Source organism: Pelophylax lessonae (genome assembly GCF_965119305.1).
Source record: "Pelophylax lessonae genome assembly, chromosome: 4".
Taxonomy (NCBI): Eukaryota; Metazoa; Chordata; class Amphibia; order Anura; family Ranidae; genus Pelophylax; species Pelophylax lessonae.
The window spans coordinates 454,683,217-454,755,305 of NC_138771.1; the positions used below are offsets into that span (position 1 = coordinate 454,683,217).

General features: G+C 42.0%; 1 protein-coding gene across 1 annotated transcript; it reads right to left on the reverse strand.

The window, feature by feature from the left end:
* Positions 1-986: 986 nt before the first annotated feature.
* LOC309553182 (protein NDNF-like) lies at positions 987-57,276 on the reverse strand. Its single transcript, XM_082254128.1, has 4 exons — positions 57,111-57,276; positions 16,247-16,440; positions 3,751-3,851; positions 987-2,468 (listed from the first exon to the last, which is right to left on the reverse strand). The coding sequence occupies exons 2-4, from the start codon at positions 16,414-16,416 to the stop codon at positions 1,111-1,113; spliced, it is 1,629 nt and encodes a 542-aa protein (XP_082110254.1). The 5' UTR covers positions 16,417-16,440; positions 57,111-57,276; the 3' UTR covers positions 987-1,110.
* Between the last annotated feature and the right edge of the window lie 14,813 nt (positions 57,277-72,089).

The following is a 72,089-nucleotide window of genomic DNA, read 5'->3' on the forward strand; positions in this document are numbered from 1 at the left end:
ATTACCAGCACCTATATTTTATTACGATTTCTACATTTGGTTGTGCCTACTGTTGGAGTAAATATCAATTGTCTATATGTGCACTGCACTATGCATATGAAGAACTGAGAGAGTCAATGGTCAACAGAAGATGCCATAAACATCTGTATATAGTAAAAATTGCTTAAATACCAAGGGTCACACTCAAAGGTACACAAGGTATTATGGAAACAGGTTTAAAAAACAGTATTTTTGGAGCTTTTAGGCTCCGTTGTTAATGTGCCATAAACAAGTATCAAGACTGACTATATAAAGCTTAAAGAACTAAAACTCTTTGTTGATTTATATTAGCAGGACCCACCACACAGGCATTTTCATTATAGTAAGTATATTTATATTAAACAAGCAAAAAATTTGGGGGAGCATACCCATGTATTTCTAAGCTGGTGCAGCTATGAACCAAAAGACATTTATATTAAAAAAGAATAGCGCACACATGCAAAATAAATTACTACCAAATTTGAAGACAATCCATAAATAAAAATGGGGATTTGGTACCACCATATGGCCATATAGTGCTCAAGCCCACCACTACGTCAAAGTACCCCATTATCAGTGGGTCCTACACTATCCATGAAAAAGAGATGAATCCAGCCTTTCTAATCCTTGGAGATAATACTCCTTGCTGGGAAAGATGTGCAAATGCACTACAGGGGACTCCTACTATATCCACTTTATAGTGGACACAGATAGAGTACAGTTTTCATGGATAGTGTAGGACCCCCCAAATTTTTTGCTTGTTTATTATGTATTCTGTAGCACTATATGGCCATATGGTGGGACCAAATCCCCATTTTTATTTATGGATTGTCTTCAAATTTGGTAGTAATTTCTTTTGCATGTGTGCGCTATTCTTTTTTAATATAAGTATATTTATATTGTATGTGAATATTTTAAAAAATAACTGTTTCAAAACACCCTAATGTAGAAAGGGTCTTCAAAAAGCGTCTGCAAAAAGCCACCAGTTTCTTACTTATTGCAAGGGAGTTAGCATTTTTCCTGAAACATCCTTATGGCAACCTTAGAAGCTGCCAAGAGTCCAGATGTCCTTAGACTGAGACATGCATATGTTCAGATACACCATTCATGAGTCTTTGAAGCTTGACTTGGAAACTTTATTGTGGTGTTGTCATGACCAATGAAGTACAAATCAAAAAGATAGGCTTTTCCAGGTTTTAGATCTGTGATGTGTTCTTCAATGAGAGTGTTACTTCCTCCTTTTCTGCAAAGTACTTTCTCAGCTGGAGATCGGTAGCTGGTGCTTAAGCAACTGTTCTGGTGTTTCTGGATAAGTCTCAGGTCCAAGTTCTGCTCTATGTGCCTTGCATAAATACAGTATTTGATTCCATATCCACTGGTTGTCCAGGTCAATGTTGCAGAGGAACATAATCTTTTTGAAACAGACAAATTAGTAGCAGAGGGTAGGCTGGGAAATGGTAAGTTGTTGTGCATGTTGGTAGTAAAGAGCTTTACCAAGCCTAGACTTCCTTTACTTGATTTTAAGCTGATAATAAAGTTGCCCTTTGAATGTCCACCTAGCTTAAAATTCTGAGCTCCATGAAGACTTTGAGACAGCTGGACCTGTCCATTTATCATGATTTGAATATGTACTTTATGAAGACAGGAATGAACAAAAAGCCATTTGAATCCATAGGAAGGTGGGTCAACAGCAATGACTTTTACACCTTTGTTTTTCAGAAATATGCTCACCATTTCATCATTGGGTAGCTTGTGCAGATGGGATTTGTGTTTTGGTTTAGTTTCAGCAAAAGTTCCTGTGTAAGCCACACTAGTACCATGCTTTTGGCTTACTGCGAACACATCAAAGTAGTAAAGACTCTTAGGCTTTAGGCCATGAATTGTGGCATTGGTCCATGGCCTAACACATACTCTTTGACTTCCTGATAAGCTTTGAGAAGACAAAAATCCTTTTGTTTCATGTTTGACCAACTCTGGAGTCTTCAAACTTCTAGAGCGTTTGGGGTATGCATTAGCCGGATTTTGTAACTGCTCTGTAATTTTATTTAGGGTCATGTCATCTTCAGAGTCATGGTAACCTTCAAGATCTTTCTTTGTGTTTACCTGGGTAGCACAAAATGTCTTGAAGTTATGTTTTTTATTTATGAACACACAATACTCAAGGTCAGTTGGAGCAGGTCCTATGCTGGGCTTCCATGACAGCTTGACCTTATCATCTTGTATAGACAGAACATCTACACGTGGATCAGAGGGAAGCTGAGGCCATGGAGGAATGCCATCTTGACTGTTCCAGACAAAGATTTGGAAGCTGGTGTCAGACTCAAGTGAAATGATATCAAGTAAGAAAGTGCCATCTGAAGTAATTCCTGAAGAAAATGTCTCCTCTCCATTTCCTTCAAATGCAAATAATGCCTTAGGAGTTCTGTACCGATGTTTCTGCCCAGGGGAATCTAAAAGAAAAAACAACACAAGGAATTGTAAAAATTGATGTATGAATATATAGTGTTTCTATTTCAGTTTATAAATATGATAAGCGCCGGTTCACACTACCGCGACGCTACTTCCCGGGGTGACCTCCGAGATCGCGGTGCGAGCAGCGCGCCGCGACCTCGGAGCGGCCGCCACGGACTTCATAACATTGAAGTCTATGGCGGTCGCCTCCTGGTCGCCCCAAAGAAGCTCCGGCCCCTTTTTCTAGGTCGGAGCGACTTGTTTTTTGGTTGAAAATGTAATCTTTATTTGCATAAAAGATATACAAAAAACAATACTTTGTCGGGGTACATTCTCCCCTGTACTGTGTGGCTCCTATTAGAATGGGTCCGCAGCTTCCCTATGGGAGGCGACCTGCAGCGACCTGTGAGGCGACCAGGTCGCCTCACAGGTCGCCCTAGTGTGAACCGAGGCTAATGGGAATTTAGTTTTATACATTTGGAAATGTGACAAGCAAAGGAATCAATAACATATCAGGAAAACTGGCCTACTAAGAAGCAAGTTCCTTTACCATGGTAACAAAACCTTGGCTGTGTCCTTCTCTTCTACTGCTACTCAAAATGATGTACCGGTGCTGTATGCAATTTTAGGAAACCTCCTAAATTTGCATACAGCTACTAGATAAAGATCAGAATAATACAAAGTATGGATGAGCAGGAGGCTATAATGCTATAATTTCTATATTGTCAGACTATAGGGAATTGAAATTAAATTGCAATTGTGTGGGCAGGGATTTTGGGATGCAGCTGAAATGTCCATCGACCAAACAAAATTTTGTACTGAAGATAAATATATATATATATATATATATATATATATATATATATATATACTGTCATACTATTAGAGATATAACAATTATGCTCTGTGATGAGTCCTGTTGGCTTGACAAATTATGTTATCTTTTTAATCTCAGTTTGTAAATTGCATTGAAAATTCTTTATTCGAATAAACAAAATAAAGTTATCTGATTTGGCTTGGCCCTTGCATCCCACAGTGCAAAATCCCTTTACAGGTCAAAAGAGTTTTAGGTTGGGCTAATTGACAATATTGGGTTGAATTTAGGGTATGCGCTTACTGTAGGCACCTTGTCCCTTTTATTAGGTCAGAAAATACTACTTGATCATATTGTTTGATCTGCCTTTTTTGCCTAAAACTTGCTGTTCCTCACCCAACTATGAAATATAAGTTTTTCCTTTGCTTCAGTCCTCTACTACATTATCTGTATGGTTATCTTCATACCATGAGCAGTTAAGAAATACAGTGTCCACAGGATTGGCGATTCACAAGGTGTCACTCTTATAGTCACCGAGCTTTGACTTCTGTTCACGTTAAAGTAATATCTGCAAAAAAGACATACCCCAAATTTAAAATAGCACCAAACATCACAACCAAAGTTTCAAATACACAGTGGAATCCCCCCCCCCCCACCAAAAAAAGACAGAGTAAAATATCATTAGTCTATATCCTCGAACATTAAAATGATTTTTTGGGGTGTAAGGGGAGAATGAAGAAAACATAGGCCACAAAGGGAAGACTGGTTCCACGAAGTCATGTAACCTGTGGTTATCGGGATGGTAGCAGTGCAGAAGATGGAAAGCCTTTTCCATTGGCAATCAATAGGGATAATTTTACTAGATGCTTCTCATAAAGCACCCTCACTGGAGCTACATTAACTAGTCTCTGGACTCTTGGACCACACTCCGTTCTTCTTGTGCTTCTTGTATTCTCTAGAAACCTTCTCTGGCTGGTGTAGGTTCTTATTAGGCCACAGAATGGGTACCACCCACTAGTGTAATCAGTGTACACTCTCTTGACAGGAGAAATCATTAAATATATGGAGAGCATGATACACTGGGAACATAGGCTCATTTACACTTGCTTCGACTTCAACACATTAAACCGCTTACTGCTTCAACATGCTTTTTTGATGTTTTTTTGATACTTCGGTGGTGCTTTTGAAGCTTTAATGAAGCTTGGCAGATGCCCTGTGTGTGTGTTGATATCTCATACCTGCAATTTCTCCAAAACATAGGGAAGCTAAAGCTGAATTATAGCCTTTCAAAGACTGCAGGTGCTTCAGGTGAGCTTTTCCATAGACTTCTATAGAGACTTTGTAGACGCTTTGAAGCACCACTAAAGCGACATGGGGTATAATTTTTGAAGAGAAGCTAAAACGAAGAAAAGTAGACGCAATGTGTAAACAGGACTGCGAGCTTAGCATTTTATTCAGTGACAGGGGCTTTGACTGGCATTTGGAGAGCTTTAACAAAGCATGATCATATCCATGCTTTGAAGCCCTAAGGAAAATTAACAGCATCCCATTAAGGATCTCCCTACATAAACTTTTCTTACTGGTATGTTGAGATTTAAACACTGCTGAGCATATGCAGTAAAATTCATTTGAACAATACCCCTTAGAGCTACCCACAACTATGCAGTGCAAGGACATGACTGAAAGGAAGCAAATTGGTTGGCTTGTCTAGGCAGGCCCCTACACTCAGAGTGTAATGTGTAGGTCTGCTATGGTAAATGTATTAGCTCAGGGCTAAACCAGAGCTGTGAATCTGGTTCAGGGTTCAGTAAGTCAGGCTGGATGACTCATGCTGAGAGCTCCTCTGGTGCCTCCCCCTGGTCTTGAAGGTTGCAGAAACTTCTAAAGCTGGTGGGTGAAGGTTGGGAGGGGCTGTTTGGAATATTTATGAGGACCTCAGCCAATCCCCAGTAAAAGGGCAGGCAGGGGGCAGATTCCCCTCATAAATAGGCATGAGCTATGCCAGCAGGGGCAGTCGGGTGGAGGATGGAGTTTTAATGCTGTGGAGGCTGTCAGTGGCCCTCTGGGGTACCCCTTAGTCTGAGGGGGGAGGGGTAAACTTGGCCAAGGCTCGGGTGCTGGAAGCCATAACACATGGAGAAAGCCCTCCCTGGAGGCAGGAGAGCAGGAAGAGAAGACAGCTGGAGTAGGACAGCACTACTGGGGACTTACAAGGGGGGAGACTGCCATATGTAGTCATTTCTCTCTGAAGACAGAGGTGTGCCTAAGCCTTCATCCCTTTCCTGGGAGATCTCCTAAGAGTCAGCCAGGTGGGGTGGTGTCAGTCTGGAGGACTATGGTGGAGAAGTTAGCCTGGAGGGCTATTGAAAGGGGCAGCTGCAGCCAGGTGGATGTTAATGAAGTTTTGCTAAAGTCTAGTGGGCATCCCATAACCTCCCATCCCTATCCAAGTTATATACCCTCAATAAATAACAAAAACAAAGTCACAAACTGTTTTCTGTCTCTGAAGTGCCTGTGAAAATATGGTGCGCCTGGCTGTGCAGGGTGGGGGATCCTAGTTCTTCTGTGGCCCTTAAGGGGGTACACTGCACCTTGAACACTATAACAGGACTATATGAATAAAGTAATAATAGGACTAAATACAGATGGAACCGCTGATTCTACTCAATGAGACCAGGAGATCCAGCTGTGATTACTACTTTAGTCAGCTGTGCACTCATTCCATCTTCTAGAGAGTGATGCCTCGTACACACGATGAGAAAATCAGATGAAAAATACCACTTTTAGAATGACCGTACGATAAACTGATCATTTGTACACAGTTTTCGATGGCTGATTACGATAATTCATGCAAAATTTTTTCTCGTACGATACCAGAACAAACTATTTTTGTTTAATCAGTACAGTATTCATCCGAATACAAAAAAAAAATTGAGTAACCAGGACTGCGCATGCTCGAAAAAAAAAAAAAAAAATTATACAATACAATACAATACATTACATCGCTTCTGAAGTTGTATTGTGTCGTGAGAATTTTCGTAATTTTCTTCATTTTCGATATGAGACTATCATTCAAAAAGAAAAAAAATGACGATCATTTGTCTGATATTCTCATTGTGTGTACAAGGCTTAAGGCTTATGTCAAACTTGCAAAACTGTCACTGTGAAGTTGTCCCCAGTGACAGGATTGCTTTGCAGGATAGGGCATTGCAGAGGAATGCTAGCTCATCTGCGCAGGTAGTGTTGCTGTCTCCTGTTGCTGTCAGTTGTGCATACATTCCAGCTTGAGCTATTGTTCTCTATAAATAACTTGTATATGGCAATTAAGGGCATACTGGTAAATATGAAAAGTGCCTAACTTCTCACCTGCTGGCTCTCAAGGAGAATGCCAAAGAAGACTGCTGTCACTCTTCAATGTTTCTATGTAATACAAAAGTACAAATTCCACAAAAACGTATTTTTTAATAAAATGGGGGAACTTTTGTCAGATTTTTACTACAAGTGTGACATCACTGGGGTAATTTGTTTTATGCCTAACACCTAGACAAGAAATCATGGGAATCAGGGTCAACCAAAAATGTAATGTTGCTGCTGTCTTAATGAGATCTCCCATCACTTTTTGTCCCTCTGATTCTCATCATTAGGACAGGAAGTGAAGACAAATTTCTCCAGTGGGGAAACAGACAGCAATACACACCTAAATGTAAAAGCAGTTTATTTTAAAGTCCTGTCAATAATAAAATAAGGAAAATATGTACCTACACACAAACACACCTTTCAATTTCTGCTGCAGAACCTTTTGGCTTTTCATTACGCTTCTGGGCGTGTTGCAGTATTGGCCAGAAAACGGTGACTTGGCTATTTTTCACCTATTTGTTTGCAATAGGTTACTAGGAACACGTGAGTAAACTTTGTCCTAACACAGCCTTGTCAGTGAACTTATCACAGACAAACAACATTCTTATGTGTAACATGGGGCACAGCACCACAGTTGTAAAGCTTTTCTTTTTACTGTACATTATATTTTTAGAATTGAAACCTCTATAACTGAATACTAGATCTTGCATGTACATCTGAAAATCAGTTTACCTCTTGCTGTCATTATATTCCTAGCTTTGGCTTTATGTAAAGGTGTCAATGAAAGGGGGCGGGCGGGCATTGTTTACTGGTGTTGTGTGTAGCCTTGCTGGGCTACATGTTCTCAACATATGTAGCTTTATGGCGAGGGAACACCTGTACTCTTTAACCTGGTCCTGCCTGGCCTAAATTCGCCCCCATTCTCAATGAGGTGCTAAGGGCACAGGGTCCTCCAACGCCACCCCACAGCCCTTCCATGACTTCTTCAGGCCTTACAGACCCCAGCAGCAGCCCTTCCAGCACATGTTTTGTTTCCATAGGACGTTTTAAATAATTATGAGGTTAGGAGAAGGAAGAGTCCATATGTGCAACAACACATGGAACACAGTTGATGTACATAGGTACACAGTTTAGTAATTTGAAAAGTGATGGCACATTATTTCAGTTGTATACAAATACAGGAGATCAGAGAAGGAGTAGCCAAGGAGTAGCCAATACCTTTAAGTTTAAGTTTAAGGCAAGTGAGTAGTCCCATTAGTCCTGCAACTCTTCTTCCTTGCATCCCCTTTGGAAGGCCCCAGAAGCTAGATCTTTACAATTTTAGCCTTTGCTGCCTTCGATTTTGCACTGCTTTCCATGTCCAACTGGCACAGCAGACTATTTATACAGAGCCCTCTACCCAAGATGCCCCATGCTGGCACAGGCAGGTCTGGAATTTCCTTGCTACCTATGATACACCCAACTCACTACTCTCGGGTTCTCCAGCAACTACCTAGGCACCTACCCTGCCTACCTTTTACTACAGGGTACCCAACTCTAAATAAGGCAATACAGTATGAACTGAGGAGGCCCTCTCATGATCCCTCTGGCACCATTGCAGCAGCCTCTGTGTCCTCTACTGGCTCTGCCTCCAAAAATCCAGCGTGGAGAACAGGGACCTTTTCTGGAGACAGCAATAATGCTTGCAGCCCTCTTTAAATGCCAACTGGGTCTCCCTCTGGCTCTCTGACAGTGGTGGTGTCAACCAAGACTAATTTATGGATCCTGTGGACCAGTTCTGCAAGGTGTTCACTGCAGTGGTCCATTGTCTTCTGTAGTTCAGCTTGGGCAGTAGGAACCTCTGGGTGATCACAACCCTCGCTGGCTTAGGTAAGACATCCTACAACCCTCCTGGGAATAGCAAGGGAGGGCAGGGTACAACTGTCAGTCTGTTCTCCACAACAGGTGCTCGTTTATCCTGCCTCTGCAGCAGTAGCTCCTGCAGCTTCCTCCAACCACAGCCAAAGATGAGAGTTCAGCAGTCTGAGCAGTGAGCCCACAGTATCACATCAGGCAATGGCAGCATGCAAGCTGAGCACACTATAGTCCCCCTGTGCCCTCCTTTCAGTAGAAATTCAGCCAGGATGTACACCACCTTTCTGCACATGCTGCTGGCTATTATTGGGTTGTCTTGCTCTTAATTCCACCCAATGGGAAGTGATAACCAACAGGCTTCCAGAATACTATTTGTGGCCCCAGGACCTATATGGCAGACTGGCATTTTGTATTCTTCCAACTTTAGGCAGGTAACCCATCGGGCAGGCCACCAGACTTCTTGGAGTGTTAAGCATTCATCTTGCTCTCCAGTAGACCAAGTTCTTCTATGGCGATCTATTCTAGAATTCAGATTCATTCCTCCCAGGCAACACTTTTGGCCAAAAAGTGCAAGCTTCAGGCCACAGTCTTCAACCTACCCTTCTCAGGTACATGTGTCCTCCCTAGGCAGCAGACCTGGAAGGTCAAGAACAACAACACACATGTCCTCCCAAGGCAAAGCCTGGGAGGCTAAAGGACTTCTAGAAGGTACTCCCAAATGTGTAAGACCTTCCCCAGCATACATCACTAGTACCACTGGCATATATATATATATATATATATATATATATATATATATATATATATATATATATATATTCATAATTCCGGCTGTTTGATCTCCCTATTCTATTGCCAGGGACTCTTTTCAGCAACAAGCAGAAACAGACAATAACCTAAACTTAGGGGGAAAACCTATTAATTCAGACTAAGGCTGACTACAGTTCAGCAGTACTAAAAAGAGACACTACTGCTTATGGCAGGGTACTGTTACTCATATTTAAGTCCTTTCGGCAGAAATTCTTTTTTGCAAACATTATCTTCAAAGCTGGCTACACCTGCACAGTATACCCCAACATTTCCAGTTTCCCACAATGTTCACATCCTGAGGCTGAGATTTTCTTTGCTGCACCTGCAGCGCCAATCTCCATAGACTTCAATAGAACTGTCTCTCAAGCATCTTTAGCCTGTACTGTACATTTAGGGCAGGGGGAAGAAGGGTGGGAGCTAAGTAGGCAGAATAAGGGCACTTTACATAAAAGTGAAAGTGTATAGCCTCAGGTTAGGGGCTACCTACAGCGCTTGCTAATTAGTGTTGTAAACATAAATTACCAGGTGCACACAATACTTAATCACATTAAAATAAATTCATAAATAATTCATAAATAATTTCATAGATGCAAAAATATAAAAGTAAATAGGTAAATATAAATAAGTGAAATTCAATATATTTTGAATACATCAATAAAGTGCTGTGTGCTTAATTGTCCCAATGAGTGCTCAAAAAAAATTCATATATAAAGTCCATAAAAGATCATATGGTGACTTTAGTGTAAATAGTTCAGGATTATTTTAGTGAGAAAGTGCAGGTGCTCTGTGTCCAACTTCCAGATGGTCTTGGGATGACACTGGATGGGCTGTGAAGAGTAACAGAAATGCTCACTCACCAGAGGGAATGGGTCTTATGTGCCTTATGGCACTAAGACCAGACAGCGCTTGTTTGGCCACCTGGGCCAGGGACGGTCCCACTTTAGCGTCCAGCAGTCTCAGCCCTCACTCCTCTCCGTCCATGCATCCGACCGGGTGGGGAACAGAAAAAAGGTCCAGATGGTGTAATAACCTTTAAAAGGTTTTATTTGTTTCCAAGGTAAAAAGAAAAGCCAATATAGGCCGTCATAGGCAAAATAAAATAGGCAAAATAAAACAATGAAGACCGTCACAGACGGAGCCCTGGAGTGGAGAGCAGTGAACACCATCTGCGTTCCACTCAGCTCCCGTGACGTCAAAGCATGCGTTCAACCTCAGGTGGGACCGTCCCTGGCCCAGGTGGCCAAACAAGCGCTGTCCGGTCTTAGTGCCATAAGGCACATTACCTATTACCTCTGGTGAGTGAGCATTTCTGTTAATCTTCACGGCCCATCGAGTGTCATCCGAAGACCATCTGGAAGTTGGGCACAGAGCACCTGCACTGTTTACACTAGTCACCATATGACCTTTTATGGACTTTATATATGAACTTTTTTATATATGAACGTTTTTTGAGCACTCATTGGGACAATTAAGCACAATATACAGTGGGGATCGAAAGTTTGGGCACCCTATGTAAAATTTTGTATTAATGTGCATAAAGAAACCAAGGAAAGATGGAAAAATCTCCAAAAGGCATCAAATTACAGATTAGATATTCTTATAATATGTCAACAAAAGTTAGATTTTATTTCCATCATTTACACTTTCAAAATAACAGAAAATAAAAAAATGGTGTCTAAATACAAATGTATGCCACACTTTTCAGATATTTATTTGTAAAAAGTTTGTAAACCATTTATCATTTTTCTTCCACTTCACAATTATGTGCCCCTTTGTGTTGGTCTATCACCCAAAATCCCAATAAAATACATTTACGTTTTATGGTTGTAACATAAAAAAATGTGGAACATTTCAAGGGATATTAATACTTTTTCAAGGCACTGTTGCTGTACAGTGTAACAGAGCTGTGGAAATGTAGGACTGGATAAGAGAAATACAAATACTTTGGCCAGTTAAACCAATCCCTTATATGTATATACACTGCCTGGCCAAAAAACAAAGTCGCCTCCTGGAATTAACTAAGCAACTAACTAAACTAAGCATGCAGTACCTATCCTATTGGATAGTTACTGCATGTGCGCAAAGAATGAGGTCAGCTGACTACCTGAATATACTGAATGACCCGGTTATTCCATCAATGGATTTTTCCTTCCCTGATGGCACGGGCATATTCCAAGATGACAATGCCAGGATTCATCGGGCTCAGCTTGTGAAAGAGTGGTTCAGGGAGCATGAGACATCATTTTCACACATGGATTGGCCACCACCTTAACCACAGACCTTAACCCCATTGAGAATCTTTGGGATGTGCTGGAGAAGGCTTTGCGCAGTGGTCCGACATCCGACTTTGCACAGTGGTCCGAAAAATAATGCAACACTGGTGGGAAATAAACCTTGTGACATTGCAGAAGCTTATCAGAACAATGCCACAGCAAATTCTAAAGGCGGTCCTGTGAAATATTAGAGTGTATGACATTTTTTTGTATTTAGAGTTTTTAGTGTATTTAGAGGATTGCCTTGTCTTAAGCAATCCTTCGTTCTTTTTTAACATTTTAGAACTATTTGGAATATGAATTCCAGAGCATGGCGGAAAGCAGTGAGTCATTCGGTGGTTGGTCTATAGCTGTCTGCGCTGTGTAAGGACAGATGCAGAATGGTCCTATTAGTCATTTCAGTCACCCTTCCCAGTGTAAGGTGATGTAAGGACAAAAGAGAATTAGGACTCCTGAGATTTATCCATTAAAGAAAAAACACAGATGACACAATCATCATGGCCCTGAAGAGTTTAATTCAGGTAAAACCACTGAAGTTTCCTTTTTTTTTAGTCTCTCTGCTTCCTTTTATTGTAATGTATTGTCTCTACAGCAAGGGCTGCTGCACACAGGCCACAAATAACAAGCAAGACTCATACTGGGTGCTTAGTGGGTACATGGTCAACACCGGGGAGGATTCTTCCTTCCATTGAGATCACTGGGGCTCCCCTGTTAAGTCATTAGACCTCAATAAGAATATTTATGACAAACCTGTACTGAGTAAAATATGGAGGCTGGCATTGTTAACCTATGTCTGAAAATACTAGTTTATTTTATTTAGGTACTTACAGTATATAGCACCGTCAATTTACATTTATATTTAACATTCTGATCAGTCCCTGCCATCAAGGAGCTTACAAACTAAGGTCCCTAACTCACAATCATACATTCTAGACAGGAGCCAATTATCCTACCAGCATGTTTTTGGAGTGTGGCAGGGAACCCATTCAGGCACAGGGAGAACATGCAAGCTCCAGGCAGGTTGTGTCATGGTTGGGATTTGAACTGACATCCTTAGTGCTACTGCGCATGCGCAGAGTTTCCCAAGCACGTGCAAAGACTGCAACCAGGGAGGTCTGAAAACCTCCCTGTCTTTGCACATGCACGGTAAACCACTAAGACCCAAAGGCCGGGCACATCTGCACATGCGCCATTATGGTGGCACCCGTGGAGCCACCATACTACGTGGACTGAACATTTGCCTTAAAGAAAGCTATGGTCATGGCATGCAATTCAAAATAATCCCCCAGAGCTCGCTCCTGAAAGTGTAATTAAACTTTTGGCCTCACAGAAGCTTTTGAAATAATGTGTAGGTATGCAAACCATATTTGCGCATGATGTGAGACCTATATTGTAAAGGGACTTCCTACAGCACCGCAATGTCCACAATCTCTCTCATTGCTGGACTGTCCATCTTCACCTGCTTTTCCTCTAGGTTCAGGAGCCTTGGGCTGTCTTGATTATCCAGTCCAGGATGATGTAACTATTGCACATAGAAGTTCACTAATTCCAGCCCTTACCTGAGTTGAGCATGCGCAGCTGTCTGTGTACAATTCATAAAAACTTGTTAACAGTAGGAAAGATGTTAGGGCTGAACAGAAACGTAGAGCCTCTTCTACCTAAAATATCTTTCTGCTAGCAGTTTTTAACTTTCAATGTTTAGTTCCACTTTAAAGTGGTTGTAAACCTTTACACATACCCAGTCATATGACTGGTCTCAGGTGACACACAGAGATGAAACAGATCCTCCTACATACAGTCAGGTCCATAAATATTAGGACATTGACACAATTCTAATCTTTTTGGCTCTATACACCACCACAATGGAAATGCTTTAACTGCAGACTTTCAGCTTTAATTTGAGGGTATTTACATCCAAATCAGATGAACGGTGTAGGAATTACAACAGTTTGTATATGTGCCTCCCACTTTTTAAGGGACCAAAAGTAATGGGACAGATTAACAATCATAAATCAAACTTTCACTTTTTAATACTTGGTTGCAAATCCTTTGCAGTCAATTACAGCCTGAAGTCTAGAATGCATAGACATCACCAGACGCTGGGTTTCATCCCTGGTGATGCTCTGCCAGGCTTCTACTGCAACTGTCTTCAGTTCCTGCTTGTTCTTGGGGCATTTTCCCTTCAGTTTTGTCTTCAGCAAGTGAAATGCATGCTCAATCGGATTCAGGTCAGGTGATTGACTTGGCCATTGCATAACATTCCACTTCTTTCCCTTAAAAAAACTATTTGGTTGCTTTCGCAGTATGCTTCGGGTCATTGTCCATCTGCACTGTGAAGTGCCGTCCAATGAGTTCTGAAGCATTTGGCTGAATTTGAGCAGATAATATTGCCCGAAACACTTCAGAATTCATCCTGCTGCTTTTGTCAGCAGTCACATCATCAATAAATACAAGAGAACCAGTTCCATTGGCAGCCATACATGCCCACGCCATGACACTTCCACCACCATGCTTGACTGATGAGGTGGTATGCTTTGGATCATGAGCAGTTCCTTTCCTTCTCCATACTCTTCTCTTCCCATCACTCTGGTACAAGTTGATCTTGGTCTCATCTGTCCATAGGATGTTGTTCCAGAACTGTGAAGGCTTTTTTAGATTTTGTTTGGCAAACTCTGATCTTGCCTTCCTGTTTTTGAGGCTCACCAATGGTTTACATCTTGTGGTAAACCCTCTGTATTCACTCTGGTGAAATCTCCTCTTGATTGTTGACTTTTACACACATACAGCTACCTCCTGGAGAGTGTTCTTGATCTGGCTAACTGTTGTGAAGGGTGTTTTCTTCACCAGGGAAATAATTCTTCGGTCATCCACCACAGTTGTTTTCCGTGGTCTTCCGGGTCTTTTGGTGTTGCTGAGCTCACCGGTGCGTTCTTTCTTTTTAAGGATGTTACAATTAGTTGATTTGGCCACACTTTATGTTTTTGCTATCTCTCTGATGGGTTTGTTTTGTTTTTTCAGCCTAATGATGGCTTGCTTCACTGATAGTGACAGTTCTTTGGATCTCATATTGAGAGTTAACAGGAACAGATTCCAAATTCAAATAGCACACTTGAAATGAACTCTGGACCTTTTTATCTGCTCCTTGTAAATGGGATAATGAGGGAATAACACACACCTGGCCACGGAACAGCTGAGCAGCCAATTGTCCCATTACTTTTGGTCCCTTAAAAAGTGAGAGGCATATATACAAACTGTTGTAATTCCATTGTGGTGGTGTATAGAGCCAAAAAGATTAGAATTGTGGCGATGTCCCAATATTTATGGACCTGACTGTAGGTTGTACCTGTTTATCTGCAGTCTTCTCTTTTCTACATCTGTTCTAATTGTTACATTTAGAAAGCTTGTCTAAAAGTTCACAAAAAAGGGGAAGGAGAGCTGATGTTACAGTCTGCAGAGCTCATATGAGGGAAGGGACACACACTTCTTCACACAGCTCACAGGAACAGAGCTGAGGTTGTCAATGAGCTAGAGGTCCCTCCACTGTCACCATTCTTTCTCTTGGTGTCAGAAAAATTTGTCAGAAGTGATTCCTGCGGATTGCAGAGGAAGGAAGCAGCATACGTAAATGACACTTAGGGGTTGATTTACTAAAGGAAAATAGACTGTGCACTTTGCAAAGTGCAGTTGCTCCAGAGCTTAGTAAATTAGGTAAATCTTAACTTTGCAAAGAATACCCAATCACATGCAATAAAAAATAAAAAAAAATGCATTTTTGCTTGTACATGATTGGATGATGGAAGTCAGCAGAACTTCTGCTCATTTACTAAACTCTGGAAAAACTGCTCTTGCTGACTGCAATTGCAATTTGCAAAGTGCACGGTCTATTTGCCTTTAGTAATACAACCCCTTAAGGCAAGTACACTATGGAACAGGGATATGCAAACTGTGGCCCTACAGCAAGTCTCATTATGCCTCTGCATCTTGTTGTCATGCTTGTGGCTCTCATTGTCTTGCTATGCCTCATGAGACTTGTAGTTCTGCAACAGCTGGAGGGCCACAATTTGCATACCCCTGATATAGAGGGGGAATGCTTTGTTAGTATTTAATGTCTGAGGTTTACAACCACTTTAGATTTAAAACTATAGTAAAAAGAAATATGGACTTGCCATGTCTAACCTCCAAGTTGCCTGACCATTTTCTGATTTGCTGACTCAAATGCAGCATGTAGCTAGTGAAGTCATAGGAAAGTGAGAAACCCTGATCTGCATTTTTGTTCCAGGTTAGCAAATTCAAAAGCACTGAAACTTTTGAATCAATATAAGCCAGGCAACTAGCATCTTCAAAAAGTGAGCTCAGCAATAGCAGTTTATGTTGTCTAAGGTTTCCTTTACAGCTTGTAGCTACCTTTATTATCAAGTGTGGTGGTTAGGTCATGTTGAGCTTAGTGCTCTGTGTCTGTACATTTTATATAGTCATTCATACATCTCTTTATCAGTTTACAAACACTGTCAGATGTGACGGATTACTTGTTTGAATTTCTGCAATCACTGTGTAGTCATGCAATAAACTTTCTTCTATGTCTGGTTTCTGTGGTTAACCCAATCAGCCTAGACCTGGTATATTTCCTACAGTTCTCATATAAGCATAAGTATATGTATCCAGTTCTTACCTGATGGGCATACCCACAGACAAAAATCCATCCACCTTGTGTCCCATTGGAAGATCCCTCCAGATATCAGACATTTGATTAGAGTCTGGGGGTACCAGGGCTGCCAGGCTGGTAAGACTATGGGGTGATAGGTAAATGGACAGAAGTAGCAGTAGAGTCAGTTTCTCCATGGTCCCCTCCTGCTCCAGTGTTTCCTATAATGATTATTGACATCTGTTAGCAAAGGGCTCTTATTGAAAAACATTTTAGGTACTATCTATAGAAGGATAGTAAAATGCCCTCTAGGAATGGGCTGATTTATATATGTCAGCTACTAGAATACAGTGTTTTGTATAGGAAAATACTATGGAAAGTGTTGTCATGCATAATGCATACACTAAAATGGAAGAACTTTCAGTGCAGGATTGCCCCTAGCCAGGCTCTATGGCTGCTATATGTGCTTGGTCAGTGATCCTCTGTCCAGCAACAAGTTATTATCTGAAAACGATTAAAATAGTAATGTATTGCGTAACGGAACCGCGACCCCACAATGTGCTTGTGTGCTTCCATCAGAATACCGCTTCCTTCAGTCTTACATAGTTACATAGTAATTGAGGTTGAATAAAGACAATAGTCCATCCAGTTCAACCTGTGTAGGTGTGTTTGGCCGTAATCATTTCACATACCCCTGAATGTTTTGATCCTTGAGATTTACGTCTAAGAGTATTTTAAAAGTAGCCATACTCCCCGCAGTTATACTACCATTTGTGGTAGAGAATTCCACAGTCTTGTAGCCCTTACTGTAAAGAACCCCCTGCGTAGCCTGAGGTCAAAACGTGTCTTGAACATAGATATCATTTATTCTAGCCGCCCCCATACAAAACTAGCCGAGAATAGCTTTTATAAGATCTGGAACATTTATTGAACAAACTCACACTGAATATATACTCCACCAAGTCAAGTGCCTGATTACATTATCCTCTGCAGATGAAATTGTGTACAGAAATATAATTAACATATCTAAGGAACAACCAACACCAAAAATATTTTACTTTCCCACTAGCAACTAATAGATGGCAGTGATTTAATTAACTTGAGCTAATTAACTAGCAGACTTGCCACCATCAAGCTCATGAAGTACAATACACATTATTATAAGTGTAAACACATCTCCACAGTAGACAATAGGTGAGTTAATCAGCACAATCAACAATGTGTGGAAGACAGAAGGTTAAGCTGATGGCATTAGCATCTGCCATGTGTCTGACTGTGCGGAGCAGTCCCCTATTGACAAAAGGCAGCTAGGCCTTTAACGTGGATCCTAGGCCTAGAGTCCCAGAGTCTGTGTGTCTTGTGCAGATGTGGACCTGAATCCAAAGTAACATTACTCCAAGAGTCCCCCCAGCATACACCCCACAAAGAGCAGTTTTCCCTCACAAGCCAGAGCCCATAGTCAGTAGGCAAGAGGCTAGCCTGCAGTCCCCTCCAAAAGCCCCTGTCCTGAGTGAGTTTGTCACATTTTGCTAGGATGACAAGAAATGTAATATCGGGCTGCTAAAAATATTTTTTTTAATATTACTTTAAATTTGGAATTCCTATTAGTTTCTTTACCTGCGTGAGTTCTCACCTAGGCAATTAAAGTGTTAATAAACTCTGTTACACCACTTATACCTACAGGTAAGTCTATAATAAGGTTTACATGTAGGTACTGTGAATATCTTCTAAACTTGCACTGTTTAGGAGATATTCAGAGTTCATGCAGCTGGTGACATTAGCTCTGCAGTTGCGGCTTACAGAGCCGGACCTTCAGGGCCCATGCTGTAAAAGACGGCTCCCACGTACTTGCCCGGAAGCATAGGCGTGCGCAGGGGGTGTGCCAGGTGTGTCTGGGAACACCCTAATTACTCTGTGATTTCCCCTACTGCCTAGGCTTTCCCCCTGCAGTACTATTGGCTTCCCTCCTCTCCCCTCCCCCCCCCCCCCCATTACAGGGGGATGTTTCAGGATGGAGAGCAGGGGAAGGGGCTAATATGTCAGTTACCGGGCCCCTCCTTTTCTAAAGGAACATAGCTTACACACTCACTCACTGTGTTCATTCATAGATGAAGCATAGTAAAGCATTTTACTAAGTGAGTGTTTACTATGCTTCAGTTTTGAATGAACATGAAGCTGCTCAGCACAGAGGACTTCCCATTCATTCACTGTCCAGTGAAGCTTAGGCTGCAGAGAAAGGCATGTGTGTTTGAGCTTTGGGGTGCACACCCTAATGCAATGGGATGCGCACACCTATGCCCTGGAGCAGGGCCAGATTAACATAGGGGCTATTGGAGCTGCAGCTCCAGGCCCCTACCTTAATATAGGCCCCGGGTTGGCCATATTCACTGTTACCGCTCTTCTGTCACTTGTAAACACAGAAGTCTGGCTTCTATGCTCGCTTCCCCAGGCAGCTCCCTCAGAACCTCCCCACACAGCACGAAGGCCGGACAAGGAGGGACAGTTGCCGATGCATGGATGTGTTTATGGGCTTCAGAGACAGCATCCCATGTTGAATTAGGCATGCATGGCTGCACCCTTCCTCCTCTGGGTGCATGCCAAGGCACGGACCTTAAGGCCCTTCAAAATCCTCAGCTCCAAGCCCATGATGCTCTTAATCCGGCCCTGCCCTGGAGTGACGTCATTGTGCTCCCGGCCATGTAGCTGGAGGCGGCGAACATGGAAGGAAGACCTGGGGAAGATGTGAGCCCTCTCAGCGGTGACAGTGCAGCGATGGAGGGCTTTGTTCCAAGATAAGCTTCTTCTAATGTGCTAGAATGTGATGCATACTAGCACATTATGACATTGCTTGCCAAGTGCTCCCAATAGAAAGCCTCTTTCTATGGTGACACTCGAGCAGGCTCGCTCCTGAGCCATGCTCTTATAAATGGACGTTGTCCATTTAGACACAGAGCATGACTAGGCCTCGCCCCCGCTCTCTTCTCATTGGCTCACTGGCTGTGATTGAAAGCAGAAAGAGCCAATGGCTCCCACTGCTGTATGAGCCAATAAGGAGAGAGAGACTCGGGAGAGGTGCTGCCCTCATGCACATTACTGGATGGAGATGAGGCCCAGGTAAGTATAAGGGGGGCTGGGGGGGGGGGAGCTGCACACAGAAGGTTTTTTACCTTAAGGCATAGAATGCCTTAAGGTAAAAAAAAAAAAAAAAAAACCTTCTGCCTTTAGAACCATTTTAAAGAAGTGGAGTCACGGACAGCAAAAATGATATGCAGGGGGTCTAACCCTTTTTTTACTGCATTCAAAACTAAATAAAAGTTTGACTACATACTTCAGCACAGCAGTTGTTTTGTTTCAATTAGTATGTAACATCTTGTATCTACATGTAACCACAGTCAGCAGCCACTTCTGGATGGGAAAGATTAATAAACTGTTTATGAGTCACAAAGTGGTTGATTTTCTAAAGGGAAATAGACTGTGCAGTTTCCAAGCGCAGTTGTTCCGCAGCTTAGTAAATGAGGTAAATCTTTGCTTTGAATACCCAATCACATGTGTAGCACCCAATACCCAATCACATGTGTAGCACCCTCCTAGTCAGGTGCTAGATAGAAGATATAGTTTGGCATTTTCTGCTTAATAGGGAAGCAGCAGGAAAAAACATAATTGCTTCATCTGCTTATCAAAGGAGCTTGATCTTTAGTTAGGCCTGCTCAGTGTGCTCAGTGTGTATTCATCTGGTCTGAGGGAGTGTCCCCACTTTGTCCAATAGGGAGGCCTGTTGGACAGTGGGGAAACATGGCCAATGATACATAGGCTTTTGTAACCGTCCCAGTGGGTTGGCACCTGAAGAGGTGCATGAAGGGATTGGAAATAAAAGCGGAGCGCACCTGAGGCAGTGTCTTTTGGCAGGAGCAAAGTCCCAGGAGGAGGTGACGGCTGTCTCTCCTCCTGCTGCTGAAGTGAGGAAGGTGGTCCAGGCAGTCGGCCTAGGGACCAGGGGTTGAGCTGGGCTGCAGTGAATCCAGTGTGTGCTGACCGAGTGGAGCTGCTGGGCAGAGTTCTTCTGGAAAAACAGTGTCGTGAGTGCTCAAGATCTGCCCAGGGGTCTGCCTAAGAGTCGGTTCACACTGATCCGACTCAAAGTCGCCCGTGCAGTGCGACTTTGGCGCGGCTTGCAACGACTTCTCATAATGGAAGTCAATGCAAGTCGCTCCGACTTTGCAAAAAAATAGCGCAGCAACCTTTTTCTAAGTCGGAGCGACTTGAGTGGCTCTGATTAGAACGGTTCCATTGCACAGCATTGGAAGCTACCTGTCAGGCGACCAAGTCGCCTGACAAGTTGGATCAGTGTGAACCGGCACTAAGAGAGGGGGCCACTCCATAGAGGTCAAGGGGATCAAGGAGCCAGCTTACCCAGAGTGATACAGTAAAGGGGGTGCCAGTGTTCAAGCCCTGAAGATTAGGGAGTAAAGGGGGTGCCAGGAAGGGCCCTGAAGTGTTCAGCAATACAGTTTATGTCAGGATACAGCTTGCTTCAGGAGACAGATTACCCCAGGAAGCTTATCATCCTATTTCACAGTCAAAAGGCAAAGTAAAGTAAGCGGCCTAGCCGTGACCAGCTCAATCAGCGTTAACCAGCGTCCCTGCCTATTGTGCATAGTTCATTTGGTTGGAGTATCCCACTCATCCCTTCTCCTACCCAAGTTCTCAAAAAAAACTTAAAAAAGCAAAGAAACTGGACTGGTCCATGTCTGAGGTAAACACACTAGGAAATATGCCTGAATGTTCTACTGTTGCTAATGGTAACCCAGGGGAACCCACACTCAGCAGCTCCCATGGGAGTAGTTGCTATACATGCAAGAAAAAAAAAGCATTTTTACTGGGGAACTTTTTTGTATTGCTGTGTACAGTCCATTTCCCTGCCCAAGTGCACCTTATATTTGGTGTAAATTGATCTGAGTGGCATTTTGAATGGGCTCAATTTGCACTGCATTGCATCAAAAGTAGTGCATGTGCTACTTTTGGAAATGCACTGCAACCGGACCGCATGGTACAGTTATACCATGGGATGCGGTGTACCACCACATTCTAGGATGAATATAACCTTAAAAAGCGTTAGCTGGAGTTCAGCTTTTATTTGTTTGTCCATATAATTTTGCTAGTCTACGGCAGGCCACAGATCATGCAGTTTTCTTTCCTTCAACCATGGGTTGAAGGAAAGAAAATTGCTTGATTCCCTCATCATCACATTCAGTGTTGATAGGGGAATCCCTACAACAGCACTATTGTGTTCTGCCGGTGGGGAGTACGCAGAGCCTTCCCCGTCACCAAAATACAATAATCACTGCTGGCAGCTATAGCCCTTGGCAGTGATCGAGCGAAAAGCACACGACAGGCTGATTGTACTGAGGTTGAATGGTGGACCAACTTCAGTACAACTAGCCTGCCCAAAGATGGATCAGAATTCAGCCAGTTCCTGCTGACCCAGTTGAACTTTGGAAACAATTGCAAGAGCTTTTCCTGACTTGTTTACATGGCAGACCACCATTCTGTTTCTACAGGGATTAATCGTGGGTGGCCGGCGGACATTGCGTCCGCTGGACCCGCTGATTGGCTCCCCCTCTGGCCAATTAACGCGCGTGCCCTCACTGGCTATTACACAAAACGACGTACAGGTACATCGTTTCTTGCAATAGAGCCGACCTGCCTCAGTATATGTGCAGCTGCTGGTTGGCAAGTGGTTAAACAGGTGTATATATATATATATATATATATATCCATACAGTTATTTAATCCTTGTCTTGGAAGTCCATTTGGCATAGCTGTGTGCCAATTTCATAATTGTTTTCCTCTTGAATAAGGTGATAGTATCTCTAGGTCACATATATGCATTGCCTTTGTGAATCAAGTTGGAGTCCTTTGCCCCTATGTCTGCCCCCCGCAGACGATATTAGGATATACTGTGTGCAAAAGTGAAAATAGGAAAATGTCTTGATATGATAATATATGTATATGTGTAAAAAGAACCTTTGTTATATTTAGCAGAATATGACATCCTCCAATATTGGTCTTGAAGAAGCTACGCAGTAAAAGCGAAACACGTTGACCAGTGGAGGAGACCCAGCTTACAGACACCTTCCTCAGGTGTGGTATACTATACTATTTTTTGATTTGGGAGGTGATGTACAGGGGGTCTGATGAGAATTGTTATGTCATATACATTTTTTTAAAGTTTCTTATGTTTTGTGGATGCTGTTTTCAAGCGCCCTCTTTTTAACATATGTACTAATACATTTTTGATATTTTTATAAAAAATTGCTTTGGTCCCATGTGGGTGCCAATAAAGTCCATCAGCTGCAGGACAAGCTCTTGAATTTGTTTCTATAGACTTCAATTTTGGAATGTGACACAGGTAGAGGTCCTTCATTTTTCCAGTTGATCTGTCTATGGCAGTGTTGGATTTTTAAGGGGGCAAAAGGAGCAATTATCCCGGGGCCCCAAACTTCTTTTTTACTTATTTTCCTTCAAGGCTTCTGTAGTGTGTTCATTGAGGAAATTATCCAGTTTGTAGCCTTTGCCTAACTCTGGTCATGTCTCACTCCATCCCAACAGGCAGTTTTATTACATAATGATGGGTTTGCTAATACCTTTCCAGGTGTTAATGTGGTTCTTAGAATATATTCACTACTTATTTGGGAGAAAAGTAATTCAGTAAATTGACACTGATAAAGAATTTGTCTGAGAACCATCATGACCCATGAAGGACTCCGTGCCTACTGGCTGTCAAGAGCAATGTCCTCAAGATAATACAGGTTCATGAGTTAGGAAGCCCATAGATTACGTGGTTTTCTTTCCTTCCATCATGAATGTGAAAATGCCTCCTGCAGCGTTACTGTGTCCTGCCGGTTGGGGGCGGGCGGCGCAGGGAGCCTTCCCGGCCAGCAGAGCACAATGATTACTGCTGCAGCCACCGGCAGTATTTGCATGGAAAAAATCTGACAGGCTGGCTGTACCCAAGTTGATCAATTGATTAATTTGGGTACAACCAGCCTGCCCCTGGATGGAATGAACCTCCGCCGGTCCCTGCCTACCCATCTATAGCCAGCGTGAGTTAAAGATGTTGCAGATGCTAAGTGCAGGAAGAAAGACTTTTTGTAAATATTGTAGTGTGATGTATAACTGTGATGTATGACTTGCCAGTTCCAATTACCTGTGTGATGTGTATTCTTATACTCAATAAAATGGAGAGAAAATCAGAAAGGTGTCCTCTTTGGAACCTAACATATTTTTCAGAACAAATGCTGTTTATCAATCATTTTAGTTCACTTTTTTATTTGTCATATCATTTAAGTATATGTTATATATTGAGGGGCCCCGAATTTGAATTGCCCGGGCCCCCCAAGGTCTAAATCCAGCACTGATCTATGGCTGGCTTAACACTACCCTCCCCGCAGACTGACAATGCTTCTGTCCCGAGGTGTCTCATTTGCTCTTCCATCCTGTGCAGTGACACCCTACGGCAGAAAGTGTGTTACTGGTTGTATTGCCTGGTGAAAATAAAAGTAAACCGCTAACTAATGCAGACACAACATTCAAGAATTGATTATTATAACTATATTGCAGTTTTGTTTTTGGGTTTAATACTGCTTTAGGCTGGGTTCACACTTATGGGAATTGGATGTGGGTTTCCCCGCATCCAATTCGCATGACAGAGGATTGTGACCGGCTCTCAATAGTCGGTTCACACATCTCCGTGGGGGCTGCACAGCAAATTGCACAGGGGCCCTGTGCATCTTTGGCTCCGTTTCAGGTCCGAATTCAGGCAAAAATTTGAGCCTGATTCGCCCTGAAATGGAGAACAAGGACGCACCGAACCCCTGCGGTGAGCCATATCCGAATCAAGTGTGAACACAGGCTCAAGGGGGAATGAGATACCTCCAAGGCATGCATATATGATCTCAAAGTATTCATTTTTATATATGTCCCAAGACAGAAAGTTTGTTAGATTGGAGTTAGGCAACACATTTTGCAGATGTGCCTTCGCATGGCAGTGTGGCTTTACATATATTTGCAGATATATGCGAAAAAAAAACTGTTTTTAACGCAGTAGTTAAGACTTTTTTTTCGTCAATACTATCTGGTAAGTGTGTTGAGAAAATTTTTGAATCACACATTTTACTGTCCCATCAACTGTCCTGACATTGAGATACACCTGTCACCAGGATAAACATAGTCATTTGCTACCAGGATTGTAAGCTATGCATATTGACATATCTTCATTACCTGGGAGTCTCAAAACATTGTGCACTGTGTTATGCAAATATCAAGTTTATTTCCTGAGGTTGAGCTCTGAACATTCCCTCTCATGTATTTTACCAGGCTGAAGCAATAGAAGAACACTGGAGACGGGCAGAGCTTGGCTTTATCAACCAAAGTTGCTATTTTTCTAACAAGCTCTTTAGGTTTTGGGACTCCCTGCAAAGCTCCCAATTATTCTACTTCTGCATGAACAGTCCTTCTTCAGGGCCATAATCTCTCTGCTCCTCTTTGCTGCACTATGGTCCCTCTTTAAGTGTTACTAAACCCAAAACAGTAAAATCGGTATATATATGCAGTAAATCAGCCTTTTTCAACCTGGGGTGCCTTGAGGTTTCGTTAGGGGTGCCTTGGCAAAATGCCTAAAAATTGATAAATTAATAATTGTATACAAGCCAGCCGGTGGATCAAGCCTGCCTTTTCCAGTTACAGAAAGCCACAGGTTTTCATTATACACCATTACGACTTTCTAGACGCTGGCATCCCAACAACCAATGACATCATCAATTAAATAAGGAAGATGTCTGTTGCCTCCACAGCATCCTTGTTTTTTTTTTTTTTTTTTTCATAAGTTTTATTGAAATAATAAACAGCATCCTTGTTTGACCCTCCTCTGCCCCATTCCCTCAGCACTGGGGTGACATTAGCTAACTGATAGAGAGAAATTGAGGGAGAAGAGAAACATTGGAATACTAGTCAGTACCAGTGTGCAAAAGTGTATTAGCTTTGAAATAATAAATACCTCTAACGTTGGGTGTCCTACATGTGGATGTTGCTGCATTATGTAAAGCTATTAGAATAATTTTTTACATTTTAGAATGGAGTGCCTCGAGACTGTCTGTCATTTTAAAGGGTGCCTTGAGATCACCTATATTTTCAAAGGGTGCATCGACTGAAAAAAGGTAGAGAAACACTGCAGTAAAGTATTGTTGTTATACTCACTGTAGAACCTAAGGGGTTAGTCCTCTGCATTGTGTAAAAAGGCTGTTTGATCCTGTCTTCTCTGATTCCCCCTTCTTCTACTGTTCTCAATCCATATTCTGATAAGACAGAGCCTTTGGAGTCACTCTGCATATGCTGTTTCGTGTGTATTGCTAGAGAGTTTTTTTTTTCTTGGGAGAGCGTATGTGATCAGCACAGGTCCAAACAGCACTGTCCACACGGAAGGTCAGGGGTCATGCAGCCTCATAGGACAGTCAGAGTAGAAAGAAAACTCCTCCTACAAGCTTTACCCAGACACTCATAGAAGGCACAAGACTGCTCTATACTCCTGAGGAGAAAAAGTATTTAGCAGTTTATATTTACTAAAAGAATTGTATTTCCATGTTCTGTGCACTGTGGGAGACCAGATATAGTGAATGCAGGGTCCTGGGTTTAGTAACCCTTTAAGGTCTGATGTTTGATCTATTCTAAAAACGGTTTACAAAGTGTTTATAATATCGTAGGCTTTATTGTCCAGTCGATAACTACTTTATTATGTTCTCGAGGTCATTGTATTTATTGAATTTTGAGACTAGGCTAGTGATGTAGCTGGGGGCTAAGCTGTGGATTGCTTTGTAAGATGTTGTAAATAAATAAAAAAAGTATCACGGACAGTACTCAATTGTCTCTTACTACGTTCTCGGAATCTACAGTATAAAGACCATTAAGGATAATGAAGGGGACAAGCAAAATACAAGAGGAAACTTTTTTATTCTGGTCACTTATACATGAAGTGATAAATAGAATGTAATAATTTAATCAACTTTATATTATCTTAGAACTCATGAATAAAAAGACCAAGCGATCACATAGATGACATTAAAATCTAAAAATAAAAAAGGATGAAATAGCTCTTTATGGATTGATTGTTCAGCCCTGGTATTCCCATATTGTATTTGTACAAAAATACATTTTTATCCTGTTCCACCGAAGTTACCAGTGCCTTATGCTAAATAGGAATTTATGCAAAAGTGCAAGTAAAGATTTGCTATAGGAACATTTGGAATTGTGTCTAAGCATTACCAATGTTTTGAACTCCTTCTGAAAAATAGCAGTTTACCCTATAACTTGGGTCTCATAGCTGTATCTGAAGTGTGAGATCATCTAAAGCACTGTGCACACTGCTAGTCTCACAAGATCTGGAGTTAAGTTTAGTGATGTCACTACTTTCATAATGTGCTACTTTGCAATGCGTATTAACACATTATGGCATTGCCTTGCAGGGTTTTTTTTTGTTTTTTTTTTAATGCTGCAGTTTACTACCGCTTTCACTTCAACATTCACGGGTTCCATCCCGCCCATATGTCTATCCTTAGTCACTGAAATTTGTAAAAATCAATAAGGGTACATACATCACGATGAATTGGCGCTCCTATGGACCATGTCAATGTGGGGGGTCCTGCATAAAGAGCATGAAGGGTACCTCTTTGCACATGTACTCTGTGCATGGAAGGGCTCAATGGAAAAGCAAAGCAGTAAGTGGTAAGGAGTTCAAAGGCAAACCAGTAAATAGCAAGAGGTTCAAAGGCAAACCAGTAAGAGGTTCAAAGGCAAACCAGTAAGTGGTGAGGGGTTCAAGGGCAAACCAGTAAGTGGTGAGGGGTTCAAATGAAAACCAGCAGGTGGTAAGGAGTTCAAAGGCAAAACAGTAACCGGTAAGGGGTTCAAAGTCAAACCAGTATAGGGTAAGAGGTTCAAAGACAAACCAATAAGTAGTGATTCAAAGGCAAACCATTAAGGGTTAAGGCAGAGGCGGCTCTAGGCTTTGTGAGGCCTAAGGCAAATCTTAGATATGAGGCCCCACTCACGCCCAAAATGGGAAAAATAATTCAAATGATATAAATTAACTGTATAGATTGCATATATCAAGAGCCTTAAGTTGGCAGAGGGGTGCAGGGGGATGAAGTTGACAGTGGGGGTGGGGTGGTAGGAAGCTGGCAGAGGGGTACAGGGGGATGAAGATCAGAGGGGTAGAATACCAGGCAAAGGGGGGTTATGATGAGGATGGAGATGATGATGACAGGGAGTGGGTTCCTAGCAAGCTGACAGTGGGGTGCAAAGGGTGAAGAAGACAGGAGGTGGGGGGGGGGGTAGGAAGCTGACAGAGGGGTGCAGGGGGGTGAAGATGACAGGGGGTGGGTGGAAGGAAGCTAGCAGAGGGGTACCAGAGGAGGTTGAAGATGACAGGGGGTGGGGTTCAGGGGGCATGAAGATGACAGGTGGTGGGGTGCAGGAGATGAGCTGGCAGAGGGGTACAGGGGGGATGACGATGACAGGGGGTAGGAAGCTGGCAGTGGGGTATGGAGGGGGGGTGAAGAAGACAGGGGGTGGGTTGGAAGGAAACTTAGCAGAGGGGTACAAGGGGGATGATGATGACAGGGGTTGGGGTGGTAGGATACCAGGCACAGGGGAAATATGATGAGGATGGAGATGATGATGACGGGGGTATGTTGGTAGCAGGCTGACAGTGGGGTACAGGAGAGGTGATAGGAAATATGATGACAGGGGGTAGGGTGGTGGGATGCTAGGAACAGGGAGATGATGATGGGGATAATGATGGCAGGGGGTCAGTAGGTGGCATCCAGGCTCCAGCAGACTGGCTTCTCGATGATTGCCAGGGGATGGTGCCAACTCTGATGGTCAGCCACTCGCTGTCCTTACCTTTTTCTCTCATCTTCTGCTCTTCTCTTCACCTGGTACCTGGGGAATGCAGGGGAGGGGTTACGTTGTGTTGTGATGTCATCGCTATCCATTGGCCGATTGCAGGAGCCAATGGAGGAGACTCACAGTACAGCACAGAAGAAACCGATGTGAGTGCCGGGCCTGGAGTTATGCTGTATACTAGCGCCAGGCGCCGCGCCGGCAATGTTGTGGATGCGGCCGCCAGAGGCCTGGCAAGTGTGACAAGGCGAGGTTACTAGTTTTCTTATAATAAAAAAATAAAAAAAATATATTTTTTTTTGGGCAGGAAAGAGACTGCGAGGCCCCTTTAAGTACGAGGCCTTAGGCGGCCGCCTTAATCGCCTAATTAGAGAGCCGCCTCTGGGTTAAGGGGTTTAAAGGCTAACCTGTAGGTGGTAAGGGGTTCAAATGAAAACCAGCAAGTGGTAAGGAGTTCAAAGGCAAAACAGTAACTGGTAAGGGGTTCAAAGGCAAACCAGTATAGGGTAAGAGGTTCAAAGACTAACCAATAAGTAGTTGGTTCAAAGGCAAACCAGTAAGTGGTGAGGGGTATAAATGAAAACCAGCAGGTGGTAAGGAGTTCAAAGCCAAAACAGTAAGTGCTAAGGGATTCAAAGGCAAACCAGTATATGGTAAGAGGTTCAAAGACAAACCAATAAGCAGTGGTTCAAAGGCAAACCATTAAGGGTTAAGGGGTTCAAAGGCAAACCTGTAGGTGGTGAGGGGTTCAAATGAAAACCAGCAAGTGGTAAGGAGTTCAAAGGCAAAACAGTAAGTGGTAAGGGGTTCAAAGGCAAACCAGTATATGGTAAGAGGTTCAAAGACAAACCAATAAGTAGTGATTCAAAGGCTAACCAGTAAGGGTTAAGGGGTTCAAAGGCAAACCTGTAAGTGGTGAAGGGTTCAAATGAAAACCAGCAGGTGGTAAGGAGTTCAAAGCCAAAACAGTAAGTGCTAAGGGATTCAAAGGCAAACCAGTATATGGTAAGAGGTTCAAAGACAAACCAATAAGTAGTGGTTCAAAGGCAAACGAGTAAGTGGTGAGGGGTTCAAAGAAAAACCAATATGCTCTAAGGAGTTCAAAGGCAAACTAGTAAGCAGTAAGGGATTCAAAGGAAAACCAGTGAAACCAGCATATCAGCAGTCATGCAGTCATGGTGAATCATTGTGGATTGCAATATTTGAGCAAGCCAGTTACCTTATTATATAATGTGCCAATATTGTGTCATGTAATTTACATATACATGTAGCACCCTACAGGTAGGTGCTAGGTAAAAGCATAGTAGGCCTTGTCTGCCTAACAGCAGGGCCATGTTTCTTTTTGTCAGGTAGGTTTTCATGACTCCCAAGTGTGTCTTCTGAGAAGGGGAGTCTCCCCACTGGCTCTAAAGGAGGCTCCTGATAGGGCAGTGGAGGAAACCCAATCAGAGATACATTCAGGCTTGTATCTACCCCAGGAAGCAGATTCTGCCGCAGAGAATTCTGGGAGAGGATATAAGTCTGAAGGGGCACATGGCTCGGCATCTTTGGCGGGAGCAGAGTCCCAGGAGGGAGAGAACGGCTGTCTCTCCTCCTGTTTGAGGAGGTGGATGTCTCCGGGTGGCGCCTGAGGATCCAGAGTGCTGAGTTGAGCTGAGGGGATCCGGTGTGGTGAGAACCAGCGGAGAGCGAGAGGGGTCCAGTCCCAGGAAAGCCTACACAGGTCGTGAGTACTGAGGATTGCCCCTGGCAGTCTGCCTGAAGAGTTAGAGGAGACCACTTCCGGAGGAGGATCTGGGATCCAGTGTCAGCTAGTAGCAAAGGGGGTACCTAGGTTGAGGACCCTGAAGTAGCAAAGGGGGTACATAGTCAGTGGACCCTGAAGAGCTAAAAGTGTAAAGGGGGCGCCTGCAGATTGGGCCCTGAATTGAACAGAGTATCAGTTGAGAGTTGCAGCCATACGGGAATTCCCCACAAGCTACCTCTAGCCGGTGCCAGGCTGGAGAGGGTTAGTCAGTGACTTTGCAGTGCAGCAGTGTCAGCAGTTCTGTGCTCCATAGTCCTGAGTCTTCTGGACCTAGAGTCAAGGATTCAGTACTTCTTTCAAGTTACAGTGTGTTCTAAGCGTCAGTGAGCGTTGGCTAGCGTCGGCTGGCGTCAAGGCAGCGTTGACAGACATTTTTCTGGATAAAGTCCCAAGTTGTACCTAGTTGAGCCTAAAGGAGTATCCCAATCATTCCCTTCTCCCATCCCCTTATCTACAATAAAACCACAAAACAAAGATGCCGGAGTTGTCAATGTCTCAGTTCTCACACCCAGAGTCGCAGCTCACATGGGCTGGAGAGGTAACCGGTAACGATGGCAGACCCTCATCAGGCCACATGCTTGGAAACCTTGCTACATACAGTATTTGTTAGAATTATTTTTAGAATAGTATATAATATAATATTATAATAGAATATGTGAGAATTAGCACTCCTGTTACTCCTGTCATCCTATAAGCAATGCAAAGCAGATCTTGATAAATACTAAAAACAAATTCAGTACTGGTCCCATTTTTCTATAGCTGTGGTCATGCATGTGCGTATGCAGTATGTGTGTTTCAGTAAATCTATGTCCCAACATTCTGATATAATAAATCAGTAGAAATGGCCTGCAAACATATCGCAGACACTGTGATAAATGTTCTTGCTCGGTTTTGTCATTATAGCATTATTTTCATTTCAATGCGACTTTCTGTTGTGCTGCTATAGTTACAGTAGCCATAGCAACCCACTGATAATCGAAGGCCCGTGCCATCAGTCAGCGGTGTGACACAGGCCTCCTGATAAGAATGTGGAAGAATATTCTCTTGCTAGGAGCACATTTTGCTTTTCAGCCTTTTGGCTGTTCATGTGCCTTTTGCGATCTGCTTTAAAGCTCAGGTGTGACAGGGGACGACCTGCCAATTCCCAGCCCCACCCCTGAGCCATTACACCCTCACTGGCCCTGTTGGAACTTGCAAAAGTGGATCATTAAGGGTGAGCTTATGATGTTAATGTTATATTTATCTGTAATAAAAATTAATGAAAGCATCAGTGATATTGAATATTAGGTAGACCTGGATATTTTTGGGTAGATGCTGGTGGGTTGAATCACCCACTTGATATCTCTCAGGGATTGTGTTATTCTAATTCTAGATCTTACTGGATTAATGCAAGTCTGTTAGATATATTAAAATACAACAATTCGACTTTTGTAAGGATGTAAAAAAAGCACCGACAATAATAAAACAAATGTACATTTACTACATATTTGTATTGAAGCATGCAGAGCATTTGCAATCACAACCAGTGCATCATGAGTGTCCATTGGACTACAAGTGTGGTGACCTAGCCACACTTATGGTTGGTTGAGATCTGTAGGTCCCTCTGATGTGGTAATAGATGGGATTTATAGCATTTCCATTATCAGATCCTTGTGAATGGATCACGCAGCTGTGGTGTGGTGGGTTAAGGCAGTGTTTCTCAACCTTGTTTTAATCAAGGCACCCTTGAAAATCATGGAAAATCTTGAGGCACCCTTTAAAAATATATGGACAGTCTTAAGGCATCCTATTCTAAAATCTAAAAATGGTTTTGAAGGTTTTACATAATGCAGCGACATCCACAAATCCAAGTAGGACACCCAACGTTAGAAGTGATTTATTCTTCCAAAGCAAATACACTTTGCAAACTGGCACTGACTAGTGATCAACCAATATCGGTTTTTCATTGCCGATACTGATATTTTGGCCATTGCATATCGGTATTGGCTGATATTGGCCGATATTTTCGGACATTTAAAAATGTATTTATTTAGTTTTTTATTCACTTGACCTCTTGTGGAGGGATCTGGGGGTCTATAAACCCCCCCCCCCCTGCACTTAAAAGCATTCAAAACGCCAAGTTTGGCTGTTATGAATGCTGTCATTTTTTTAAAATCTGGCGCCGAGTACTCGGAAGTGATGTCATGGCATCACTTCCGGGTTTTTACATGGAGACCCGATCAGAGCCGAATGCAGCTTTGAACGGGTCTTTGGTGACCATGCAGGCTGGTTGCTCCGGGTCTCCCGGTGGGACGGGAGACCCGGGTGATCTGCGGAAGGTGGCGGGAGGGGGGGGGGAACGTCCTCTCCCGCTCCTTGAATTGACCGCTGAGCGGCTTCTCAGCCGCATCAGTTGTCATTACAAGACAGCCAACCGCCGGCTACGGACGCCGGTACCGGGGTGATGCCTCTAGCTGCAGGCATCACTCTGGTACAAGCACTTTCCCGAAATATCGGCAATATCAGTCACCGTAGCTGATTCCGATATATCGGGGAAAGTGCAGATCGGCCCTCGATATATCGGCTTTGCCGATAATCGGTTGATCACTAGTACTGACTAGTATGCCAAAATTTCTCTTCTCCCTCAGTTTTTCTACATCACTCAGCTAATGTGACCCCAACACTGATGGAGAAGGGCAGGGGAGGGTAGAACAAGGATGCTACGCAGGCAACTGACATCCTCCTTATGAACTGATGACGCCATTGGTCGTTAGGGCACCAGGAAGAAGGTTGTAATGGTGCACAATGAAACGTGTGACTTCATGTAACTAAAAGGCAGCCTTCATCCAAATGCTGGCTTGCATACAATTTTTGGACAATTTGTAGGCATTTTGCCAAGGCACCCCTGAAGAAACCTCAAGGCACCCCAAGGTGCCTTGGCACCGTGATTGAAAAAGGCTGGGTTAGGGAATATGGCCATGTTTCATTTTTAATGTTTAACTATAACTAATAATAGTCCCAACAAATCCTTCAGTTCATTTTTGTATGGAGATACTGCTTGTACACTATAAAAACAACAAACCTGTGCTTTGCCCAGGCCCAGGCAAAGCACAGGTCCATGGTAATGCCGTTAATGTTGCTCATTCTCCTTTATTCATTCACACCAGTGCTATAATAGGATAGAAGAAAGTCCTCAGCCCTGCGTCAGCACCAACGGAAATCTGACTCAGAGCTTGCATAGGCCTTTTCTCCTCATTCTTGCATTCTAGCATAACAACTTGATAAAAAATAATGTTCTATAGCAAGAAACATACCTTCCACAATAATTATGCTACCAAAGTTAAGTGTGTGCTGTAAACTGCCTCCAGCATTGCTCCTGTTTCTTCTTGCCAATTTGCTGAAGCCCAGAGTCCCTGAGTAGAAGTAAATCATAAAGCTGAACTAAACCCATCAATTTAACAGTTTCAAAACAGTTACATTCCTGGAATACCAGGATTGCTAACTGTCACATTTGCTTGTTTCCTCAACCAAACTGTCAAACCATCAAATGGCTGGTGTCATAACTGACCAAATTTGCACTGTGGCAATTGCAGATCGAACAGAAGAATCTTCCTTGGCTGTAAAGGATAAGGAAGGATTTATTCTGCTTTCAAGTTTTACTAATCCCACAACAGTAAAATCAGTCTGTATTTGCAGTAATGCATTCTTGTTATACCCACTGTGGAACCTAAGGGGTAATCCTCTGCATTGTGTAAAAAGGGGCTGCTTGATCATGTATGCACAGATCCTCCTCTTATTCCACTGATCCACTGACTCCAGAACAGGACCTGATAAGACAGAGCCTTAGGAGTCAGGCTGTACATGCTCAGTTTGGTGTGTATTGCTAGAGAGATTTTTTTTTTCTTGGGTGAGTGCATGTGATCAGCACAGGGCCAATCAGCACTGTCCAGACAGAGAGTCAGGAGCCCTGCAGCCTCGTAGGACAGCTCAATGCAGTATGAAAACTCCCCCTACAAGCTTTACCAGGAACTGATAGAAGTCACAAGACTGCTCTAAGGGCTGATGAGAAAAGGTATTTAGAAGTTTATATTTACTAAAATAATTGAATTTCGATGTTCTGTGTACTGTGGGAGACCAGATATAGTGAATGCAGAGTCCTGGGTTTAGTAACACTTTACTGCTGTCAGCAGATTGGCCTTTACAAATTCATCAGTGCCTAAAAATAGATAGCAACTGAGCATGTGCAGAGCAGGGTGAGACAGTGTATTACTGGATTTTAACCAGTATAGACACTTATTTTTAATGTTTTGCATAGCTATACCTGCAATAGGGGCCAGCCTGAAGTGGTCTAGCCAGACTTAACTAAACTTCCCTCCTCTCTTTTAGCCCAAGATTAAATAAAGACAATATGAACCAAAGTGAAACTTTAGGCTTCACAATGAAAATTGGGGGACATGCAGAATTTTTAATGCAAAAGAGACATGCTTTTATTCATTAAAGCTACTTAGCTGCCTGTCCGCCCTTGTACAGTAAGCTGTGCAAGTGCAGCTCACTGCACACACTTGGCAATGCTGAATCTGATTAAACTCACAAGCATGTGCAGGAGTGAAATCATCTCAGCCCAGCCAATGGCAGCAGCTGGCAATCAAGACCTGGAAGCTGGCAGCTCGAACATGTCAGCGGCTGACGGTGAGTTTTGGGGACGGTGCATCGCTGGCTTCAAGTTTAAGCTGGAGCCAACTTTGAAGGCACACTTTAAGGAAACTAAAAAACTACCCTTGCAGTGGGACTCCCCTCGCACTGCAAGGGTTAAATGATGTTTTTGTATAAAGGGGTATTACTGTCATACCCATGTCTGTTTTCATATTCGCTTCTCCATTGCTTCCTCACCACTTCTTCACATGATCCCCAATGCCCAGAGGTACCGGGTATTTTGCAGCAGCTATCACAGAAGCAAAGACAGGTGAAGGTGAAGGTGAATGGGCAAGATGTTAGTGCTCTGTGGGGGATCATTTTTAGATTGTTATTAAGCTTTTATCTTTATATCAAATAATGAACTATTTTACCCGGAAGAACTGTGTATGAATCACAACTTTACCGAGTACTCTGAGATGACTCCTAGAAGCCGTATGGGATATTGGCTTTGGCACCATGTATAGTGTATGTAAGGAGTGTGTTGCTGGAGTGAAGTAAGTAGTGTGTGCTCCAGGTATAGAGGTATGCTGTGTGGTAGAACTGTTTGAATCTCAGAACTGGATGGACAGAATTACAAATCCTTTTGCAGATAAAACAGTTTTCAATATGGATTTTATCTGTGTATTTAACCGTTTACCTGGAGTTCAGCTTTAAAGCGGTAGTACACCGTGTTAAAAAAACTGATTCAACTGCAGGCTTATGGCATTTGAACAGACTTCCCTAAAAAAGGGATCCCTCCAGTGGCGCACTGTCACTGCTGGCAGGGCTGCCATCTTCACCTGGACTTCCTTCAGGGTTCTCAGGCTCCGGCTGCTTGATAGGCCAAGCCGCAATGATGCTGCTCTCGACCATTACAGTTACAGTTACAGTCCCGGTACAGCTCTCTCAATGGTCAGCCATTGAGAGCAGAGTGCGCAAAGTGCAGGTTTAGGAGATATATACAGTACCTATAGCTAAGCCTTATTATAGTCTTACCTGTAGGAATAAAAAGAGGAGTTTACTACCACTTTAAAGACTGCTACTTCGTTCACTCTGACACTAAACTGGAATAGTCAAAAGAATCCTGAAATACTTGCTTGACAGGATGCAAACCTTCAGGTCTGGGCATAGGAGTACCAAAAATTCCCATCATGTGGCAGGGGCGCCCAGATAAAAGATAATGATCAACTTCTTAAAAAAGTTGTTGCTCAATAAATTAACCTTTGAAGAAGTAGATGTCCTCTTTGGCTTACTCTTTTATCTGTACACCTCTGAAACATGATGGGAATTTTTGGTATTCCCATTCCCACTGGTTGAACATTTGAAAGTTCCATAGGAGGAATTTCATTTATTGAATGCCTTATTTGATTGATCCCTATCTGTTATTTGGGCTCCTCTGCCACTTTATGGTAATTTATGGTACTGCTATCCCCACTGCTTGACTATTCTAAAGTTTAAAGAGAAGAACTGGATTTATTAAATACCAGACTTGGTGTTTACTAAGGCTCGGTCCACCTACATACATACATACACTGCACTGAAGTCACACTCCATTCTTGCGATATGCCACTGGTGTCAATGTTAAATTATTGACTTCCTAAAGCAGATTGCAAAATGCAGTATGATTGCAATAATCGCTTTGTATGGATGTGAACACCCTTGCAATCCGATTCTGGTGCAGCAAAAAAAAAAAAGATGCCTGCACCTTTTTTGTGCAGTGCGAATTGAGCCCATACACAACGAATGGGCTCAAAATGCAATGCAAATAATCACATGTGATTTGATGAGGAATGCGGTGCTATTCCAAATCCAAATCACATGTGGTGTCCCGTACGGCATATATGTGAACCCAGCCTAAGTTAACCTTTAAAAAGTCGGTGTCTTCTTTGGATTGATTGCTTATATTTGGGTGATGCTGCCACTTGATAAGAATTATTGGAAATCCTAACCCCACTGCTTGACCATTCCAAAGTTCCATAAGAAGTACTGGATTTAGGCTACCTTGATGCCTCGAATGTGACCTTTCCTAAATATATGCATGGTCACAGAAGTATTCTCCAAGACCCAGCACGTAAGGTTGCACACACCACCCTATGTGTTCACCCACAACCTCATCAGATATGAGTGATTGCACAGCCATTTTTAAGCATTTTTATTGATTTACCAGCCACTTCCTGTAGCAATACCACACCAGAAGGGCTCCCATGTCTTCTCTCTCTTGCTTTCTCTGTATGTCTCTCATTTTATTTTTAACCCCAAACGCAAACCAGAGGCAGAGATATATAGTGGCTGTCTACGCCTGAGTTCCCTATCAGTATCCTGCCCATAGGCCCAATGGTGACAAGTCAGACCTAGTAGGGAGCCACTCTAGCTGTCAGGTAAGTATTTCAGGGTTCTCCTATTCTCTTTTGATTCAGTGTGAAGTATATGAGTACGTGTTCATTTATCACTGCTGTTCACGTCCCTGATGAAGCCAGTGTATTGGTGAAACATGTTATGGTTTAAAAGTACTTTTATTCCTTTGGCAAATATAAAGGAATGGAAGCGAGGCACAGATAGGATCTTTCAATATCCCTCAAATCCCTTCCCTCCTCTCCATTAGCACAGGATTAAATGAAGACAATCTGAGCCAACGTGTGCGTTGTCAGGTAATGGACTGTTGTATATAGTTTTGAGGAACAAAACGTTAAAACTCAATTGCAGGTGTCCTCCCCTAACCCCAGTGCTTTCCTTATATTGCATTGATTGCTTTTTTTTAAAAAACTCACCTTTTTCGGATGTTTCAAGCTTATTACATGATGAACACAGTCCTCTTCTTCTTCAGATCTTCTCTGGTGGTAAGCATGCAGAGAACAGCACTGACATGATGAGATCTGTTCCACTTTCCACACTGCTGTATGTAAGTGTAGGATGCAATGTTGATGCCACCTCTAGTGGAGCTCACACAGGGCTTTTTCCAGTTTTGGGCAGGAAACAAGGTGCAAAGGGAGCAAAAGGTTAGGGAAGTAGAAGGGGCTGCATGAGCTGGCTTTTGCTCAGCATAGGTCAAGCACACATTCAGTTTAAGGCCCCCCTCTGCGGAGTTTATGCCAGAATTCTTCCAGGTGAGCAAAAGCAAAAGCCGAGTATTATCTTAGGAAGGGTTCGTGTAAAACACAAAACTAGTTGAGATCATTTGAGCTCCTGTATTGTAATATACCATACTTTTGACCGTGGAATTGAATAAGGAAGACGTTTTTTTACCTTGCTGCTGGCTATGGTTGTGTGGACTATTTCGGGCACTCAGCATAACTTGAGATATACACCATCTGGTAAGCTCAAGAATTCATATTGCTATTATTGTTATATTGCCTGAGGTTCAGGCTTTATATGCCTTACCAGATCTTTTTCATTGCTGTAAGAAGGTGTTTACTTTCTGTATAACTCTTAAAGGAAACATCAAAAAACAAACATGTTATTGATGGCCTTACTTTCCTTGTGAAAATGCTAGTTACCTGGCTCTAGGTTGATATAACCTGTGATTTTCCAGTGTACAGGTGTGACTGGACCCTAAACCCAGTAACCCAGTTTTCTGATACCCCTTTGCTTTCTCTAGAATATCAAGGTTAGTTTACAATCTACTCTAATCAATCATCTTGTTTTATAGTTGGCCCATTAAAGTGTACACTGATCAGACATAACATTATGACCACTGACAGAGAAAGGGAATATCTCGTTACAATGGCATCTGAAAATTGGTGGGATATATTAGGCAGCAAGTGAACATGTTGCCTGTGAAGTTGATGTATTGTTTGGGCTGTGAAGCCCATAGTGACCCGTGTCCACAGCCAAAAGCTTCCACAATGGTCACATGAACATCAGAACTGGACTACGGAGCAATGGAAGAAGGTGGCCTGGTCTGATGAATCACATTTTCTTTTACATTATGTGGATGGCCAAGAATGTATGCGTCACATACCTGGGGAAGAGATGGCACCAGGATGCGGAATAAGAAGGCAAGCCAGCAGTGTGGTGCTTTGGGCATAGTTCTGCTGGGAAACCTTGGGTCCTGCCATTCATGTGGATGTTATTTTGGTGTCCGTGTCAATGGGTCAGGGCTGTTTTAGCAAAAGGGGACCATACTCAATATTAGGTGCGTAGCACCCTCCTAGGTAGGTGCTAGGTAAACACATTTGGTGGCTCTGTTCTGCTTATCCGGAGAGCCAGATCTGTTAGTTTAGCCTGTCACATATTTCCAAGTGTGATTCACTGGGTCTGAGGGAGTGTCCCCACTGCATCCAATGAGGGAGCTCATTGAACAGTGGAGGAAACCTAGCCAGTGGCACACTCTGTTTTATGTCAGTTTCAGTGGGAGGGCATTCCTGCAATGCATCCTGGGATTGCACATAAATAGGAAGGGAGCACGTGACAGGGTGTCTTGTGGCCGGAGCAAAGACCCAGGAGGAGGGGAATGGCTGTCCCCAGAGTGAGGAAGGTGGTCCAGGCAGTCAGCCTAGGGACCAGGGGTTGAGCTGTGCTGCAGAGGATCCAATGTGCTGACCGAGTGGATCTGCTGGGCAGAAGACTTCAGGAAAAACAGTGTCATGAGTACTCAAGGATCTGCCCGGGGTTTTCCTAAGACAGGGGACCACTCCAGAGAGGTCAAGGGGATCAAGGAGCCAGCTAACCCAGAGTGTATAGTAAAGGGGGTGCCAAGTTGTTAAGCCCTGAAGAATAGGAATAAAGTGGGTGCCAGGAAGGGCCCTGAAGTTGTTCAGCAGTACAGTTTAGGACAAAATTACCTCAGGAAGCTTGAAGAGAACCTTTCACAGCCAATGGCACAGAGAAGCAGCGGCCTAGCCCGGCTAGCTCAATTTTAGTGTATTCAGCATTAACCAGCGTTAACCAGCATTTATTCAAGTCGTCCCTGCCTGCTGTGCATAGTTTAGTTCAGTTGGAGTATCCCACTCATCCCTTCTCCTTTCCAAGTTCCTAATAAAACATAAAAACCAAAGAAACTGGACTGGTCGTTGTCTGTCAGAATGTTTTACCATTGCTAATGGTAACCTAGGGGAACCCGTTACCAGCAGCTACCTTGGGAGTAGTGCTACAGGTGGGTGGTCATAATGGTATGGCTGATCGGTGTATATAGCAATGTTTGGCATAGAGTGCTTGAGTATTCTTAAGCGATGGTACTGTTACTGTCAGGGCCGCTAATAGGGGGGGACCACCAGCCCTCTTGTAGGGGGCCCGAGCACACAGGGGGGCCCACACAGAGAGGGGATTAGTAAAGGACAGCAAATACAGAAATCTTCCTCCAGCACCTGAATCTGATCTGTCCCTCTCCCTGCTATCAGCTTTTATCTGTTGATAAAGAGACAGTCGTCCCTCACTAATCCCCCTCCCTTGTGTGTGCCCCCCTCCCAGCACTTATCTCTGCTCAGGAGTTTATTTGTAAATTGTAACTTTGTTTCTCTCTCTCTGTCTCTCTGATCACTGAGCTCCAACTACCCAGACTGTATATTTTTCTCATCTCCTCTTTTTTATTTAACATACAGTAGTTAGTTTTTTTTAGATTTAGCAGGAATTATGCAAGTTATGTTATATTTGTGTCTGCTAATAGTGATTTTGTTGGAATTTTAGCTAAATATATCTTTAATATTTTCTTGGGGGGGCCCTGCCAGGTAGTCTGTACGGGGCCCCGCGATTTCTAACAGCAGCCCTGGTTACTGTCATTAAGCATGTGCACTTGACAGTTACTGAAGCAATGCATTATGGCGTTAATACCCATCAACTATTTTGAATAATAAAAGCAAATGTTCTGCCTCTTCATTATCCAAACATGCATCTTCTTTGCACCTCTCTGATTTAGTTTCACTTGGTTCCTGAGTTCCTCTGCTCTAAACCCTGTGTAATTGCAAAAAGGGCTTTTTACTGGCTGTAAGGAGCAGTCTTTTTGGCCAAGGGTACAGTCAAATGGGCAAGACTTACCCTAGTAACAAAGATTAAAGCTATAAAAAGCTACACAGAGGAGGGGTTCTGTTTAATAAGGATAATAGCAAATATCTTGAGGAACCTGCTCTTACCAGAACTTTTACAGCCTATGTCGACATGCTTTGGGCTTTTGCTGATGACATTAGATTGACATCAGTTTCAGATGCTTCTGACATCATTCGGAATTTATTTACAGATGCATTTGACCTGCAGTTGACTTTCTGACTTGTATTTGTCCTTCTCCAAGCTGGTTTTACATGAGAGTACAAAACCTGCTTATTGTGAAAAAAAAAAGCCCAACAATACAGGCTCTTACTTTCAAACATTTAAAATGCCCAACAGGCTCTCTATAAGGTCAGATTTGAGCATTTTAAAGTGGAGGTTTAACCACTTGCCGACCGCCGCCCGACTATATACGGCGGCGGTCAGCCCCTCCCAGGCAAAGTGACGTACCGGTACCTCACTAGCCTGGGAGCCAATAGGGGGCGAGCGCTCCCGCCCCCGCTCGTTCACTAGTAAGCCCGCGCGTGTGACCGGCGGACCCGATGTCCGCCGGTCACTCGCGATCGTCGGGTGGAGAGGGAGAAAGGCAGGCGGGTAATGTAAACAAAGCCGCCTGTCATTCTTCCCTGTGTAAAAGCACAGATCACTCGGTCCTGCTATGTAGGACCATTGATCTGTGCTGTTACACCACTAGCCACGCCCTAGGGACACACTTAACCCCTTCCTCTTCAATAAAGTTAACCCCTTCCCTGCCAGTGTCATTTTTACAGTAACAGTGCATATGTATAGCACTGATTACTGTAGTAATGTCACTGGTACCCCCAAAAGTGTCAAAAATGTCAGTCAAGGGTCCGATCTGTCCGCCGCAATGTCGCAGTCCCGCAAAAAAATAGCAGATCGCCGCCATTACTCGTTAAAAAAAAAACAACAAAAATGACAAAAATCTTTCCCTTAGTTAGTAAACGAAATAACTATTGCGCAAACCAATCAAAATACGCTTATTGTGATTTGTTTTACCAAACATATGCAGCAGAAAACAAATTGGCCAGAAATTTAAAAAAATTTTGATTTTTACATTTTTTTTGAGGGAATTTCATATAAAAAATTTGAAAAATATTGTTATTTTTGCAAAATTGTTGCTCTTTTTTTGTTTATAGCGCATGATCAAAAAATCGCACAGGTGATCAAATACCACCAAAAGAAAGCTCTGTTTGTGGGAAAAAAAGGATTTCAAATTTTTTTAGGTACAGCGTCGCACAACCGCGCAATTATCCGTTAAATTCACACAGTGCCGAATCGCTAAATACCCCCTGGTCAGGAAGGGGGTAAAATCTTCCGGGGCTTAAGTGGTTAACCTAGATATACACTATATTGTCAAAAGTATTGGGATACCTGCCTTTACACGCACATAAACTTTAATGACATCCCAGTCTTAAGCTGGATACACACTGTACAACTTTTGTTGTTAAATTTCCTTTAGATTTACCTTCAACTATGTAGTGCAAGGGCCTGCCTCATTGCATACAAATTAAAAGTGTTTAGATTTGACCTCATATTATATGGTTTGGTAAATATAAAGGAAAAAATCTAAAGACGATTGTATAGTGTGTATGGCCCATTAGTCCGTAGGGATCAATATTGAGTTGTCCCACCTTTTGCAGCTGTAACAGCTTTAACTCTTCTGGGAAGAGTGTCCACAAGGTTTATGAGTGTGTCTATGGGAATGTTTGACCATTCTTTCAGAAGCGCATTTGTGAGGTCAGGCACTGATGTTGGTCAAAAAGGCCTGGCTCACAGTCCAAAGGTATTCTATCGGGTTGAGGTCAAGACTCTGTGCAGGACAGTCAAGTTCCTCCACCCCAAACTCGCTCATCAATGTTTTGATGGACCTTGCTTTGTGCACTGTTGCGCAGTCATGTTGGAACAGGAAGGGGTCATTCCCAAACTGTTCCCACAAAGTTGGGAGCATGAAATTGTTCAAAATGTCTTGGTAAGCAGACGCCTTAAGAGTCCCCTTCACTGGAACTAAGGGGCCAAGCCCAAACCCTGAAAAACAACCCCACGCCATAATCCCACTTCCACAAAATGATTGACCAGTGCACTAAGCAAGGTCCATAAAGACACGGATGAGCGAGTTTGGAGTGGAGGAACTTGACTGGCCTGCACAGAGTCTTGACCTCAACCCGATAGAACACCTTTGGACTGTGAGCCAGGCCTTTTTGACCAACATCAGTGCCTGACCTCACAAATGCGCTTCTGGAAGAATGGTCCAACATTACCATAGATACACTCCTAAACCTTGTAGGCAGCCTTCCCAGAAGAGTTGAAGCTGTTATAGCTGCAAAGGGTGGGCCAACTCAATATTGAACCCTTTGCGATGAATTCGAGTGGAGACTGCGAGCCAGACCTTCTTGTCCACATCAGTGCCTGACCTCATGAATACGCTTCTGGAAGAATGGTCCAACATTACCATAGACACACTCCTAAACCTTGTAGGCAGCCTTCCCAGAAGAGTTGAAGCTGTTATAGCTGCAAAGGGTGGGCCAACTCAATATTGAACCCCATGGACTAAGACTGGGATACCATTAAACTTCATGTGCGCGTAAAGGCAGGCGTTCCAATACTTTTGACAATATTGTGTATTTAGCTTTATTTTAATATGCTAGTTACAGTTAAAAAAAACCTGATCATTTTAAACATATACACCTTATTTCAGACACAGTGATGCCACCACTAGGTCTATGTGCTTATCTATACAATGCAGCCAGATCATGGCTGGTGGGAGGGGCCTGCAGGGTGCTGTACATAGCTTTCAGAAAATATCACAGCACTCTGCTTCAGCACTTCTCTCAAGACCCTCAGCCCTAGCAGTGGGCTGGCTCTTAGGGGGGCAAATATCAGTAAGCCTGGATGGATGGGCGGATGTCATTTTGGAGCATTGGGTGTTCCTAGGCAGACTGCTTTTGCCTGCGTACTGCGCTAGGTAAAGTCTGTATATGATGCCGATCCTTTATGTTAGAAAAAAATGAAATTCAATGAGTGAAAGCAGAAGTTTGTAATGAATTGGACCCAAACTTGTTGTGGCTTCTAATGCACACAGTGAGAAGCTTACAGTGTACAGTGAACTCAGAATAAGCAATTTCCGTAAAGGCTGAAGCCTGTACAACTGTGCAGCACTAAAGGTAAGGCTGGGTTTAGCTTTACCAATATAGTCATACATCACGTGAGATAAAAGACGACACACTTTACAAATGACAATACTGAATTTTAGAAGTATACTAGTGGGTAACGTTCCTTTAGATAAGCTTCTTTCATTAACAGTAAACCTATTAGTGTATTCACCACTGCTAAATACACTGACCTAAAAAATCAAAGGAACACTTTTTTATCAGGGTATACCATCAAGTCAATTAAACTCCTGGGATAGCGATCTGGTCAGTAAAGTAGCAGAGGGGGTTTTTAATCAGTTTCAGCTGCTTTGGTGTTAATGAAATTAACAACAGGTGCACCAGAACAGGAATGGTTTTACAGGTGGCAGCCACTAACATTTTTTTCCCTACTCATCTTTTCTGAATGTTTTTCACTAGTTTTGCATTTAGCTAGGGTCAGTGTCACTACTGGTAGCATGGGGCAATACCTGGACCCTATAGAGGTTGCACAGGCAGTACAACTCCTCCAGGATGGCACTTCAATATGTGCCCTTGCCAGGTTTGCTGTGTTTCCTAGTCTCAAAAGCATGGAGGAGATTCCAGGAGACAGGCAGTTACTCTAGGAGAGCTCGACAGGGCTGTAGAAGGTCCCTAACCCATCTGTAGGACTGGTATCTAGAGTTGCCACCTCATCCCTTTAAAACAGAACACAAATTAATTACACAGGTTCTGAGGCTAATTTAATGCAGAAAAGGCTCCAAGTGAGTTTAATTACCACCTTAATCAGCCACAGAACCTGCGTAATTAATATGTGTTCTGTTTTAAAGGGATGAGGTGGCAACCCTACTGGTATCTGCTCCTTTGTGCAAGGAGGAACAGGATGAGCACTGCCAGAGCCCTACAAAATGACCTCCAGCAGGCAACTGGTGTAAATGTCTCTGACCAAACAATCAGAAACAGACTTCATGAGGGTGGCCTAAGGGCCCGACAACCTCTAATGGGCCCTGTGCTCACTGCCTGCCACTGTGGAGCTCGATTGGCATTTGCCATAGAACACCAGATTTGGCAGGTCGGCTACTGGTGCCCTGTGCTTTTCACAGATGAGAGTAGGTTCACCCTGAGCACATGTGACAGACGTGAAAGGGTCCGGAGATGCCATGGAGAACGTTAGGCTCCCTGTAACATTGTTCAGCATGACCGGTTTGGTGGTGGGTCAGTGATGGTCTGGGGAGGCATATCCATGGAGGGACGCACAGACCTCTACAGGCCAAACATGGCACCCTGACTGCCATTAGGTATCGGGATGAAATCCTTGGACCCATTTTAAGACCCAACGCTGGTGCACTGCAGTGGGTCCTGGGTTCCTCCTGGTGCATGACAATGCCCAGCCTCATGTGGTGAGACTATGCAGCCAGTTACTGGAGGATGAAGGAATTAATACCATTGAATAACCCCCATGCTCACTTGACCTAAATCCAATAGAACACCTCTGGGACATTATGTTTCAGTCCATCCGACGTCACCAGATTGCACCTCAGTCTGTTCAGGAGCTCAGTGATGCCCTGCTCCAGATCTGGGAGGAAATACCTCAGGACAACATCCATCGTCTCATTAGGAGCATGCCCCGACATTGTCAGGCATGCATATAAGCATGTGGGGGCCATACAAACTACTGAGTACAATTTTGAGTTGCTGCAATGAAATTTTATCAAAATGGACTAACCTGCTGCATCATTTTTTCACTTTGATTTCCGGGGTGTCTTTGAATTCAGCCCTCTGTAGGGTGATAATTTTCATTCCATCAAACAATGTGGCATCCTTTCATTCCTAACACATTACCCAGTCCATATCAGTATAGATGTCCAGCATCATATTTTTTTCCATTGAGATCTGATGTGTTTTCAAAGTGTTCCTTTAATTTTTTTGAGCAGTGTATATTGTTCCCACGAAAACCCAGGTGATGAAAAGGTTGGTGGTTATTAAAATAATGATACTGCTACTTTATGATTTCATACACAGCTGGTGCTATACAGTACATCTGCAAGGGCTGACATGCTTTGGGTCTCTTAGGTTTCGCATTAGCTTACGGCAGCATAGTCTGTCTTCTAATACACGTAAAACAATCCTTTAATATAGGCAAAGATATACTTCTGTGCATCACACTGTCTGCTTAAAGAAACAGTAACCTTTATCCTGCATTAAAACCTGATCAAAGATTTTTTAGGCATTTGATAGGCGTAATACAAGTGTTTTTGCGTGTCTAATTTTTTTCCTGAGCTGGGCAAAGGGAGGAAAGTTATATAAGAGGAGAGGCTTCAAACATAACAACGTGCGCAAAAACGCTAGTATAAAAGTGCTGCCATTGAAGTCTATGGGAGCAAAAACACCTGAATATGCTTAAAAAAGCTCTAGTATTTTTTTCAGTGTGGGGCAGAAGCCCAGCGCAGAATGACTGAGCATACAAGTGTTAACAGGAACAAATAAAAAGAATGGTATTCTGCATGTTCAGCATAGTCAGGTGTAGAGAAACAAGCAGAAAAACGAGTGTGAATGAAGGCTTGAAGTGGTTCTAAAGGCTCAAGGTTTTTTTTTTTAACCCTAATGCATTCTATGCATTAAGGTAAAAAAACCTTCTGGGTGCAGCAGCCACCCAGCTCCCTCATGTACTCATCGAAGTCCAATCTCGATCAAGCAATGTACACGAGAGCAGCGGCTCTCCCAGGTCGCTCTCTCATTGGTTCACACAGCAGCTCCTGCTGCTGTCAATCACAGCCAGTGAGCCAGGGGGCACGGCCGAGCCACGCTTTGTGTGTGAATGGCACACAGAGCACAGCTCGGGAGTAAGCCTAATTGAGTGCCCCATAAGAAGAAGCTTGCTATTGGGGACACTCGGCAGGGGGGGAAGGGGCCAGGACCGCCGGCGGGGGACCCAAAAAGTAGAGGATAAGGGTTTCTCTGTGAACAACCACTACACAGAGAAGGTAAGTATAATATATTTGTTATTTTTTTCCCTTTCTTTCATTCTATCCTTTAGAATCACCTTTAGTTTAGTTTAGTTTTAGTAAACCTAGTTTTTTTAATTTTACCTACCGGAAAGCCTATAATAAGGCTTACCTGTAGGTAAAGTAAATATCTCCTAAACTTGCACTGTTTAGCAGATATTCAGAATGCATGCAGCCGGTGACGTCTCTTCAGACCTTCAGAGCTGGTGCCATAAATGAGGATTTCCACGTGCATGCGGAGCAATGTCATCGCGGCCCTGGCTACTTATGCAGCCGGAGGTCACGAGCCAGAAAGGAAGACCGGGTGAATATGGAAGCCCTCTCGGCGGTCACAGCATGCCACTGGAGGACTTTGATTAAAGGTAAGTCTTGCATAATGTGCGAGTATGCGATGCATACTCGCACATTATGCATTTGTCTTGCATGTTTTACATGCATTATGCATTTGTCTTACAAGTTTTTTTTTCTTTTGCAGCAGTTTAGACAAATTGGTTCATAGATACAGCTATCTATGATATTATAAGTGTGTGTGTGCGCGCCTGGCAGCACTAGGGTTGTTGGTTTAAATCCCAACCACAGCACTACCTACCTGGAGTTTGCATGTTCTCCCTGTGCCGGCATGGGTTTCCTTCCACACTCCAAATACATGCTGGTAGGTTGATTGGTTCCTGTCTAAATTGGCCCTATTATGTGAGTTAGGGACATTAGATTGCAAGCATTTTGTGGGCAGTGACTAATGTGAGTGTACAAGATATATGTAAACCATTCTGTAAATTGATGGCACTATTTAATAGGGATGTACGAGTACTGATATTTTTTCTCAATTACTCCACCGATTTCAATGACAATGCCGATACCTATTTCTATTGAGCCTGTTCACAAATTTTCAGTCCGGCTGCAGTACGATTTTAAAATGAGTTAGGTAAGATTTTCAGTACAGTTCAGGTGCGTTTTCTAGTGTCATACACTTGAAAAATTTGCACCTGAACCGCTAAATGGAATTGCATTGTACTCATTTTACAAATCACACATATGTGAACCCGGTCTTACAGTGTGCAGACTTGAAGGTATTAGTTTTATTATCAGACCATTTGCACAAGTACTTGTGTAAATGCTTAGTATCGGTACTGATACCGATATCATATTGGTGTGTATATCATATAAGTACATGTAATTAATGAATGTGTAATATTCAGGAGCTCAGTAGATAAAAAAAAGGTTTGTTCGTTTTTATGGAGTAATTTGCTTGTGTACATACATTTATTTCCTGCTAATCTAGTAGCAGTTTACACCAATCAGACTCTATTTATGGAACTTTGAGGTCAGTTGAGCATGCAGGTGCAATTTTCCTACCCTCAAGCAAGCTATCCTTCCTAAACTCACAGGTTGATTAGGATAGCTGGAGGGATTGACAAAAAGTCCAATGATGATACTTTCCAAATCCAACTTTGTACACACAGTAAACCTCATTAGTCAATAATGTTTAAAGTGATAGGATGAATATAGGCATACTCAGAGATGTATACTTAAGTACCGAAAGGCGGTATCTGTACTTTCCTGGAGTAGAATTTTTTTCTCCTACTTCCACTTTTACTTCACTACATTTTTTAGATGATTTCAATACTTCTACTCTGATATTTTTTTCTTGTGCTGCATAGTTACTCGTTACAATTATAAAAATTACCACTGCCAGAACAGTAGATGGCAGGTTTCATGAAGCTCAAAAAAATGTGTATAATGTCATGTGTAAATCAGCGCATATGAAAATAAATGCTACTGTATGTATAAATAAAAGCTGCTATGCCAAATCTTTACACTAAAAAGAAAATATGAAACAAACAAATTGTGATTGTCCTTTAGGTTAATCATTTGAAATAATAAAAAACAATACGATGTTCAAACTTTTGACTTCTTTCTTTAATAACTATATAACACAGTACTTGTACTTTTACTTTCAGTACTTGAGTAGCAATTTTTTTAAAAAAACTACTGGTACTTTTACTTTCAGTACTTGAGTAGCAAAATTAAAAAAAAAAATACTTGCAATACTTAAGTACAAAAAATGTTGAATACTTTAGTACTTCTACTCAAGTCACCTTTTGATAGAGCACTTCCACTTCTACTCAAGTATGGGTTTCGAGTACTTTATACAACTCTGGGCATACTGGGAGCCTGGAAAACTAGAGAGCTGTTTTTTGAAAATCTCAACTTGAGCTAATAAAGCGGAGTTCCGGCCTCAAAATCGATAAAATCTATTTTGAGCCATCCGCTTGCTGAGGGGAACCTGAAAAAGATATGGATAATGGCGATTTTTTTTTTTGGTCACTTACCTTATTATAGAAGAAAATATACTCACCTTCCTTCCACTTCCTCCCTCTGCGACCGCGGCCCGCGCCGTCACTTCCAGTATGCGATGATTCATGGGAGCTGAACGTCATCGCTCCCAGGAATCAATGCTCCTGCACTGGCCCCGCTCGTCACTTCCGGTGCAGGCACGGTATTCACTGCTAAATAGCTTCTGGGCATGCCCAGAAGCTGTGCAGGGATGTCGCCCCTGCACCGGAAGTGATGAGCGGGGCCGGTGCAGTGCATTGTGGGACTCCGACGTCAAGAAGAGGACACGGAAGAGTACACGAATAGGGACGCTGCAGCTTCAGCTGCCCACACCTGAGATGGCAGCGCTGGAGAAGAAATTTTCAAGGTAAGTATTTCTTCTTACAGGTAAGTGCGACCTGGGACAGTTCAGAGGCTATCCATTATGGAATGTACAGCCCTGACTGTCCCGGGGGGTATTTTTAGCTCAAATTGACCCCCGAGGCCGGAACTCCGCTTTAAGTCGAGTTCTGCCTCCCCCCTACTGGCCTGGAACAGTGGTCTCCAAACTGCAGGCCTGGGGGACAGATGCAGCCCTTTGCTCGCCATTATCCAGCCCTTAGAGCACTTTTCTTCTCACTGATACAAAACCTTTTCCTCCCACTGACATCAATAATGGGGCATAATTCTTCCTACTGACATCAACAACAGGCACTATTTTTCCCATTGACACCAATGATGGGGCATAATTCCGCACACTGATACCAACGATGAAGCACTAATTCTCTGACTTACATCAATGACGGGGAACTATTCCTCCCACTGATACCAATGATGGGTCAATATTCCTCAAACTGAAACCAACAAGAACGGGGCACTATTCCTCTCATTGACACCAACGATGGGGCACTATTCCTCCCCTGACACCAATGATGGAGGAGGAACTCATACCTGTATGGTTAGTGTAAATTTGAGCCTCTAGGATAATAGACTAGCTCTGAGGAAGGACACCAATGATAGGGCACAGTGGAGGGGGAGGAACTCATACCTTTATGGTTAGTATAAATTTGAGCCTCTAGGATATTAGACTAGCTCTGAAGAAGGAAACCAAAGATAGGGCACTATTCATCCAACTTACACCAATGATGGGGCACTATTCCTCCCACTGATTCCAATGATGGGTCACTATTCCTCCAACTGACACCAACGGGGCACTATTCCTCCTTTTGACACCAACGATGGGGCACTATTCCTCCCACTGATACCAATGGTGGGGCACTACTCCTCCCGCTGGCACCAATGATGGGACACAATTTCTCCCACTGATACCAATGATGGGGCATTTTTCTTTCCACTAAAACCAATATTGGGGCACTATTTCTTCTCCTGCGGCCCCCTAAAGTCTGAAGAAAAAGTAAACTGGCCCTTTGTTTAGAAAGTTTGGAGATGCCTAGTGCATTACCCTTCGACACCTTTGAAAATGTATTAGAAATGCCAAAAACATACTAACAAAACATGAAGAGTAAAATCGCATAAAACATATCCACCTCAGTGTGGAAAAGGACACGTCCATGGGCTAGGAAGGCTGACGTGTTTCAGGAGATATGCTCCCTTCCTCAGAGCTAGTCCATTATCCTAGAGGCTCACATTTTTACTAACCATACAGGTATGAGTGGAGGGGGAGGAACTCATAACCGTATTGTTAGTGTAAATTTGAGCCTCTAGGATAATAGACTAGCTCTAAATAAGGGAGCATGTCTCCCGAAACACGTCAGAGGTCCTAGCACATGGCTGTTTCCTTTTCCACACTTAGGTGGATATGTTTTATGCAATCTTACTCTTCATGTTTTGTAAGTATGTTTTTGGTATTTTAATACATTTTCAAAGGTGTCAAAGGGTAATGCAATAGGCATTTGTGCCTCCTTTCTTGTTACCTACAATTCCCAATAGAGTAAGTGCTTGGGTTGTATAGTCGTTTGGAGAAAGTTTGGAGACCCCTGGTCTAGAAGGCCTTTACAGCTTACATCAAGATTTCCTTAAACAAGCACCTCCCACCCTCCCAGGGTGGTCAAGAACAATACTACATGCATAAGAACATACCACAGGTTGCCTGAATTTAAGTTATTTTTCCAGTTTAAATAGAATAGACTGAAAACATTTTGATATCATGGTATCTACAGAGAACAAATGATCATTGCCCTATTGGAATATGTATGCCAGAGGAAAGGTGGCTAAGTCAATAAGTGTTTTGGCCTTCAGAACATGCGGCTGTCATGTGATGTTCATAAGTGAATATAAATGGCTTGGTAGGGGATAAAGAGTGGATTTTTCAATGAAAATAAAGCTTTTCTATGCATTTACTGATATTATAATACCAGCCTAACCGGGCTACATATGATCAAAATATTCCGCAAAGACCGCAGAGAAAAGTAGGTTAAATGGTTGGTAGATATTTTAGGCAAAGAGAAAATATTGAATTTCCATAGAATTTTAATGATTTATATTTTGCATGTAAAGTTACACTATCATGCAGTTACTCATGATGTTCATGAGTGGCTTCATAGAAAATGTAAATAAAATGCCATTTATATAGGTTATATGCATTGACATTTGTGAATGTAGCTAACAGCTCTTTTTATATAAAGCTTATCCTTATTATTTTATGACATTATACATCCCAGCCAACTACATCTAAAGTGCAAGCCTTGTCATATGGAAGACCTAAACGTATTCACAATGCCATAAGGGGGCTTAGCAGAATACTGTATGATTCAACCTATGAAAAAAATAAAAGAATCCTGTCTTGAAAAGGCCGCTGCAGTTGCTGATTTCTCATTCAGAAAATTATATTGGCTTGATTGTCATGCTGACACCATCAAGCCCGTAAATTCCTAACCCAGATCAAGTATGCAGGTACAGAATTTAATAATTATTTGGACTTTTATGCTCTCCACATATCTTCCAGGTCAGTGACTCAGAAAGTAATGAAGTCATTTGGTCAGCTTGATAATTTTAGAAACAAGACAGCCACAGCATTTTCCATAGTTTTTGCATTAAAGGTTTACTTTTTTAATTCAACATTGGCTTTTTATTGAAACTTTGTACAGGTGAAAACAATAGGGTACAAGGTACATGTACACCCTAATGAATATACTCTAATGAACATAAAATTCCATCCATGTCATCAATATTTTAATTTCAGAGTCATATGTCATCATACACAAAAGAATGAAATAGAGTTTACTTTATTAAAATAAAAATTAAAAAAAAAAAACAGTTACATCAACATCAAACCAGTGTGGCGTGGTATACAGTGAGAACAGCATACATCTTATCAGACATATCGTATGGCGTTGTGTATATCAGGAGTGTAAGTATTTTGGCCATCTTACTATGCACATGTCTCTGCGGTTTGAAGTCATCTATCCCATACTTTGTGAAATTTAAAGGTTTACTTTAACCACTTAAGCCCCGGAAGATTTTACCCCCTTCCTAACCAGGGCCTATTTTGCCATTCGGCACTGCGTGACTTTAACAGACAATTGCGCGGTTGTGCGATGCTGTAGGAAATTGACGTCCTTTTTTTCCCTCAAACAGAGCTTTCTTTTGGTGGTATTTGATCACCTGTGAGATTTTTTTGATCATGAGCTATAAACAAAAAAAGAGCGTCAATTTTGCAAAAATAACAATATTTTTCACGTTTTTTTATATGAAATTAACCCCAAAAAAATGTAAAAATCAAAATGTTTTAACATTTTAGGCCAATTTGTTCTCTGCTACATATGTTTGGTAAAAAAAATCGCAAAAAAGCGTATTTTGATTGGTTTGCGCAAAAGTTATTGCGTTTACTAACTAAGGGAAAGATTTTTGTCATTTTTATTGTTTTTTTTTTAATGAGTAATGGCGGCGATCTGCGATTTTTTTTGCGGGACTGCGACATTGCAGCGGACAGATCGGACCCTTGACTGACATTTTTGACACTTTTGGGGTTACCAGTGACATTACTACAGTAATCAGTGCTATACATATGCACTGTTACTGTAGAAATTACACTGGCCGGGAAGGGGTTAACTTTATTGGAGAAGGAGGGGTTAAGTGTGTCCCTAGGGGCATGATTCTAACTGTGATTGGATGTGGCTGTGTGTGTAACAGCAGAGATCAACGGTCCTACATAGCAGAACTGTATGATCTGTGCTGTTACACAGGGGAGATTGACAGGCGCCTGTGTTTACATTAGCCGCCTGCCTTTCTCCCGGTGTAACCAACGATCGCGAGTGACCGGTGGACATCGGGCCCACCGGTCACTCACAGGCAAGCGACGTAGTACAACCTCACTTTGCCTGTGAGGGGCTGACCGCCGCAGTAAATAGTTGTGCGGCGGTCGGCAAGCGGTTAACATCTAATCCCAGGGACAAACAAATAATACTGCACTACTGCCTACTAGTCTTTAGATGGTATGGCTGCAATAGTTTTCTCTTCTTTTTGTTTGTAACTGGTGATCCTGCCAGTAATACACTTCCTATCTAGGATAACCACACTCACCTCACTGTATCTATGGAGGAGCAGTGTGGACACCTTAGGGCACAGGTGTCAAACACAAGGCCCGCAGGCAGAATCCGGCCCCCCCAGGCCATTTAACTTGGCCCTCACACCTCTCCTGCAGCTGCAGGACCCCCCTTGTCTCTGCCCCCACCTTGTCTCTGTAGTCGGCAACAGAGAGGACAGAACTCCTTTGCCAGATTCTGCACTCCTCTGTGCACCTGCAGAAAGGCTCATCTTTGCCCCCCCCCCTTCTCAGCAGTCTGCAGCAGAGAGGAGGGCAGAACTCCTGTTACAGATCCTGCCCCTCTCTGTGCAGCCGCAACACCACCTTGTCTCTGCCTCCCCTGGTCTCAGCATTCAGCAGACTCTGGAAGCTGACTCCAGCCCTCTGGTTCTCCTTCAGACCCTGCACTTCTTCCAGATCCGTCCAAAACTTCTTCCTGGCAGCACAAGGTAAGGGGGGGGCATTGTGATGTAAGGAAGGGTGGGTGACTCTTGACTTCTGATTGTGGGGGGGCTCTTGACATCTCATGTAAGGGGATGTGGGGTGCTCTGGACATCTAATCTTACAGATATAACCAGCCCTTTGAGGGCAACCATACTGCTGATGCGGCCCATGATGAAATTTAGTTTGACACCCCTGCCTTAGGGCAATAGGAGTGGAAATTACTACAGAATACCTATCTCTCTCCTCTCTCCAACTGCCTGAGCTTTCAGTGCAGAAGAGTGCACATGATGTTTTAGGAGCACACTGGATTTCTGGCAGGGTTTTTTCACCTATTGAACAAATATAAGGCTCCTTTCACACGGCCGCTCCGTGTGAAAGGTCCGCTGCGGGACTTTTTTTTTTTTCTTCCACGGAGCGGATGACATTTCTGTCATCCGCTCCGTGTGCCCGCATATCATCCCATCCATTTGCGGATGATATGCGGACATAATGTAAGTATATGGCACTGCGGATGTCAGTGGATGACACCGCTGACATCCGATTTTCCTTCCTTTCCTTTTTTACACGGAAGGAAAAATGGGGTACTGTTCCATTTGTAAAAACGGAACAGAACTGAAAGGAGGAAAATCGGGTGTCAGCGGATGGTATTCCGCTGACACCCGCAGTGCCATTCACTTACATTATGTCCGCAAATCATCCGCAAACGGATGGGATGATTTGCGGACACACGGAGCGGCCGTGTGAAAGGAGCCTTACAGTTCACTTTTAATGGTATTCCTTCATACAGACCAAAAGAGAGCACATAAAAGAAATTCAATTTTAGGGTTTACATACACTTTAAGATTTTGAAATGACCTCTTCTTTCCCACTGATTTAAAGGAGAAGCACAGACAAATGAGCTTGGATCGCAGGAGTGCAGTCCATTTTACACTCCTGTGACCCATTTTCAGCAGACAGGGGGCTGCAATCCACTGTCGGCTGATGTCACAGAGCTGGTTCAGGCTAGGCAAAGATTGCGACCATATAGTTGGGATCCACCCAGATGCTTGGACCGGTACCCGGCTCAGCCTCTCAACGAGCTGCTAAGAGTGTGAGCCAGCCGCTCCCACCCCCTCCACAGCCTAGCGCTCCAGTGAGTGAGGAGAGGGGCAGAGCAGAGAGTCGGTGACTGATAGTTACCAGCCCTCTGCTCACCTGAGAAATGAGCGATCAGCAATCTTTGATCGCTCAGTTCTCAGTCATAGAGCCGGATGTTGGACAGCTGCAGCATTGGACCAATGTTACATCCACCGAGGTAAGTATGATTTAACTTAAAAAAAAAAAAAAAATCTCTTTTAAATATAGTTAATAGCACTGTATAATGTAGGACAACTTGAGAATATTTCTAACCTAGAAGCATCAACCAAGCAAGAGTGAGAAAAAAAACCTAATGCAACAATACAAAAGCTACCAACAAGAACCATCTTATAGAGGTTGTGAATGCAAAAGTTATAAAATACTGACAAGATGCCCCAATATTCGCATCTTAGAAATGCTCTATTTTATTTTTTTACAGTCTGTTAAAAAATAATTAGAAACATTGCGTTACAATTTGCAAAAAATATGCCATGTTTAAAGCAGATCTCCAAGGAAAAAAAAAACCCATCTCAACCTTCCCACATATATTTATTTCTCGAAGCCGGACAGGAGAAAAAAAGACTTTGTGTGGGGGACAGCACCAGAGAGAAGCTGAGTCATCTATCTATCTATCTATCTATCTATCTATCTATCTATCTATCTATCTATCTATCTATCTATCTATCTATCTATCTATCTATCTATCTATCTGATAGAAGTCACAAGACTGCTCTAACTCTTGATGAGAAAAGGTATTTAGCAGTTTATATTTGCTAAAACTATTGGATTTCTATGTTCTGTGTACTGTGGGAGACCGTATATAGCGAATGCAGGATCCTGGGTTTAGTAGCACTTTAAAGACAAATTCTGTGACACAGGAAATACATATGTGACACGATCAGCAAGTTACACCAACATAATAAAGGTCTTTTTTACCTCCACTTTCCTTACCATCACATTTCTTACCACCACTTTCCTTACCATCACATTTCTTACCACCACTTTCCTTGCCACCACTTTCCTTGCCACCACTTTCCTTGCCACCACTTTCTTTAACATCGCTTTCCTTACCATCACATTTCTTATCACCACTTTTCTTGCCACCACTTTCTTTACCACCACTTTCCTTGCCATCACATTTCTTACCACCACTTTCCTTACCACCACTTTCCTTGCCACCACTTTCCTTACCACCACTTTCCTTGCCACCACTTTCCTTGCCACCACTTTCTTTAACATCGCTTTCCTTACCATCACATTTCTTACCACCACTTTCTTTACCACCACTTTTCTTACCACCACTTTCCTTACCATCACATTTCTTACCACCACTTTCCTTGCCACCACTTTCCTTAAAACCACTTCCCTTGCCACCACTTTCTTTAACATCACTTTCCTTACCATCACATTTCTTACCACCACTTTCCTTGCCACCACTTTCTTTATCACAACTTTCCTTACCACCATTTTCCTAACCACCACTTTCCTAACCACCACTTTCCTTTCCTCCACTTTCTTTACCACCACTTTTTTTTACCACAACTTTCCTTACCACCACTTTCCTTCCCACCACTTTCCTTACCACCACTTTCCTTACCATTTTGCTTATAGAACCATACAGTAAAACTATCACAAATAAGAACTATTTGTCACACATGTCGGTACTAACAAAAAAATGTTGCAGCATTTTCATTAATTTAGTGCAAGGCTTTCGACAACCGACAGATCACCAAACATGTGTGGTAAATTTATTTTTGAATCTTCCCCCTAATCTTTTAAAGGAGTACAGAAAGTTAAAGGAAACACATGATTGTTTTATAATATTCTCCTATAATCACCTAAGAAATGTTTACAACAATATCTTGCTACTACTTAGAACACAGTTATGAATCAACTTGATTTATTGCTATCCAATATCTATACATTTTACCTGAGGAGACTTGCAGTATCCGGTGGCCTTCTTCTGTAGCCTTCTCACAATCCTCTTCTCCCCGGTCCCGTAGACCTTTGTCTGCCAGGCCAGTGGCTTACATGTACTATTGTGGACTATTTACCTGTTATGTCTTTCAGAGCCGCACACAGAAATGTAGCAATGTACTGCTAACCTGACCGCGCCCCAAAGCAGACACACCTGTAGGTTTGCATGCAATCAGTGAAAATCTACATATGATAAAAACAGGAATGCTTGCTGTATAATAAGTATGTGCTGTACCTTCAAGTCATTTAACCCACGTATAGTAAGTTTTAACTGGCTCAGCCAGAGTTGCGGTATTCTAGCTACTGTTCCCCTCACACCTGCTTCCAGGCATTCTTTCTAAGAAGGGACCATCTCTTAAAGTCACTGTCACTCGGCACAGTGGTAGAACTTGCTGGTAATTGTGTAGTAGGTGACACTATACGCAGTGCCGCAATAGTTGCTGAGCAGCAGAGGGCTTGTGGTATGTGTTTGATGTAGGAAGCGGTTGTGGAACGACACAAGTAGTGTACAGAGCAGAGTAAAACTAGTGCAGTTAATGCCTTCGGGCCATAGATGATGTGGAAGATTACAAAGAAAACACTTGAACTATGGTATGTATAAAAGCGAAGCATGTGCATTAGTATATAGTACATTTTAGAGCAATAAAGCAAGGGAATATGACTAAGGCTGGCCATACATTATACAATTTTCGTACAATTTTCTTTAGATTTACCTTCAACTATGTAGTACAAAGCTCTGCCCAATAGGATACAATTGAAAGTGTTGTTTAGTTTTAACCTCATATTATATGGTTTTTGGTAAATATAACAGAAAATTGCACATGAAAATTGAACATGTATGGCCAGCTTTAGGCCCCTTTCACACAACCCTTTCAGATCCGCCTGTCCGTTTTTTTTGGCGGATCTGAATGGATGCCCCATGCATCTCTATGGGGCATCAGATGTCAGCGGAGACATGTCCGCTGACATCCAATCCGATCCGTCAAATCTGGATAGATGGAAACCCTATCTTCCATCCATCCAGGGGATCGGATCGGATGGGATCGGATGAGAACAGACAGGTGGTCTGTTCTCATCCGATTCCCCCATAGAGAACAGCGGGGACCTGACAGCTCTGTCTCCGCACACAGCGCGGAGACACAGCTGCCATCCGCCTGCTCAGCGGGGGATCAGCGGATCGATCCCCCCCCCTGAGAAAAACGGAGTCTGCCGACGGACCAGGATGTGTGAAAGGGGCCTAAGGCTTCTACCTTCCCTGGAATTTAAAGTGGTCCTGTCATCGTATAGAAACTGAGAACATATCCCCAAATTTGAGTCCACAATATTTTGTTGCCAATAATAATTTGATAACAAGAAGACAAATGGCAGACAACGCATTTCAGGGGTCAAAAAATCTCCTTCCTTAGGCCTCACACCTCAACATTTTGTAGCTTGAAGCTCCAGAACGCTGGAGAAGAAAAAAATAAATTATTCTCTATGGAGATGGTTCACATCTCCAGTACAAGTCGCCTAAAGCCGAACGCCTGAAGCTCAAAAAAATTCTGAAGCTTTTTTTCTAGCTTGAATCGGGCAGATTTGAGCATTTTTGGTACGTTTTTATTCCCGAAGAAATGAATAAAAATGCCCTATTCGTGCGTTTTTGTGCACATTTGCGTGTTTTGTAAACTATATTCACAAATAACTAAAAATTATCATAAATAAATTAATTATATGTAATAATACATAAATAATAATTAACCCCTAACCTTAAAAAAATGTTAAATAAATCATTATAAATAATAATAATATTATGGGGAAAAAAAATAATAATATGAATAAAAAATAAACATCCAAACCTGAACAAAAAGAAAAATTATCATTATTATTATTATTATTATTAATAATAACAATAATAATAATAATAATACACATTTTGGTAATTTATTTATTTTGTGTTAGGGTTAGGGTGTTTAGTTATTTATTATTTTTATTTTATTTTTTAAGGGATAGGGGTTACTTATTTAGTAACGTTTACTTAGTATTCATTTCTTAAATGTAATTATGATTTATTTATGATTATTTTTATTTATTTGTGTATTTATTTTAAATGTATTTATTTATTTATTTATTATTATTATTATTATTATTATTATTAGTAGTAGTAGTAGTAGTAGCAGTAGTAGTAGTAGTAGTAGTAACACCCTATTCCTAACAAAAAAATTAAATAAAAATAACCCTATGTCAGAAAACTATTTCAGCTAATACTAATTATCATGCAACTAATGCAAATTCTTCTGCAGTTAATGATAATTATTCTGCAGCTACTGCTCATTACCATGTAGCTAATGCTCGTGCACGTGTACAGATGAGCTCAGGCCAGGGCCATCTTTAATATTGATTTTACCCTGTGCAAACATGTTCTAGGGCCCTCCCAAATCCACTTATCAACTATTTACAGGCAGTGTTGGCTCAAGGGGCAGCTACTTTGGGCACTACAACAATGACTGGGCCCGGGGCAGCTGCCCCTTTTGTCCTGCCTTAAAGACAGCCCTGGCTCAGGCTAATATATAGTGTGCACTGACACCTAGGCGACTCCTTACAACCCTGTTGTCCTACTCTGTATGACCCCAACTCACCTTGACTATGTCCCTGACTGTGGCAGTCACCTGCTATCAACTACTTCTTTAAACTTGCACCTCTGTCACCACATTCAGGGGTGCTCGGACCAGAGCCACAGGGGAAGCCCTCACGTTAACTCAGCCTGCAACCAATGTACGTGACACCCTAACCACTAATCCTAACCCCAACTCTTAATCCTAACCTAACCTTAACTCTAACCCCTTACCCTAACAAAAAAAAAAAAAATTATAATAATTTAAAACCTAGCAACAAATAATGCAGCAGATGATAGTTTTCTCTACTGTCGCAAAAATAAAAACATGCAAAAATTGCACATAAAAACTTGCAGAAAAATATCCTGAAAGTTTTCCTCATGCAGGAGGAAAATAGGACAGCTGTTTCAACGGATAAGTCATTTACAAACACATTCATTAGATGTCCACTGACACAGCTCCCTTGTTTTTCTCCTGCTTGAGATTACCCTTTCAGTATTTTTTGGAGAGTCCAATAAAGATTTCTGCCATATTATTTAAGGAGTGTGGTGAAAGTGGATTTTTTCCCCCCGAATTGTGTTGCTATTGCTTTTCTTTCTGTTATCAGATTATTTTGGCAATACTGTATGGTTCTCTGTTTTCAATATCCAGATAGATTCCCCAACGTGGGTGGCCCCTTTCCTTTAGAGGACCCTTCACATTGTTGTAGAGCTGCCATGGTTATTTTACCAAATCCCCAGCATCTCGTATCTACCTATTGCTACAACACACCTCTGCTTCCCTGTTTCCTAAGATTTACAGTATAAAAATTAACAAAAGCCTTAAAATACCGTTGCTGTGGGAACTCAGCAGAGATCACATGTCTAAATGCCACGTCAGCTGTGAGATCCCAGCATTGGGGCTTAGATAGCATGCATGCACGTATCAGGAATTCTGCTACCTTTCATGGCTTGAAGAGACAGGGTGGGCCCCGATCTTTTGTTAGAAAAGTTCAGTGACTGGGTTGTGCATGTGTGCCCATTTGGCATCTAATGCAGGCAGCCTTAAGCTTGACAGAGTGTGATCTGTCTTTGGTAAAATTAGACTATTTAGGAGTGGTAGAGGAACTATTGATTCATTCGCGCATTGTTTCAGACATTGTTGTAATTCTATAGTTGTATCTTTAACAGAGGTTTATATTGAGTTGTGCATTTATCCCAGTATATAAAAGCTTTTGTTTCTGTTCTCTTAAAATTTAAATTCCTGACAAATTACATGCCATCTACAGAAAGCTGCTTTGATCTCATGGCTGTGTGCCATTTGCTATAATACTACATTCTTCATACATTTTTGGTGCTTCAGTATGTGTCTTCTTCATAAATAACATACTAGAACTGTTCAAAGATGGGTAATTAGGTTGGAAAGGGGAAGGTCACAGCTCTATTGGGTTAAAAAGACACACACTTATCAGAACAGCACAATAAAATATTACATTTGAGCAAAGCTGTGCTAGTCCCAGAGAACTGTGACCCCTCAACAATTGTATCTTTACCTAAATTCAAGCCCTAATGATAAGTTCAGGACAAGCTTCTGAATACCGGAATACCAGATATCTGAAGGCAGACACTTGAAAGGTAAACCCCACAATAAACCTTTCCATTAAAACAAAGCAGGAAAGATGGGTGAGAATTTGCCAGGGGGTAAGGTGGGCCTGATTGGGTGACTGTTCGCCCCAGGGTGGTTCAGGTCCCACCCTGTTTCCCCTCCAAATGGAATAGTCACATGTCTGTCTTTAGCAAGGAACTCTGCAATTTTCATTCACTCGCTCTCCTGGCCCGAGACCCACCTTTGCACATATTCCTGGCCTGAGGCCTGTTACCCGTAATAATTGTCTAATCTAAAAGCATTTTTACGGCAACAGTTCCATCAGATTGACATTGGAACAATGACAGTTCTTATTCACAAAATGACAGTCATTACCATGACTTCCTGACAGTAGTCTTTACTGCGGAACACTATACACTCTCAACAGGACTCTCTGACAGTAGACCCTTTAGTGCAAAACACTGGGCATAGCCACAGTCCAATTGCAGCCATCTTCCAAGATGTTACAAGTCTCTTCCTATAGGTGTTTCTTACAGAGGGTGTCCCTCTCTCACACAGAGGGTGCTCCTCACTTAGACCTCAAGGCTGTCCAATACCAAACCATAGTTGCTAGGTGAAGGTCAGGGATGGCAAGGTTTCTTCATCTTCCCTGTGTCCTCCTCTGGTCATTCTGGCAGTTCAGTCCTGCAGAGGGCTCTTTTTTCTCCAAGCACAGATCTACATTTTGGCTGGTCAAGGGTGTCCAGCTCCCATACCCCAACTTCACTAGGCCCCGCCCACAGCTGGGATAAAAAGGGAACCAACTCCACCCACCGCATTACTAAAGGAGGGGCAACAAATAAAGGGCCCTTACACCTGCCAACAAGGGGACAGGAAGAGGGTCAAGGACAGTAATCCACATCCCTAGCAATTGGGTTTGCACCACTATTCCACAATATGTACAGGGATGGCCAATAATACCTATTGATCCCCTCCCCCCATCATCCACCCCTAACTCATCTACTATATATTATCCAGCAATTAAGGATAGGAAGTTTCTCCTATGCCATGGTTCCAGAGCTCTCTTTCGCCATAGATCTCCTGGACTGTCAAATTTACTGGTTACTGCCTACAGAGTTAGCCATCTACTTTTTGCCCCTGGCATCATATATGTAGAGGACATTTACAAGATCTCTTACATTAGAATCTCTCAATCTTTTTTCAGTTGCAGCACGCTTTTAAAGTATGCAAAGTTGCAAGGCGCCCAAGTCCAAAATGTAAAAAATGTAAATGTTTCTTATCAATGGAAAACCTGAGCCTGGGACAATGCACACAACTGCCTTGATGAAATTAATCGGATCAAAGGTCCACCCATCACACCAGAGGCCCAGCTGGCATCAGAGTCCTCCCTTTACATCATTAGTACCCCATCATATCAGAGGTCCCCCATCATGTCAGAGGTCCCCTATCACATCAGAGCCTCAACTTTACATCAAATCACACTTTCATGTCAGAGGCCCCCATTACTTTAGAAGCTTCCCTATACATGCAAGGCTCCTTATACATGAGTCCCCTCATCACATCAGAGCCTTTACAGAGCCCCCCAATCACACAATCCTCTATCACAGAGCCCCACAGTCACACAGCTCCCCATCACAGAACCCCCCCCCCTCAATCACACAGTCCCTTCATAACAGAACCCCCCCCCCCCCCCACCCCCCAAGCACACAAAAGCCTCTTCATATCAGAGCCTTTTTTTTTTAATCTGAAAAAAAAACAACTTTAATTGGCTACATACAGCCCAAAACAACATAGCCAACCACATACACTGTATATTATACAAAGATAGACCAGATTCATGCTGACAGTGACCACAGAATATATACAAAAAAAAAAAAAAAACAAAGCAAATACAATGCAGCTTACATAAAGAAAGTACATGAACTCGTCAACACTATTCCCATACTGAATTCAAATTGAATAATCATCCAGCACTGAAGCCAAGGAGCCTGTCCATGGTCAGATCCGCTGGGGCAAGAAAAGGTACATCTGACCATGGGTCCCAGAGTTTTTCATACTTGTGCGTACACCCCCTATGCTGGTACACAAGCTTTTCCATTCGAATGGAGTTTCCCACAGCAGCCACCCACTATTTAACCGTGAGAGGATTCTTCGATTTCCAATGTATCATTACCATGTTACGAGCTAGAAACAAGGTCCTCTCTGGTTTGATTCTCCCATTTAACCTCTTCTAGTAGATTAAGCAGACAAGATTTGGGGTCCAAAAGAAGCGACACTTGAAATATCCTGTTCAGGGTGTCCGCCACCTCTCTCCCATATGAGTGCAATTTGGGGCACCATCACCAAAGTAACAAATGATCCCATGCGTTCTGGCCCTAGAATATCATTGGGTATTATGGTGCAAGAGGTCGACTCGCCCACACCATGGCAACTCGTAATGCTGGTGTAGGGAAAACTGGGTCCCATGCATGTTGGCTGAGAAACACAGTTTAAGATTTTAGTTTGCAGAAATTGCATTAGGGTTATGTGGTCAGTTTTGATGCAAAAATGCTTAGTGGATATATACCTGTGGGAAAGAAAAACTTGTAGCAGATAGCCGTCAGCTTAAGCTTTTAAGTTTGTGTTACATTGTGGCCAATCAGAAACACCTGGAGGTCTCTTAAGCACCTATGCTTTTTCAGTCACTATTTATATAGCCTTAAGCACATCCAACCACTGATCCATATAGTTTTTCACTGTAGCTGAAGACAGAAGTTGCTCCCTTTAGATAAGTGCTTAAAGCTTAAAATGTAACTAAAGGCAAAACTTTTTTTAGTGTTGGATAGAGTGGAGAGTATTTAGAATACCTAACAGGTTTTTATTGCTGTCTGTGCATCAGTTCGAGAGATCCATCTTCTCTATTTGTCCTGTTTTCAGTTATTATTGACAGCAAAAGAAAAAATTGGGGGTTGGCACCAAAACAGGACTTGAGATGAAATCTTAAAATGGGGACACTAGTTTTGGGGACCCTGGTGACAACCAGGGATTCCCTCACTTTGGAGAAATTTCCTCTGTTTTAGTTATGGGACAGAAAAACAATGGAAATCTCCCCAGAAGAACACAGATTGCAAAAACACCTACAAGGGTTTTTACCCTCCATTGCTCTATCAAAGCTTTACAATTTATCATTAACTGCTTGCCGATGAGGATGCATTATGAGGATGTATGGCAGCAAAGCGGCCTCTCTGCGCTGGATCACATACCTAGTACGTGATCAGTGTGTTCGGGCAGGGGGCACATGCGGATCACCGGGTTCCAGCCCATGATTGATCCACCAGCACCCAGTGATCATCTGTGAGCTTCCCCGAACACAGCTTTGTGAATGAAAACACAGAGCTGTGTTCAGTGACAAGGGATTGCATTGTTTGTTCGTTCCCTGCTAAGCAGGGAATGAAAATAACTGGATCCTCAGTAAAAGCAGCACACAGTACACACATAGACCCACATTTAACCCCTTGATCACCCTAGATGTTAACCCCTTTCTGCCCAGTGTCATTAGTACAGAGGCAGTGTAAATTATTAGCACTGATCACAGTAATATGCCACTGGTGATGTCAGTGGCAGTTAGTCAGTTTCCCTCCAGCATCAGTTAGTGTCAGACTGTCCGCTGCAATATGGCAGTCCCGTTATCAGTCACTGATCACCTCCATTACTCGTATAAAATAAATAAACAAATAAAAATTCCAATATATATTCCAAAGTTTGTAGACGCTATAACTTTTTTTTTTACCAAAGACATGTAGCAGAATACATTTTAGCCAACATTTATTAAAATATTTTTTTTTTTTTTTTTTTTTACGGGATATGTTTAATAGCTGAAAGTAAAAAATATTGTTTTTTTTTTCAAAATTGTCAGTCTTTTTACCTTTATATAACAAAAAACCCAGAGGTTATCAAATACCATTAAAAAAAAAGCTATATTTATGTGAAAAAAAATTATATAAATGTCATTTGGGTACAGCATTGCATGACTGCACAATTACCAGGTAAAGTAGCACAGTGCCAAATAGCAAAACATGGTCTGGTCATGAATGGATCACATTTTCCTGGAGTGCATAGATCGCTGGAAATTACATAGATCGCTGTGTCGCGATTTTAACGGGAAGTGGGAGCGGGTACCTGTCAAAACCAGATGCCCGCTCCCTCCCCCCCCCCCCCCCCCCACCAAAAAGTGCAAAATGGGGCAGTGGAGGGTGCAAACAGGCAGAGTTTCCCTTTTTGGGTGGAACTCCACTTTAAGAAGGTTTGATGACACGTTGGCTTACCCGTGCCCTCTGAAGACATGCCCTTGCATGAAATGCATTAAGGTGGGATTATGCACTGATGTTACGCCACCATTTCCAATGTAACACTGTGTTCCATCAATGCTAGGCTGGTCATTTGAACACATTCAGTTTGATCTCGTTTTATGTGGATTTTTAAACTCCATTAAACCACTACACTATATGAGACCCTCCAGTGTGGCTCCATGCGGGGAGCATTTTTTCTCCATACAGCCCATGTATGCACACAGTGACGACCTCTTGTGGTAAGCATCAGTATCACCAGGCACCTTGAAATATCCTGCAAGTTGGATGCCCAAGCATGACAGATTGAAGAATCCTGTTTGTGATGCACTACTTGCTGCTTATTCAACGTAGGATCTGGTGAGTGCGGCGGAGTAGCACTGAAAAACGGTTGAGACAGGATCCAATATTGGATGAATCTTATTGTTCAGCTTTGGACTCTGTAAAAAAAAAAGGTTAGAGCAGAACTTTGTGACTCCATATTCTCTAGAACTGGCAAAATCGATCCCTGAAAAAAGGTGATTAAGAGACTGTAACAGCAAAAAAATGTTGTTTGTTCTTTTGCAGGTTTATCATGAACCTCTGTAGCAGCCCCCCTAATTCTTACCTGAGTCTGATCTTCCTCCAGTGATGTCCTCCATTGGCTAGGCCATTGGCTCCCACTGCTGTTAATCACAGCTAGTGAGCCTATAAAGAGAGAGGGAGCGGGGCCAAGCCATGGCTCTGTGTGTGAATTGACATGCAGAGTAGCGTGCTCTGCGCACTTGGCAGGAGGAAGGGGCAAGCAGAGGCTCGGGACTGCTCTATGCAAAACCACAGCACAGAGCAGGCAAGTATGAATTGTTTGTTAATTTTTATTTATTTTATTTTTATTTTACTTTAATATCACTTCAGGATTAATGCAGACATTAAAAGCTGCTCCTGCCGGCTGCACTTTAGTCTCAACCAAAGCAAAGCATGTCTTGTGTAATGTTTCCAATCAGCTGGATTCTTAGATATTGGCACTCCATCCACTGGATGCTAAAAACTCCTATTCAGAGAAGAGACGGCTGCATTCACTAAAGGCAATTTATCCCATACAGTAGAGAGTGGTTGAGCAAACATCCTTAGGCGGAGAAAACATTATTATTATTTTTTTAAAAAAAATGCTCTGACGGCTTTGTGTCCCCAGGTTAAAAAATTTAGGCTTACCCCTCTCTAAGGCCCTCTGAAGAAGATCTTGGACTGGAATGATTGAAACACGTAGGGACTGTTATATGTATTTTTCATGACTATACTTGTATATTGTTGGATGTATGAATTAACCCAAGATGGGGGATTTGTATATGGTATTGTCAGAGCTATCAGAGATTTTTAAACATTTAATTGACATATTTTTTAAGGAATACTTTGTAAAATAAAAAATACTGTTTTATATTATTAAAGATCTGTTGAATTATATTTTGACTGCGTTAAAGTTCCAAGGGAGCATTTTTGCTAGTTTTGTGACTTTGGGCCTGATTCATAGTACGGAGAAATGGCTTTTCGGCGGGATTTTGTGAACCGGAGAATTTTTAAGTCTGTAATTGGTATTCAAAGAACGGCGGGCGGAAAATAACGCCAACTGTGAGATTCATTAAGATCAACTAATGTCAGGACTGGACTTAAAAACAGTCCAGCTAAAAGGTGGACTAATTTTTTCAAAATCACAAAATATGGCAGGAAAAAAATAAAAAATGTGTGGGAAATATGTGTTATATGATTTTGAGCTAAACTGCTTTTAAACTGTGTGAAAATGTTAAGTAGAAAAAAAGATATTAATAAAAGTGTAAAATGCAAAAATAGCTCCAGAGTCAATTTCTGGCAGATAGCCCATGTGAGCATGCTCCAAACCAAAAACTAGGCTGAAAATAACGTTTTTGAAAACGTTAGTGGGAGTTTTATTGAATTTGCGGCAAATACCGCCGCAAATTCGCGGTAAAACGGCGCTATTCCGGCGCTAATAAAATTTTTTTTTTTTTTTTTTTTTTTAATTTTTTTTTGCACATATCTATGTATGTCTATATATATATATATATATATATATATATATATATATATATATATGAATCACAAAAAAATATATATCTATACATAAATATATATATATATATGTGTGTGTGTGTATATATATATATATATATATATAAACACACACACATATATATATATATATATATATAGATATATATATATATATATAGATAGATAGATAGATAGATAGATAGATAGATAGATAGATAGATAGATAGATAGATAGATAGATAGATAGATAGATACCCAAAAATAATTATATGTATATATATATATATATATATATGTTTTATTTATTGATTTGCCTATGTGTATATATATATATATATATATATATATATAAATATATATATATATATATGAAAAGGAACACTAACACGGCTCCTCCCCGAAAATTAAACATTGTATATGTGTGAAATTAATATATTTTTGGATTGGTTAGATATAGAATGTAACAATAATATATGTTTTTTTGCATATGTGTGTATATATATATATATATATACATATATATATATATATATATATATATATATATATATATATATATATATATGCAAAAAACTATATATTATTGTTACTTCCTATATCTAACCAACCCCAAAAATATATTAATTTCACACATATACAATGTTTCATTTTTGGGGAGAAGCCGTATTAGTGTTGCTTGTCATATATAACAACATACAGTTGTAGGTAGTTCAGGGATTCGAACACCCAAATACACTGTTGCAAGGCAGCGGTGCTAACCACTTAACTACCTAAAGCTAATGACATTTTTTTCAAAGCATGTGTGATTTGTACTTTAAAAAAAAAAAATTATATATATATATATATATTCTATTTAGACCCAATTCAAGCTCAAATAATTTTTATTTATTAAAATTTTTTGATGGACTAATTGAATCAAACTATATTAATTTTTAGAGCCCATTCACATTAGCGCGACTTGTCAGGCAACTTGTCAGCCTGACAAGTCGCGGTATGTCGGGGTCCATTGAGTAGTACAGGACCCGTTCTAATAGGAGCGACACAAGTCACTCCGACTTAGAAAAAGGGTCCTGTACCACTTTGGGGCGACCTCGGAGCGACTTGCATAGACTTCCAGTATGTGAAGTCTCTGCAAGTCGCAGTGCACAGCGGTGCACGCGACTTCACAGGTCACCCCCCGAAGTCGTGTCGCCTCAATGTGAATGGGCTCTTAAGGTGCCAGTGCATGTATGCTTGGTATAAAGATAACAAGAAACTAAAAAAAAAAAAAACCTCAGAGACCACAATTCCCAAATAATTAACCTAGTTTAGTGAAACTGTATAAAATCAACAAATTTTTAAAAATAATCCTGCATGCTGGAAATTATATATAGGTGTTTAAAACATTTATTTCTGTGAAAAATTTGTATTTTAAACTTAAATTGATAGGCTAAGAAACTATCAGTGGCATATATTATGAAATAAATGTAACAAAGTGATTATGTTTGTGTAAATTGTGTTTTGCAAAAATGTTGCAAATATGTATTGAGCTTGAGCTTGATTAAATAAACTGACCAAAATATCCAAGTGGTTAGCACAGCTGCCTTGCAATAATGTATTTGGGTGTTCAAATCCCTGAACTACCTACAACTGTCTGTTGTTATATATGACAAGCAACACCCCAAAAATAAAACATTGTATATGTGTGAAATTAATATATTTGTTGAGTGGGGAGCCATATGTGTTGCTTCCTATATAGAGCCACATTACACTCTGAAAAATAGCAGTGTTTCAGCTTGCAAATCTGAGAATTTGCAAATTGATTGAACATATGCAGTGCAACCCCAGAACTCAGAATTCAACAACCCAAAAAAAAGATATATAGATATATATATAAAAAATTACTACATCAAGTCAACACACATAGGAAATGCTTTGAATAATCTCAGAATGAGCACAAAGTGGCTTTTTTTATTAAGACTAATGGGCCATACACACTATAAGATTTTCTGAAGATTTTTTCCTTTAGATTTACCAAAACCATATAATATGAGGTCAAACCTAAACACTTTCAATTTGTATGCAATCTGGCAGGCCCTTGCACTACATAGAAAAGGTAAATCTGAAGGAAAAAGTCTTCAGAAAACCTTATAGTGTGTATGGCCATACATGATCCAATTTTCTTACAATTTTCTGTCCAATTTTCTTGAAATTTACCTTCAAGTATGTAGTACAAAGGCCTGCCTAATTGGATACAAGTGAAAGTGTTGTTTAGCTTTGACATCACATTATGTGGTTTGTGGTTAATCTATCAGAAAATTGTACAACAAAAATTGAACATGTATGGCCATACACACTATAAGATTTTCCGAAGACTTTTTCCTTCAGATTTACCTTTTCTATGTAGTGCAAGGGCCTGCAAGATTGCATACAAATTGAAAGTGTTTAGGTTTGACCTCATATTATCTGGTTTTGGTAAATCTAAAGGAAAAAGTCTTCAGAAAATCTTAACCCCCGTACACACGTACTGATCGTCGGCCGAACGATCGGCTGTCTTTTGTCCAGGGCTGTCCTGTCTGTTGAAAACTGCAAAAGACTGCACACTAATTTTGTCGGCCAACAACAGACGACTGCAGAAGTGATGTCATGTGATGGTTAACTTTCCCTGTGTTTTTTCTTTTCTGAGCATGCCCAGTCTTGCAAATCAGCCGATTGTCGGCCGAATTCTGTACTGACTGGCGAACAATCGGCCGTTCTGGTGTTGGCCAAAAAAAATTTTAATGCCTGCACGACAGATTCTGTTCGGCTGAAAATGCGCTGTCGGCTGTCGGAAGCATCATACTAACACGCCTACAATCGGCCGATCGGTCGTCGGCCGAATATTTACGGCCAAAGATCGGTACGTGTGTACGAGGCATTATAGTGTGTATGGCCCATTAAGCTGGCCATACATGTTCAACTTTTGTTGTACAATTTTCTGGTAGATCTACCACAAACCACATAATGTGAGGTCAAAGCTAAAAAACACATTCACTTGTATCCAATTAGGCAGGCCTTTGTACTACATACTTGAAGGTAAATTTCAAGAAAATTGGACAGAAAATTGTAAGAAAATTGGAACATGTATGGCCAGCCTTAAGCCTCGTACACACATACCGATTGTCGGCCGTAAACATTAGGCCGACGACCGATCGGCCGATTGTAGGCTTGTTAGTATGATGCTTCCGACAGCCGACAGCGCATTTTCGGCCGAACAGAATCTGTCGTGCAAGCATTAAAATGTTTGTATGCCGACACCAGAACGGCCGATTGTTCGCCAGTCAGTACAGAATTCGGCCGACAATCAGCAGATTTGCAAGACTGGGCATGCTCAGAAAAGAAAAAACACACGGAAAGTTAACCATCACATGACATCACTTCTGCAGTCGTCTGTTGTTGGCCGACAAAATTTGTGTGCAGTCTTTTGCAGTTTTCAACAGACAGGACAGCCCTGGACAAAAGACGGCCGATCGGTCGGCCGACGATCGGTACGTGTGTACGAGGCATTAGTCTAAATGAAAAAGCCACTTTGTGCTCATGCTGAGATTATTGAAAGCATTTCTTATGTGTGTTGACTTGTAAGAAACTTGGATCATGGATGGCCAGCCAAACACTCATTCATTAGTGAACTGGTGATTTTGGTTTAGGAACCAACAGACCCAATTAATTACTTTGCTGGGCGTTTCCTATACTGGGTGGGTGTAGTTTAACCAAGGTTATATAAAGGGATGTATGAGATCATATCATTTGGCCTGTGGAAGGGCCACAGGTCTTTATGTCCGAATTTGCTTTTGGGGGTGGGGGGTTTGCTGGCATGCCTAATGATCCATATTGCAGTAAGTGTATTCTTTTGGATGAATACTTTTCATGCTCTAACAGTTTGGTATTGTTTTTGCAAAGTGTGTCTTTATGTACTCTATACATGTTTTTTTTTTATTTTCATGCCTCTGTGTAGCTGTATGTTCTACTGATTTGATGGTATTTAAATGGAAAGACAGGCTCATGCAAACAATTAACATAAAAGTATGTTGGGTATGTTTAATGCTTAATACTAAGGTGTCTACAACTTATTTTGCTTGACTTTTGGATATTGTAAGCTCTATCTATCCATCATATGTTGTATCTTTTTGCACTGTAATTTGAATAAAAATTACTTGATTTGGGGGGCATTTCACATTTCACATTTCACATGCTTGCTTGAGTGATTACTGATGTTTTATACATGTTCAATAAAGCTTATTCATTTGTACACAGCTCCTGTTTTTTTGTTTTCTTTTCTTATTTGTCTAGATGTAATTCAGATACCTTTTGTGTCTATTGAATGTAATCAATTTCTTGTATTTTTTGTGTGTGTGTGCAATGGCAGTGCAG

Excerpts from the sequence above, each read along its gene's own strand:
- LOC309553182 (XM_082254128.1), bottom strand. The coding sequence starts at position 16,416 with ATGGAGAAACTGACTCTACTGCTACTTCTGTCCATTTACCTATCACCC. Across the intron at positions 3,852-16,246 it reads TCTGTGGGTATGCCCATCAG|ATATTACTTTAACGTGAACA; the intron begins GTAAGAACTGGA and ends TCTTTTTTGCAG. Across the intron at positions 2,469-3,750 it reads GTATTTCTTAACTGCTCATG|ATTCCCCTGGGCAGAAACAT; the intron begins GTATGAAGATAA and ends TTTTTCTTTTAG.